General features: G+C 40.1%; 1 protein-coding gene and 2 non-coding genes across 3 annotated transcripts; 2 read left to right on the top strand and 1 right to left on the bottom strand.

Annotated features, from left to right (window-relative positions):
* Positions 1-36173: 36173 nt before the first annotated feature.
* Positions 36174-38199, bottom strand: LOC140805199 (uncharacterized). Its single transcript, XM_073161427.1, has 2 exons — positions 36687-38199; positions 36174-36547 (listed from the first exon to the last, which is right to left on the bottom strand). Exons 1-2 carry the CDS (start codon positions 38137-38139, stop codon positions 36531-36533), a joined length of 1470 nt encoding a protein of 489 aa, XP_073017528.1. The 5' UTR covers positions 38140-38199; the 3' UTR covers positions 36174-36530.
* LOC140806452 (small nucleolar RNA R71) lies at positions 37502-37608 on the top strand. The gene has a single exon (XR_012112526.1). It is a non-coding gene; the product is annotated as a small nucleolar RNA R71 (small nucleolar RNA).
* Positions 38200-51245: 13046 nt separating the features above from the next.
* Positions 51246-51352, top strand: LOC140806451 (small nucleolar RNA R71). Its single transcript, XR_012112525.1, has one exon. It is a non-coding gene; the product is annotated as a small nucleolar RNA R71 (small nucleolar RNA).
* The last annotated feature ends 20737 nt before the right edge of the window (positions 51353-72089 follow it).

Genomic DNA, 72089 nt, shown 5'->3' with positions numbered 1-72089 from the left:
CACGTTAAAATATTTTTCGAGTTTATGTTTCAGGCGATTATTCGAGGCGAGATTGAGGAAAAAAAACCGGTGACGATTTTGGCAAATTTAAAATGTGGTAATTTTTATTTTAAGGTTGAGGATGGGGCATTTTAAATGATTTATTAAGTTTTAGCATTTTAAATCCTAATTATTTGTTTGGGAATTTTAGAGTTTACAACTTTTAAAATTAGTATTTTATGTGTTTTATTTTAATTAAGGAATTTTTAGTGAAGTTAGCATTTGATTAGTATTCTTTTAATACTAGTTATTTACCCATGCATGATCATCCTCTAATTAGGTGCTTAATTATGTAATTAAACTATTTTATCTACACTAACTCACGCACACACCTACACTTTCACACACAATTCGGTTATCACACACACACACACTTTCCTTGCTCTTCATTTTTATTTTCTTAAAAGAAAACCTAGGGTTCTAGATTCCGCACCAGCCGCCCCATCCCCTTCACCATCTCAGCCACATTTCGTGAATTTTATTACAATATCTTACCACGTTCGCCACGGATCGAGCCTCGCACCGTCTCCGCTTCGGTATCGTCGTATCGGTATTTTTAAATATCAAAAGGCACGTATAATCTCTCTTTTCTGCGTCGATCATTTCATAGTATGTGTTGTGTTGTTTTTATGCGTAAAATCCACGTATGATGTGTAGTAGTTTGAGCAGGAAATTTATCGATGCGTTTGAAAGAGTTTTTAGATATGAAATCCCGTTTTTCACTGTATTTTGAGTTATTGCGAATTTTTGGTCAAGATTTTGAGAAAACTTTCAACGTGAAAAACGTAGAACGTTTGGATATCTTCGATTTGATATAAAATTATAAATTTTTGGACGAAAATAGAGTGAGTTATGTAGTTTTTTGTGGGACTGCTCAAACTGGGACTTTTATTAAAATTGTGTTCTTGAAGTTTTATTGTTGCTGGCTTCGTTGGAGATCGACGGGTGATCGCGGCTGCGTATAGGTACATTGTTTATGATGATGGGTTAGTCATTGACGTTTGTTTCATGTCGTTAGGCACCTGAACTAGTGGGGAGTAGTAGGTAATCGATTTGATGTCAATTGCCGTATTTTGTGTTGCATTGGGTAGTGGAGTGGACGTCGTGTTTTGAGGCGTTTGTACGAGTTTTGGTGCAATGTTATGGTGTCCTAAGAAGAGTCTTAAGATGTTGAATCACATCCTTTTAGTATCAAATTGGGTGAATAGACATTGCATAAGTTTTCTCGTAGGTGCAGAAACAAATCGAGGACACACGGACCTGCACACGGGCCCTGACACGGGGTCCGTGCCTATGTTTCCTCATTAGTGCCAAGAAACCGAGAGTACACGGACCTTGACACGTACCCGGACCTTGGGTCCGTGCCCTTCCTTTTCTTCACGACACATTTTACAGTATGTATACGGACCCCCACACGGACCCTGGCACGGGGTCCGTGTCCACCTTTCCTTTCGAGCCTTCTCACCTGAGTCTACACGGACCCCTCCACAGAGGTAGGCACGGGGTCTGTGTCCTTCACAATTTTGGGAAAAATCTTATACTATGCTCTGAGGTTTGATGTCATGGTTTAGTGCAATGGTTATCAAGGTCGTGACATGGGAAATTATGGAATATCCTGATAAATGATTGAGCTTGAGAGTAAGTATAATATTTACGTCTAAGTTATGCAAGTTAAGTTTTTGAATTGACGTAGTATGTTGCAGCAACAACCCCGGTGGAATTCCAACGAATCCTTCAACGCCAAGTAAGTATGTTGACGTGCAAGAAAATATTTTAAGTTTTGAGGTATGCTAAATGTCTTGTGACCAAATTATGTATAGGATTGGAAAGCGTTAAATTATAAACTGGGGACCAATCCGTCCGTTAAATTATGAACGGGTTAGATCGAGGTTGGAAAGCGTTAAATTATGAACGGGGACCAACAAGCCCGTTAAATTATGAACGTGGATCTCATGTATGTATCAATTATGAACGGGGACCAACAAGCCCGTTAAATTATGAACGGGGATCTCATGTATGTGGCAATGGATACGTCCCTGTCAGCCTAGTACTGTGGTTTGTCCGATCAGGCATTTATTATGTTATGGGTCACTTGCTTTAAAACATGCCTCTACGCAAAAATGATGAAGTTATGTATGTTCTAGTATGCAGTATGTTTATGACAAGTTTTCACGTTATGGCACGTCTATGGTATGTACGTATGTTCAAGTTTTAGTATGCAAATTCAAGTTCAAGTATGTATGTTCTATTTTAAAGTTGCATGCGGTTTTATTATGTACTACTCGCTATTTCCCAGTTTATACGTGTTGAGTCTTTAGACTCACTAGACTTGATCGATGCAGGTGAGTATGTTGATGAGGAGACAAGAGGTGGCGACCAAGAGGCAGGCTTGGACTGAGCGGGAGGCTAGACCCGAGGACCGCCCACGCTATTTTAACATTTTTATGCAAGTTGAAAATACTCTGATTTTATGTTGGATGCGAGATGCTTTGAGAAATCTTTACTTTTAACAAGATTTTTATTGTGAATGGATGATGTAGTGACGACCGTATTGATTTTATTTTCGTATTTAAGAAAATTTTTAATTTTTCCGTAAATTTTAAGTAGTAAAAATTATGGTTCGTTACAGTTGGTATCAGAGCGGTGTTCTTGTGAAGGATCACGCCTACTGCCAGTCGCAAGAAGCTCACGAAAACACACCTCAAGTCTGTAAGTTTTAAGGTTTTGAATTTATGTTATGTAGTAAGCATTAAGTTTTGATTTCGGCATGTGCATATTTTGAAGTTCAAGTACGTGCATCTTATGTTGTCTATATTATGTTCATGCATGTTGGGTTTACGTGTTGGGTAAATGTTAGAACAGTATGCCCCCCAGACGTGGGATTGTGCGTGAAGCAAGCGATGAGAATAGGAAAACCCAGGATGGGGAGAGGGTCACTTCTCCTGGTCCACCCCAGATATGCAGGCTAAGATGCTTTGCAGGGATGACCCAGTTCTTTGTACAGTTTGCAGGGAACCAGACTGCAGTAGACACAGGGGCGAGGACCAGATTGGAGGCAGTCTATGAAATATTTAGGAGGATGAATCCGAAGGATTTTTCGGGGACCACTGACCCGATGATAACGGAAGGATGGATTAAGTCCATCGAGGTAATCTTTGCATTTATGGAGCTACATGAAGTTGACAGAGCTAGATGTGCCACCTTCTTGTCGACTGGAGACGCAAGGCTTTGGTGGGAAAGCGCGTCAATGTCAGTGAACTTACAAACACTGATGTGTAATGGGTTCAAGGAGGTTTTCTACTCCGAGTACTTCACTGAAGAAGTAAGCTCTCGCCTGACCAGGGAGTTCATGTCGCTGCGACAGGGAGACAGCAGCGTGGCAGACTTCGTCAGGGAGTTTGAGAAGGGGTGTCACTTTGTGCCCCTGATGGAAAATGATGCCGGGAGAAGATGAGGAATTTTATGGATGGGTTGCGGCCGATCTTGCGCCGTGGTGTTCGAGTTGCTGGTCTTATAACTTATACAGTTGCCGTGTCGAGAGCTTTGGCGGCAGGGCAGAACCAAAGGGACATTGAGGTCGATAGGCTTGGCAAGTGGCCCTATAAGGCACATTGTTTTGAGGAATCTTTTTAAGTCATTAAGAAACTTAGGATTAAGTGGATATGAGTACTGGAATTAGGTTGTCTAAGACTACTTGGGTCGTGTAAGTTTTAATTTCAAATTAATGGAATAGGTGATCATACGTGGATATTGTGGGGACCCGGGATCTAACTCATTTCTTTTGGGATTTGTTGGATCTTTGCTCGAAAATGTGGGTCAAAATTTTGCTTTTAACATTAATTCAAATGTTTAATTAAAGCATAACATGTCTTTATATTAATTAAACAACATCATGTACATACAAGTCTGTTTAGTACAATCAAACGCTAGTGTTTAAATACCAACTACAAACATAAGTAGTCCAAGTCTAATAAGCAAACACTAGAAGTCTTCAACGCCCGAGATCTCCACGCTATCATCAATCTCTCATCTAGCTCGAGACCCAGATCCTGCCCCACCTGTTGCCATGCACACATACAGACACGACAACAGCCGGATAACTCCGGTGAGAACATATCCCAGTATAAAACATGTATGCATGCAATGTAATAATCATGTACAAAAGCATAGCATATATCAATGCACATGAGTATAAAATCTACAACATGTAAAAGAATACAAATCTGTATTCAACATTTAAATCTTGACTCGACTCATTTCTAATCTAGGGATCCCGGTGTGAATAAGACGGTCTGTCACCTACCCAACCACTCGGGGTGACGGTACGTCTTATTCCTAGACTTCGGTCAACTCTGTATCGAGGGTCTACACATAGAGTAAATCTGCTCCTATGCGTCGATACACCAAAACGTCTACTTTTGGCCCATCTGCCAATATCTCCTATCTCAGGACTCGAATATAAATCAATAAATAAGACATTACATAATCAAATGTAATAACAATCTAGTATGTGATTTAGGGAAACTCGTATCAAATCTGAATCGAGTTGTGCAATCCCATGACAACATGAATTATACATTTCTTGTCGAATAGTCGGTGTCGTAGTTGAAGTCTTGAACTCAAATGGCCAATACAAATCTGAAATGGCAATGTGTGAACACATTCTATCACAATAAATCTCAATCAACTCAATGTACAAATCTGTAATTGATTCCAATACAATTCAACAGCGTAACAACGCGATTTCTCGATACCGATAACTCAATCTCAACATAACAATATCATAATCACTCCCAATAACTCATAATCTCATCCCACACAATTATGTATACCGAATCTGCAAAATCTCTATACATTACATGCTGGAAAATCGAGACCATCACGTACAACATCCATAATTCGATCCGGTAGCGAATATACAATGATCATAATCTCAAGAACACATATCTTCAACAAAATCATAATTTCTCCAACACATATATTTCGAAACATGCTGGAAATGAACAATACTTACATCCTTTGCTAGCTCTTGTTGCAAGGATCACAAATCCGGGCTCGGAATTAAAATCAGATGAACAAATCTTGCACAATATAATTTCTAGGCTATGAAAAACTTGAGGATTCTTGGGGAGGAACTCTCGGTTCTGCTGATGGAGGGATGAAGAAGTGAAGTGTCAATTCAACATATATATATATCATGCCATGTGTCAAGTTGAGAAACAAAGGTGGCACTTCGCATGCAGCACCACGGGTGCGGTCACCCTAGCACCGTGGGTGCGCTCATGTTTCGGCAGGATTTTATTTTTGAACATTCCTCGACCGCGGGTGCGGTCATGTTCTTACTGCGGGTGCGGTGTGGCTTCGGCACAAACTTCACAATTCTGATTTAAATGACCGCGGGTGCGGTTCTTGTCTGAGGCGCGGGTGCGGTATGGCTTTGTCCATTCTTTCAAAAATTCTCATTTCTATGTCATGCATTCTTACCTCTTCAAATCTAACATCAATGACAACTGATAATTCTCGAGCCTTACATTTCTCCCCCTCTTAGACAGGAGTTCGTCCTCGAACTCGTAGGCAAACAATCATGCAATCATATACAAAACAGTATAATCAAAATTGAAAGGAAGACTCACATCATATGAATAGCTCGGGATATCTCTGTCTCATATCAGACTATGTCTCCCAAGTTGCTTCCTCGATGCCATGACGACTCCATTGAATCTTTACAAGCGGAATGGTCTTGGTTCTAAGTTGTTTCTCCTTCCGATCAAGAATTTGTATCGGTCTTTCAACATAGCTCAGAGTCTGATCTAACTCGGCTTCGTCAAGCTGAATGACATGAGAATCAACCGGAATATATCTGCGCAACATCGATACACGAAAAACGTTATGTATACTGGACAATGAAGGAGGAAGAGCAAGTCTGTAAGCTCGATCGCCAATCTTCTCAAGGATCTCATACGGACCGACGTATCTAGGAGACAACTTTCCACGCTTGCCAAATTTGACAACGCCTCTGAAAGGTGAAATCTTCAAAAATACTCTGTCTCCCTGCTCAAATACCAACGGTCTGCGTCTGACATTGGCGTACTTCGCTTGCCTATCCTGCGCTGTCTTCATTCTTTTCTGAATGATCTTCACTTTCTCGGTCATCTCACGAATCATATCAGGCCCCAATTCTGGTACCTCAGAGATATCATCCCAGTACAACGGAGATCTGCACTTCTTTCCGTATAAAGTTTCGAACGGTGCCATCTCAATGCTAGTCTGATAGCTGTTGTTGTATGAAAATTCACACAACGGCAATGAATCTTGCCAACTAGTACCAAAATCTAGTACTACAGCTCTCAGCTTGTCCTCTAAAGTCTGGATAGTCCGCTCTGACTGTCCGTCTGTCTGAGGATGATAAACAGTGCTCAGGTGTAAAGTCGTACCCAAATCCTGCTGCAAATTGTGCCAGAAGTGAGAAGTGAATCGTGGATCACGATCTGATACGATCGACTTCGGCACACCGTGCAATCTAACGACCTCTCTGACATACAACTCTGCCATCTGATCGTGTCGATAGGTCATTCTGTACGGAATGAAGCACGCTGATTTGATCAGTCTGTCTATCACAACCCAAATCACGTCACAGCCCCGCGAAGATCGAGGTAACTTCGTCACGAAATCCATGGAAATGTGATCCCATTTCCATTCAGGAATAGACAAAGTCTGAAGTAAACCTCCGGGCTTCTTTCTTTTTGCCTTCACCTGCTGGCAATTCAAGCATTTAGACACAAATTCTGCAATATCTGTCTTCATCTGCTTCCACCAGAATTGCGTCTTCAAGTCATTTTACATCTTCCTGCCACCAGGATGAATGCTGAACCGACTACAGTGTGCTTCTGACATAATCTGTCGTTTCAAATCGGGAACGTCTGACACTACTAGACGGTTATTCACATACAGAATAGAATCTCTAACCTTATACTTTGATATATGACCAGCTCTGACCATATCAATCGATCTCTGAATGCTCGGATCAGTTTTCTGTGCCTGTTTAACCCTCAAAATCAAATCTGGCTCAATCTGAATCGCAGCAAGTCGCAACGGTCTACTCTCTGTATCCAATGTCAATCCAGACAAATAACATTCCTCTACTAAATTCGATACACCTACTGTCGACAAGGAAAGAGCACATACCTTTCGACTTAAGGCGTCTGCCGCTGCATTCGACTTCCCTGGATAGTACTTGATCTCGCAATCAAAATCTTTCAGCAGATCAAGCCATCGTCGCTGCCTCATGTTCAACTCTGACTGAGAAAAGAGATACTTCAGGCTCTTATGATCGGAATAGATTTCAAATTTCTCGCCATACAGATAATGACGTCAGATCTTGAGTGCAAAGACAATCGCCGCCAATTCAAGATCATGAATCGGGTAACGAGTCTCGTGTGGCTTCAGCTGTCTAGAGGCGTACGCTAACACGTGCCCTCGCTGCATAAGAACACATCCTAGCCCTCTGTGAGATGCGTCACAGTATACAACAAACTCACCTGTACCTGAAGGAATCATCAAGACAGGTGCACTAGTCAGCCTCTTTTTCAACTCCACAAAACTGGCTTCACAATCTTCAGACCATACAAATGGCATGTTCTTTTGTGTCAACTGGGTGATAGGCTTCGCTATACTAGAGAAATCTCGGATGAAACGACGATAATACCCGGCTAGACCCATGAAACTACGTATCTCTGGCACAGAAGTCGGTCTCGGCCAACTGATCACAGCCTCAACTTTTCTCGGATCTACTGCAATACCATTTCCAGATATAATGTGCCCCAAAAAGACAACCTGTTTCAGCCAAAATTCGCACTTGGACAATTTGGCGTATAACTGCTCTTTTCTCAAAGTCTGCAATACAATCCTCAGATGATCTGCATGTTCAGTCAAACTTTTCGAATACACCAAAATATCATCAATAAACACAATCACAAAATCGTCTAAATATCTCTGAAAGATGCGGTTCATCAAACTCATAAATACCGCAGGTGCATTCTTCAAACCGAAAGGCATAACAACAAACTCATAATGTCCATACCTGGTTCGGAATGCAGTCTTCGGAATATCAACGTCTCTAACTCTGAGCTGATGATACCCTGATCTCAAATCAATCTTCGAGTATACAGAAGATCCCTGTAACTGATCAAACAGATCATCGATGCGAGGCAACGGATACTTGTTCTTCACTGTCGCCTTGTTCAACTGTCGGTAATCAATACACAGTCGCATCGAACCATCTTTCTTTCTAACAAAAAGCACCGGAGCACCCCAAGGTTATACACTAGGTCTGATATATCCCTTGGACAGGAGATCTTCCAACTGTGCTTTTAATTCCTTCAGTTCAATAGGCGCCATCCTATACGGAGCTCTCGAAATAGGAACACTGCCTGGCACAAGATCTATGCTAAAATCAACCTCTCGAACTGGAGGCAACCCCGGAATCTCATGAGGGAAAACATCTGCAAATTCGCAAACCACTGGCAGATCTGCCAATGCTGGGCTCGACTTCAGTAGGTCTACTGAATATACGAGAAAGCCCTCTGCTCCTCTCTGAAGCAATCTACTCATAGTCAGAGAAGATACTAAGGGAATCCGAGATCTGGAACCCTTTCCGTAGAATTTCCACTCATCTGTCATCTCGGGTCTGAATCTGACAATCTTGTGGAAACAATCTACAGTGGCCCTGTACATGGTTAACATATCTATGCCAACTATACAATCAAAATCAGCTATCCCAAGTACTATACAATCCAGATCAATCTCATGCCCATCAAACTGAAGCATACAGTGTCTAACAGTAGTCACAGATATCAGACCACTTCCCAACGGAGAAGCTATAGACACTACCGTCGACAAAGACTCAACAGGCAATGAATGTCTCAATGCAAAATGTTCAGAGATGAATGTATGTGATGCACCTGTGTTTATCAACACATATGCAGGATAACCGCAAAGGAAACAGTTACCTGCAATGACGTCATCTGGTGCCTCCTGTGCCTGCTCCTCTGTCAGAGCAAACACTCTAGCCTGCTGCCTGGGAGGTTGACTCACTGTCTGACTACCTCCTGGTCTCTGCTGGGTCTGTGTAGATGGTGGCTGGAAGGAGTGTACAGAGGATGCATGTCTTTCAATCTGTGGCACTGGTGCTGATGACCCTGTACTCTGGTATCGTTGTGCACCTCTCTGGGGACAAACTCTGGCAAAGTGTCCCGGTTGCCTACAGATGTTGCAGCGTCCCATAACTCCTTGACACTGCTCCGTGGCATGTCGCCCTCCGCATGAACTACAGTATACGCCACTGTAATCTGAACCCTGACCTCTCTGTCTTGATCCACTCGAACTCGATGAACTACTCCCAGATTTCTTAAACTGCTTGCCCTTAGCCTTCAAAAATTCCTTCTTGCCACTACTACTAGATCCACTATCGAAGCGAGGAGGAGGTGGTGGAAACTGAGTGGTAGGCTGTGGCGGTCTCTGCCCCTGAACACCGTAAGAAGCGCCTCGCTGCTTGATCAGGCCAGCCTCTGCTCCCTTAGCTCTGTTCAGTGCCTCTGAAAAAGTATTAGGCCGTCCTGTGTTCACCAAAGTAAAGACATCCGGATTCAACCCGTTGATGAACTGATCGGCCACTGCCTCGTCGTTCCCTGCCACATGCGGTGCAAATCGTAGTAATGCAGAAAATTTGGCAACATACTCCACGATGTTCCACTGTCCCTGCATCAGATTCGCAAATTCAGCCCCTTTATCTTTTCGGTAGGAGACGGGGAAGAAGCGCTGATAGAACTCATCTTTGAAAACTTTCCACGTAATGTCAATGCCTCGGTGCTCCAAGGCTCTCTTCGCAGTCAACCACCAGCTTTTTGCAACCTCTTGCAGCTGATGCCCTACCAATTTCACACGTCGCTCATCAGTATATGCCAAAGACTCAAACAACATCTCGATATCATCAAGCCAGCTCTCGCATTCTACTGCACTCTCTGTGCCCTTTAGGGTAGGCGGATGGAAAGACTGAAACCTCTTCAATAAGGTCTCCATCGGCGTAGCGGTAACATCCATCTGTGCACCTGATGTGCTACCCTGCTCTGGCTGTGGTACACGTCTAGGCGTCATAAATCTGATTAACAGACTGATTAGTACAAAATCAATATCATCTGTCTCAGCCCTCCTCTGATCATAACCTCTGATCTAGAATCGGTTCTGATTCAGGCTTGACAAGTATATGCTGTAAATCAATTCAGATAATACAACAACATACAATAAGGAAAGCAATAAATCATGCTAGCATCTCAAAAGCAAGGAAGATGATTCGATCTACCCCGCTCATTCTATTCTATCTCAGTCTACAGAACCTACTGCTCTGATACCACCTGTTGTGGGGACCCGGGCTCTAACTCATTTCATTTGGGATTTGTTGGATCTTTGCTCGAAAATGTGGGTCAAAATTTTGCTTTTAACATTAATTCAAATGTATAATTAAAGCATCACATGTCTTTATATTAATTAAACAACATCATGTACATACAAGTCTGTTTAGTACAATCAAACGCTAGTGTTTAAATACCAACTACAAACATAAGTAGTCCAAGTCTAATAAGCAAACACTAGAAGTCTTCAACGCCCGAGATCTCCACGCTATCATCAATCTCTCATCTAGCTCGAGACCCAGATCCTGCCCCACCTGTTTCCATGCACACATACAGACACGACAACAGCCGGATAACTCCGGTGAGAACATATCCTAGTATAAAACATGTATGCATGCAATGTAATAATCATGTACAAAAGCATAGCATATATCAATGCACATGAGTATAAAATCTACAACATGTAAAAGAATACAAATCTGTATTCAACATTTAAATCTTGACTCGACTCATTTCTAATCTAGGGATCCCGGTGTGAATAAGACGGTATGTCACCTACCCAACCACTCGGGGTGACGGTACGTCTTATTCCTAGACTTCGGTCAACTCTGTATCGAGGGTCTACACATAGAGTAAATCTGCTCCTATGCGTCGATACACCGAAACGTCTACTTTTGGCCCATCTGCCAATATCTCCTATCTCAGGACTCGAATATAAATCAATAAATAAGACATTACATAATCAAATGTAATAACAATCTAGTATGTGATTTAGGGAAACTCGTATCAAATCTGAATCGATTTGTGCAATCCCATGACCACATGAATTATACCTTTCTTGTCGAATAGTCGGTGTCGTAGTTGAAGTCTTGAACTCAAATGGCCAATACAAATCTGAAATGGAAATGTGTGAACACATTCTATCACAATACATCTCAATCAACTCAATGTACAAATCTGTAATTGATTCCAATACAATTCAACAGCGTAACAACGCGATTTCTCGATACCGATAACTCAATCTCAACATAACAATATCATAATCACTCCCAATAACTCATAATCTCATCCCACACAATTATGTATACCGAATCTGAAAAATCTCTATACATTACATGCTGGAAAATCGAGACCATCACGTACAACATCCATAATTCGATCCGGTAGCGAATATACAATGATCATAATCTCAAGAACACATATCTTCAACAAAATCATAATTTCTCCAACACATATATTTCGAAATATGCTGGAAATGAACAATACTTACATCCTTTGCTAGCTCTTGTTGCAAGGATCACAAATCCGGGCTCGGAATTAAAATCAGATGAACAAATCTTGCACAATATAATTTCTAGGCTATGAAAAACTTGAGGATTCTTGGGGAGGAACTCTCGGTTCTGTTGATGGAGGGATGAAGAAGTGAAGTGTCAATTCAACATATATATATATCATGCCATGTGTCAAGTTGAGAAACAAAGGTGGCACTTCGCATGCAGCACCGTGGGTGCGCTCATGTTTCGGCAGGATTTTATTTTTGAACATTCCTCGACCGCGGGTGCGGTCATGTTCTTACCGCGGGTGCGGTGTGGCTTCGGCACAAACTTCACAATTCTGATTTAAATGACCGCGGGTGCGGTTCTTGTCTGAGGCGCGGGTGTGGTATGGCTTCGTCCATTCTTTCAAAAATTCTCATTTCTATGTCATGCATTCTTACCTCTTCAAATCTAACATCAATGACAACTGATAATTCTCGAGCCTTACAGATATTAGGTGAAATAAAAAAGGAATTAGTTATATTCAACATAGGTTACAAATGTCGAATATTAAGATTTTTATCGAGTAAGAAATCCAAAATCTTTATATGAGGATTCTAGAATTCTGTGGGTTATAAGTGAAGTTGATTTATTAGAATTAGTCCATCATTAACAGGGGGAAACTTATTAAGCTTTATACGTTAGAATGAATTAAGTATTGAGGATACGTCAAAGTGTGACATTCGTTCGAATGAGAAAGGTTTAAGTGTCTTAGGCCTTAACTATAATGTAATTGGGAAGGAAATAGTTTAAGCATGTGTTTGATGCTAGGAAGGTTTTATTATCTAAGCAGAATATCGATATTGTATATTTCGGGATTTTATGGATTAGTGTTACTCGAAATTTAAGATTTGCAGCAATATTTATTTTGGATGTACTTGTAAACAGCTAAGTTACGTAAGTTGGTGTCGTAAGTAAATACTCGATTCAAGTATCGTAGGTCAATATTATTACAGGGTTAAGATAAGGTTTAACTTTTGAGTGTAATACCAAGGATAGAAGTTGATCAGTAACTTTTGGTGCTAAGATTTCTTATATTGAACTGCATAAATGCTAATGTAATAGATCGATGAACATTACGGGTATAGTATAAGGAAGGTAAGATACGATAAGTTTGAACCTCCACTTCTAATATTGGGAATTGTGAGAAAAGTCAGAACTCGAGGTCATAGTAAAGTAAAACTAAGACAACTTTTAGAACTAGATTAGGGCATTACGATTTCTTAGTGATGCCATTTGGACTGACGAATGCTCCAGCAATTTTTATGGACTTGATGAACCAAGTATTCCAGCCCTACCTAGATCAGTTTGTTATAGTGTTCTTTGACGACATCCTCATCTACTTGAAGAGCCATGAGGAGCACAACCAGCATTTTAGGACAGTTCTATAGACCTTGCAGAGTCGCAAGTTGTTTGCGAAGTTCAGTAAGTGTGAATTTTTGTTGGAGAAGGTAGCATTTTTGGGTCATATAATTTCTAGCAGCGGCATTTAGGTGTATCCAGCGTAGGTAGCAGCCGTTAATGAATGAGTTGAACCCAAGAATGCATCAGAGATCAGCAGTTTTCTGGGATTAGCCAGTTACTACCGTATGTTTATTCAGGGGTTTACGTCCATAGCAGTGCCACTCACTTCACTGACCTAGAAGAATGCTAAGATCGTGTGGAGTGGCGAGTGTCATAAGAGCTTCGATACTTTGAAACAAGCTCTTATTTCAGCGCCAGTGTTATCCATGCCAACAGGGCAAGGTGATTTTGTGCTATACACCGATGCATCTAAGCTCGGGTTAGGCGCAACATTGATGCAGCAGGGTCGGGTCATAGCTTATGCTTCCAGGCAGTTGAAAGTGCACGAGAAGAACTACCCGACGCACGATCTTGAGTTAGCCGCCGTTTTCTTCGCACTGAAAATTTGGAGACACTACCTATACGGCGAGAAATGCCAGATTTTCACCGACCATAAGAGTCTCAAATATTTCTTCACATAGAAAGAGTTAAACATGAGACAGAGACGGTTGTTGGAACTTGTGAAAGATTACGACTGCGAAATTAGCTACCATCCGGCAAAGGATAATGTTGTCGCAGATGCTTTGAGCAGAAAAGTTTCCGTCATAGCTCAGTTATCAGCACAGAGACCTGTTCAGTCTGAGATCCAGAAGTTTGGTCTAGAGATTTATCGTGAGGGCAGAGCCCCTAGGTTGTCTAATCTGACCGTCAAATCTGATTTGCTAAACCGTATCCGAACATGTCAGTCTTCAGATGAGCAGTTACAGAAATGGAGACTGAAAGATGAAGCCAAGGGCAGTGCTTTGTATACAGTTTCAGACGGCATTGTGAGATACAGGGGTAGAATGTGGGTGCCTAGTGGTGGTTCGATCAGACATGATATTTTGTCAGAGGCACACGCATCTCCGTATTCTATCCATCCAGGAGGTACCAAGATGTATAAGGACTTACAGATTCTGTATTGGTGGTCAGGGATGAAGAGAAATCCGCAGGTTTGTGTCTGAATGCCTCACTTGTCAGCAGGTGAAGGCAGAACATCAGAGGCCAGCGGGATTGGTTAAGACAATCCCCATCCCAGAGTGGAAATGGGAGAACATCACTATGGACTTCGTCATTGGGTTGCCCAGATCAGTCAGAGGATTTAATGCTATTTGGGTTATAGTGGACCGACTCACTAAATCAGCGTATTTTCTACCAGTGAAGACGACTTTCTCCATGACGCAGTATGCGGAGCTTAATATCAGGGAGATAGTCCGTCTACATGGATTCCCAGTTTCAATTGTGTCTGACAGGGGCCCGAGGTTCACATCTTCCTTCTGGAAGATCTTAGATGCAGCTATGGGGACGAAGTTGCTATTTAGTATAGCGTTTCACCCGCAGAAAGACGGCCAGTCTGAGCGTGTGATACAGATTTTGGAGGATTTGCTGAGAGCCTGTATGATTGACTTTCAGGGAACTTGGGAGTCTAAGCTATCGCTAGTGGAGTTTACCTACAACAATAGTTTCCAAGCATCAATTGGTAAGGCTCCCTATGAGGCATTGTATTGGAGGAAGTGCAGATAACCAATCCATTAGGACGAAGTCGATGAAAGAGCAGAACTTGGTCCAGAGATAGTTCAGCAGACTGCAGATGTGGTGGTCAAGATCAGAGACAGAATGAAGACCTCCCAAAGCCGTCAGAAGAGTTATGCTGATAAGAGGAGGAGAGATCTCGAATTTGCCGTTGGTTATCACGTATTCGTCAAGATAGCACCTATGAAAGGTTTTATGAGATTTGGGAAGAGAGGCAAGCTGAATCCGAGGTTTATTGGACCATTCGAGATTTTGGAAAGAGTTGGAACATTAGCTTATCGTGTTGCCCTTCCGCCGAATCTGGCCGGGGTACACAATGTGTTCCATGTCTCGATGCTGAGGAAATATTTGGCTAATCCTTGGCTAATCCTTCGCATGTTCTGAGTTACGAGCCGTTACAGCTGACTCCAGACTTGTCTTACGAGGAAAAACCAGTCCAAATCCTAGACAGGCAAGAGCGTAGGCTCCGGAATAAAGTGACTAAGCTAGTCAAAGTCCGGTGGCTAAATCAATCAGTAGAAGAGGCCACTTGGGAATCAGAAGCAGATATGAGACTTTGCTACTCGGAGTTGTTCGGTAAGACTTAATTTCGAGGACGAAATTTTTACAAGTGGGGGAGGAACTGTAGTGCCAAAATTCAGTACACGTATAACCCATGCATTCATTTAATTATTAAATCATTTAATTAATTTTAAATGAGGTTTAGCCATGCATAAGTTATGAAAATGCATTATTTTAAATTATTCATGTTCATTGTGATGCACGTTAAAATGTTTTTCGAGTTTATGTTTCAGGCGATTATTTGAGGCGGGATTGAGAAAAAGAGACCGGTGACGATTTTGGCAAATTTAAAATGTGGTAATTTTTATTTTAAGGTTGAGGATGAGGCATTTTAAATGATTTATTAAGTTTTAGCATTTTAAAGCCTAAATTATTTGTTTGGGAATTTTAGAGTTTAAAACTTTTAAAATTAGTATTTTATGTGTTTTATTTTAATTAAGGAATTTTTAGTGAAGTTAGAATTTGATTAGTATTCTTTTAATACTAGTTATTTACCCATGCATGATCATCCTCTAATTAGGTGCTTAATTATGTAATTAAACTATTTTATCTACACTAACTCACGCACACACCTACACTTTCACACACAATTCGGTTATCACACACACACACACACACTTTCCTTGCTCTTCATTTTTATTTTCTTAAAAGAAAACCTAGGGTTCTAGATTCCGCAGCAGCCGCCCCATCCCCTTCACCATCTCAGCCACTTTTCGTGAATTTTATTACAAGATCTTAGCGCCACGTTCATCCTGGATCGAGCCTCGCACCGTCTCCTCTTCGGTATCGTCGTATCGGTATTTTAAATATCAAAAGGCACGTATAATCTCTCTTTTCTGCGTCGATCATGTCATAGTATGTGTTGCGTTGTTTTTATGCGTAAAATCCACGTATGATGTGTAGTAGTTTGATCAGGAAATTTATCGATGCGTTTGAAAGAGTTTTTAGATCTGAAATCCCGTTTTTCACTGTATTTTGAGTTACTGCAAATTTTCGGTCAAGATTTTGAGAAAACTTTCAACGTTAAAAACGTATAACATTTTGATACCTTCGATTTGATATAAAATTCGAAATTTTTGGACGAAATCGAGTGAGTTATGGAGTTTTTTGTTGGACTGCTCAAACTGCAACTTTTACGAAAATTGTGTTCTTGAAGTTTTATTGTTGCAGGCTTCGTTGGGGATCGACGGGTGATCGCGGCTGCGTATAGGTACATTGTTTATGATGATGGGTTAGTCATTGACGTTTTTTTCATGTCGTTAGGCACCTGAACTAGTGGGGAGTCGTAGGTAAACGATTTGATGTCAATTGTCGTATTTTGTGTTGCATTGGGTAGTGGAGTGGACGTCGTGTTTTGAGGCGTTTGTACGAGTTTTGGTGCAATGTTATGGTGTCCTAAGAAGAGTCTTAAGATGTTGAATCACATCCTTTAAGTATCAAATTGGGTGAATAGACATTGCATAAGTTTTCTCGTAGGTGCAGGAAAAAATCGAGGACACACGGACCTGCACACGGGCCCTGACACGGGGTCCGTGCCTATGTTTCCTCATTAGTGCCAAGAAACCGAGAGTACACGGACCATGACACGGACCTGGACCCGGACCCTGGGTCCGTGCCCTTCCTTTTCTTCACGACACATTTTACAGTATGTATACGGACCCCCACACGGACCCTGGCACGGGGTCCGTGTCCACCTTTCCTTTCGAGCCTTCTCTCCCGAGTCTATACGGACCCCTACACGGAGGTAGGCATGGGGTCCGTGTCCTTCACAATTTTGGGAAAAATCTTATACTATGCTCTGAGGTTCGATGTCATGGTTTAGTGCAAGAGTTATCAAGGTCGTGACATGGGAAATTATGGAATATCCTAAGAAATGATTGAGCTTGAGAGTAAGTATGATATTTACGTCTAAGTTATGCAAGTTAAGTTTTTTTAATTCACGTAGTATGTTGCAGCGACGACCCCGGTCGAAGTCCAACGAATCCCTCAACGCCAAGTAAGTATGTTGACGTGCAAGAAAATATTTTAAGTTTTGAGTTATGCTAAATGTCTTGTGACCAAATTATGTTTAGGATTGGAAAGTGTTAAATTATGAACGGGGACCAATCCGCCCGTTAAATTATGTACGGGGATCTCATGTATGTGGTAGTGGATATGTCTCTGTCAGCCCAGTACTGTGGTTTGTCTGATCAGGCATTTATTATGTTATGGGTTACTTGCTTTGAAACATGTCTCTACGAAAAAATGATGAAGTTATGTATGTTCTAGTATGCAGTATGTTTATTACAAGTTTTCATGTTATGACACGTCTATGTTATGTACGTATGTTCAAGTTTTAGTACGCAAATTCAAGTTCAAGTATGTATGTTCTATTTTAAAGTTGCATGCTGTTTTATTATGTAGTACTCGCTATTTCCAAGTTTATATGTATTGAGTCTTTAGACTCACTAGACTTGATCGATGCAGGTGAGTATGTTGATGAGGAGACAAGAGGTGGCGACCAAGGGGCAGGCTTGGACTGAGCGAGAGGCTAGACCCGAGGACCGCCCACGCTATTTTAACATTTTTATGGAAGTTGAAAATACTTTGATTTTATGTTGGATGCGAGATGCTTTAAGAAAACTGTACTTTTAACAAGATTTTTATTGTGAATGGATGATATAGTGACGACCGTATTGATTTTATTTTCATATTTAAGAAAATTTTTAATTTTTCCGCAAATTTTAAGTAGTAAAAAGTACGATCCGTTACACTTATTGACTCTTGAGATGCATTCTAGTGGACATGTGCATATTGAACTTCTCCGTTTATGGAAACAATTCCAAGATGAGCGTCATAGTCTTGGTAATCGACTAAAAAAGACCATGTTTGCCAATTTATAAGAAAATTGGATGGGAAGCATATCCTCGACTCATAAAAGGCGTTGAAGCCGTTTCTGGACGTAAAACCAGAGGAAAACTGTGAGCCATAATCACACTTCTGTTTATATGCATGTGTGTCATTATTGTTTTTACTATTTATTCTGTTTACAGCTGTGACCAATAGTTTTGTCATGATAACATATTACCTCTATAAAATCTCTCATCTTTCTCTCTATTTTCGCAGGCCAAAAAAGAAAGTAAAAACATGGCTGGATCCTCTGCACAAACATTGAAAAATATTTGTGTATTTTGTGGGTAGAGTCCTAGAAAAAAATGAAGTGTTTGTAGAAGCAGCGAATAATCTTGGAAATATATTGGCTGAGAGAAAAATTCACATGGTATATGATGTGGGGAACCGGGCTCTAAATCGAGTCGACTGGGGATTAATTGGATCCGTGAGAAAATGTGGGTCAAATTTTCGCTTTTTAACATTAATTCTAATGTTTATAAATCAAGCACAAGAGAGCTCTATGTTTTATTTCACAACATAAATACATGTCTTATTCTAATACATCAATCCAAACTAGTGTTTAATACAAACCATAAACTACAAATGATACAAGTTTAGTAAAAGCCACTAGTCATCTTCTGCGCCCGTAGTCACCACGCTATCTCGATCTCATCTCTGTCGTGACCCAGATCCTGCCTCACCTGTTGTTATGCACACATACAGACATAACAACAGCCGGAAACTCCGGTGAGAACAAATCCCAGTATAAAACATGTATGCATGCTAACATAAAATCATGAATCATGCATAAAAGCAATAATAGTGGGTTCATAGTCTATGAAACCAATCCATATTGGCATGCAATGCAAATCAAATCATGTCTTGACTCAACTCGACTCTACTCTAGGGATCCCGGGGTGAATAAGACGTCACTGTCTGTTACCTACCCTCCCAATCGGGGTAACTGTACGTCTTACTCCTAGACTTCGGTCGTGTCTGTATCGAATGTCTACAATCGGAGGAAATCTGCTCCTATGCGTCGATACACCGAACGTCTAGTTTGACAATTCTGTCAATGACTCTCCTATCTCAATGCTTGAATATAAATCTATAGACAAAGCATGATTATATCAAAAGATGTGAATATAAATCTATAAACAAATCCAAATCATATCAAAGAGATAAACAATAAATCTAGCATGTGATTTTGTTGGGAAACTCAAATTGAATCTCATTTGAGTTGTGTCTTCCCCAAACAAAACATGAATTATACCTTTCGTCGCACAATCTGTGTCGTAGTCGAAGTCTCGAAGACGAATCTGTCAATATCAAATCTGAAATGGAAATGTTGATACATATTCTATTAATCTCTAATCTCAATCAACACATATCCAATTCAATACTTGACCTCGGTATAATTTGACGGCATAACGACGTACTTTCTCAATACCGGTTGTCCAACTGATCGAGCAAAACTTGCACAGTGAATAGTCCCAAAATTTGTTTTATAAATGAAAGCTCGATTTAAAATATCGCAAGTGCACGATAGTCAAGTTATAATAAACGTAAGTGAATACGAGTATCGATCCACAAGGACTGCGTTACAATATTCTTATTTTCACTTCAATTTCTTTAGCAACGATAGATTGAGTTGGTGATTAAACCAAAGTGAATTTAATAACTAAAATGATTAAACTGCAAGAACAAATAATCAAGAAGTCAATGATTAAATTGGATGTAAATCAAATGAGAAGCGAATTTGTTGGGAATTATCAGTTCACCTACCGCTCGTGTTCAAATAATTATACTCGACTTTTACTCGTGCATTCGACGGAATTCCCTAGACTAATTAATATACTCTGTCGAGCTATATTCATACTAATCATAAAAATGCAGTAATCAAGTATCCTCAATTATTTAACAGTTCACGATTGCATTACGCTCTATGGAATCCGCTAGCTTTCATCCGGGTGAATTATCACTATCGACACGTACCCAATTCCGTATATCTACTAAAATTGTAAATCCGTGGTCTATGCTTTTCGATCCTATTGTCAATTATTCTATCGAAATCATTAACAACATGAAATAATCAAAGGAAGTTAGCTAGACTTCAATTGAAATAAGAAAACACAAAAGCATAAACAAATCACTCATAAGAATGTCGATAAATAATGTTAAACAACGAGTACGGGGTAGGATCCCCTCAAATCCCAACAAATATAGAGTTTAGCCAACAAAATTCATAATAAAAATCAACAATCTATGCAAGAAATAAAAACTGAATAATTAAAATACTAAGGTTGACGATGGATGACGGCTGCGACGCTTGGAATTCTCGAGTTCTTCGAAAGTCTCTCTTGCTACTAGCCTTCCTCCCAAGAAAAAATGATGGAAAATATCAGAATAGTCTCTCAATCGGCCCCTCTCTCGTGTATTAGGTTATGGTGTAAGATAGAGTCCACAAAACTTGGAAACAAATCTTCCCGGATTGCGTCGCTCGCTAGGGCGGTCAAGATTGTCCGCTGGGGCGAGTGATTCTCGAATTAAAATTCCTGGCCGTGTCTTTGGTCTCGCTGGGGCGGTCACTTTTGACCGCCCTAGCGAGAGCTTCGCGCAAAATATTCTCGTTCACATCGATGGTGTGGGGACCCGGACGCTAATCATTTTCTTAATCGTCATTGGGACTAATTAATCAATTATAAAACAGGGTCTAAAATTTTTTTCTTTTTAAAGTGCGGAACGTAGTGAAATCAAACTAATATACATATCAGTATAAAATACAATACAAGTCCTGTACTGCATACATTCAACTAAACTAAGGTTTAACAACTAATGTCAAGTGTTCCACCTATTATACATCATACTCAAAGTCCGGAATCTCCACTCTAATCACGATCTTTCTTCATCTTCTCAACCCTGTACCTGTCCCACCTGTTGTCATGTACACATACAGACAAGACAACAGCCGGATAACTCCGGTGAGAATATAATCCCAGTATAAATCAACGAAACATGCAATCATATAAACAAATATAAAGCATGTAATCAGGTAACAGATATATGTAACAAAGTCTGAAACATAATCAATATCAAACTGTCGATAATACTCGTAGATCTACAGTTCAGACTAGACGCAATCCTAGTCTAGGGATCCCGGTTTCCAGATGTGGTATTCCTATATCGAATTCCGTAAAGGATGGAACCATAATCTCTATTACTCGATATAACCAGTGCCCCGGTATTCCTATATCGAATTCCGTAATAGAAGAATTCCAACCCATTTACTCGATATAACCAAATATGGTGTTCCTATATCGAATTCCGTAATAAATTCCATTACTCGATATAACCATACATCCAGTGTCCTGACCTAACCGTCATGGACTGTAGCTCTATCGCTAGCATCCTATCTTGTGACATCGTGCAATGTGCCGTGGCGACACCACCACTATCCGTCACAGTGTGTCACAAGACAATTCGACCAATACCTGTTGTCTAAATATCAAGAGAACAAGTATATTAATCAAATCAATGCAATATATCCATGCAATAAAGTAAAGTATGTGATTTAGGGAAACCCAAGTCTAAACCGACTCAAGTCCATCTCCCAATACCACATTGACTTATACCTTTCTTTCGTCGGTTCCTGGCTCAGTCGAAGTCCTCAACTCACAGCCTGTCTGATAATGACAATACCAATAATCTCATGTCAATCAATTGATAACAATCTGATCAATCTGGATTTAATTCAAACTCACAGTATAACAGTACAATTTCAGTATCTCCGTCAATACAACATCACCAGATAATAGTTACAATCCATAACCCATATCCTGTACAAGCCATAATTCAATCACAATTCAAAGCTGTCCGGTATAACTCAATATACCCCAAAAATTCATAATAATTCCATAATCAGTCCGTTTCTAAATCTGACTTCGATTCTATGATGTCTAACATGTCCAGAACATCATATATGAATTACATCAAATTTCTACAACATCACATTTTCAAATGATACCAGAAATCAATAAAACTTACGTCCAGTTGTAGCTGTCAACGAGAGGATCACAGCACCGTTGTTCGGATCTAATTCTGATAGACGGATTTTTGTAATCGCAATTCTACGATGAAAATGAAATTTAAATATTCCTCAGAGCATTCCTCGGATTTTCCTTTCTGAATTAAAAAAAATTCGTGAGGTGAGATGCAAATTATATATATATATGCATGCATGAAATCCGTGGCATCACCTCAATTTCACCCAATATCCAGAAATTACGAAAATGCAATTGCCTCACCTAATTACGAAAATGCCATTTCCTCCAATAATTACGAAAATCCATTGGCCTCCTAATTACAAAATGCCATTTTCCCCAAATAATTACGAAATTTCCATCCGAAATTTAAATCAATGATGACATCTTGGGCCTTACAATTCTCCCCCTCTGAGACACGATTTTGTCCTCGAAATCTCAAGAAATCTATCATATCAATAAAGAGTATATACCACACTGTATAAGAAATGTAATAGAATTTACATCACTGAAATAATGCTGGGAATTCCTGTCTCATATCAGATTCAGTCTCCCAAGTGGCTTCTTCTACGCCATGACGAGTCCATTGAACTTTCACAAGAGGAATCATCTTTGTTCTGAGCTGTTTTTCTTTACGATCAATAATCCTGATAGGTTTCTCGACATAACTCAATGTCTCATCCAGCTCGGTCTCGTCTGGCTGAATCACGTGAGAATCATCAGGGAGATATTTCCGCAGCATAGATACATGAAAGACATCATGTATTCCAGATAATGAAGGCGGCAATGCTAGTCGATAGGCACGATCTCCTATCTTCTCGAGAATTTCATAAGGACCTACATATTGTGGAGACAATTTCCCTTTCTTGCCAAATCTGACAACACCTCTGAAAGGAGAAATCTTCAGGAATACTCGGTCTCCAGCCTCAAATACCAACGGTCGTCGTCTGTTGTTGGCATACTTGGCTTGTCTGTCCTGAGCTGCCTTCATTTTCTTCTGAATCAATTTCACTTTATCGGTCATATCTCTGATCATGTCAGGTCTAGTCTCAGGAACTTCAGAGATATCATCCCAATACAATGGGGATCGACACTTCTTTCCGTACAACGCTTCGAATGGAGCCATCTCAATACTAGTCTGATAGCTATTGTTGTACGAAAACTCACAAAGAGGCAATGCCTCTTGCCAATTAGTACTAAAATCAAGTACCACCGCTCTCAGCATATCTTCCAGGGTCTGGATAGTCCGCTCTGACTGTCCATCGGTCTGTGGATGATATGCGGTGCTCAAATGTAACTTCGTACCAAGAGCTTGCTGTAAACTCTGCCAGAAGTGCGAAGTAAATCGAGGATCACGATCTGAAACAATCGACTTCGGCACTCCGTGCAACCTAACCACTTCCCGGACATAGATATCAGCCATCTGATCATATCGGTACGTCATCTTGTATGGAATAAAACATGCTGATTTGGTCAATCGATCAATCACGACCCAAATCGCATCACAACCTCGAGAGGATCTCGGCAACTGTGTTACAAAATCCATGGAAATGTGATCCCATTTCCATTCAGGAATGGACAAACTCTGTAACAATCCTCCTGGTTTCTTTCTTTCAGCCTTCACCTGTTGGCAATTCAGACACTTGGCTACAAATCCAGTCACATCAGATTTCATTTGTTTCCACCAATACTGTGTCTTTAAATCATTATACATTTTTCTGCCACCAGGATGAATACTGAATCGACTGTTGTGCGCTTCTGTCAGTATCCGTTGTCTCAATTCTGAAACATTTGGCACAACAATACGATTATTCACATACAAGACATTGTCACGAACCTGATATTCCGATTGATGTCCAGTTCTAACCATCGCAATCGAATTCTGTACATTCTGATCAACTTTCTGAGCTTCTTTAATTTTCAAAAGCAGCTCTGGTTCAGCTCGAACAGCACACAATCTCAGAGGCTGACGATCTGTCTCAAATGCTAATCCAGACAAACAGCAGTCTTCAATCAAATTCGATACACCAATCGTCGCTAAGGATAGTGCACATACTTTTCGACTTAGTGCATCAGCTGCTGCATTGGACTTCCCTGGATAATACTTGATTTCACAATCGAAGTCTTTCAGTAAATCCAGCCATCTCCGCTGTCTCATATTCAGCTCTGATTGCGAAAACAGATATTTCAAGCTTTTGTGATCAGAATATATCTCGAATTTCTCACCATATAGATAATGTCGCCATATTTTTAGTGCAAAGACAATGGCTGCCAATTCAAGATCGTGAATTGGATAACGAGTTTCATGGGGTTTCAGCTGTCTTGAGGCATAAGCAATCACATGCCCTTGCTGCATCAAAACACAACCCAATCCTCGGTGAGATGCATCACAATAAACGACAAATCCACCAGTACCTGAAGGAATCGTCAACACAGGCGCACTGGTTAGTCTCTTTTTCAACTCAAGAAAACTGGTCTCACATTCCTCAGACCAATTAAACGGAGCATTCTTCTGAGTTAACTGTGTAATCGGTTTGGCAATACCCGAGAAATCTTGAATAAATCGTCGATAATATCCTGCCAAACCCATAAAACTGCGAATTTCCGGCACAGATGTAGGTCTCGGCCAACTCATCACGGCTTCAACCTTACTAGGATCAACTGATATACCGTCTCCCGATATAATGTGACCCAAAAACACAACCTGTTTCAGCCAAAACTCGCATTTCGACAATTTAGCATACAGTTTCTCTACCCTCAAAATTCTCAACACAGTCCTCAGATGATTAGCATGCTCAATCATATTCTTTGAATAAATCAATATATCATCAATGAATATGATAACAAAATCATCCAAGTATTTCTGAAATACGCGGTTCATCAATCCCATAAATACCGCTGGTGCATTCGTCAAACCAAATGGCATGACAATAAATTCATAGTGTCCATACCTAGTTCTGAATGCTGTCTTTGAGATATCAGAATCCCTGACTCTCAATTGATGGTATCCAGATCTCAAGTCGATCTTGGAATATACCGATGAACCCTGCAACTGATCAAATAAATCATCAATACGAGGCAAGGGGTATTTATTCTTTACCGTTGCTTTGTTCAGTTGTCTGTAGTCGATACAAAGTCTCATCGACCCATCCTTCTTTCTCACGAATAGTACTGGAGCACCCCAAGGAGATACACTAGGTCTAATGTAACCCTTGGCCAATAAATCCTCCAACTGTTCTTTCAACTCTTTCAACTCGATCGGTGCCATCCTGTAAGGAGCTCTCGAAATCGGAACTGTTCCTGGCATTAACTCAATACCGAAGTCTATCTCTCGAATCGGAGGCAATCCAGGAATCTCATCTGGAAAGACATCAGCAAACTCACACACCACTGGCAAGTCCGCCAATGATGGGCTCGTCTTCAGTAAATCAACTGAATATACCAGGAATCCATCCGCTCCCTTCTGCAATAATCGAGTCATATTTATGGCAGATATCAAAGGAATTCTAGCTCTAGAACCCTTACCATAACATTTCCACTCCTCAGCCATCTCAGGTCTGAATCGAACTATCTTGTGGAAACAATCAACTGTAGCTCGGTACTTGGTCAACATGTCGATGCCGACAATACAATCAAAATCAGATAAACCAAGAACAATACAGTCTAAATCAATCGTATGCCCGTCGTACTGCAGTATACAAGGTTTCACAGATTTCACTGATATCAAACCTGTTCCTAACGGGGAAGAAACAGACACTACCGCAGACAATGACTCAATTGGTAATGCACGACTCAATGCAAACCTCTCAGAAATAAAAGTATGTGATGCACCAGTATCAATCAGTACATATGCAGGATAACCAGAAATAAAACAGTTACCTGCAACTACATCATCAGGTGCATCCTGTGCTTGCTCCTCAGTCAAAGCAAACAATCGGGCCTGCTGTCTAGGAGGCTGGCTCGCGGTCTGGCCCCCTCCTGGCCTCTGCTGTGACAGAGTAGACGGTACTGGCTGAAAAGTATGCACGGCAGACGGTCGTCTACCTGCCTGAGCCACTGATCCAGATGACTCAGCTGCCTGGGATCCCTAGGCACCTCGCTGTGGACATACTCGGGCAAAGTGTCCCTGCTGTCTACAGATACGACAGCTGCCAACTACTCCTCGGCACTGATCTGTGGAATGCCTCCCTCCACAAGTACCACAGTATGGTCCTGCATAGCTCTGGCTTTGACCGGTCTTTCTAGAGCCACTTGAACTGGACGAGGTAGTCCCTGATTTCTTGAATTGCTTCCCTCTAGCCTTCAAGAAATCCTTCTTTCCGCTACCGCTGCTGCCACCTTCAAATCGAGGAGGTGGTTGTTGTTGTCCCGGTGCTGGAAGCACAAATGAAGCCTCTCTCTGCCTCATCAAGCCTGCCTCGGCTCCCTTGGCTCTGTTCAGGGCATCGGTGAAGTTGTTGGGCCTCCCAGTATTTACCAGCGTAAAAATCTCAGGATTTAGGCCATTTATGAACTGATCTGCTACGGCCTCATCATGTTCAGCTACGTGGGGAGCAAATCGGAGCAATGTCGAAAACTTAGCCACATAATCCTCAATGTTCAACTGGCCTTGTTTCAGGTTTGCAAACTCGGCTCCCTTGTCCTTCCTATAAGAAACTGGAAAGAACCGTAGATAAAATTCAGATTTGAACACATTCCAGGTAATGGCCGTACCTCGCTGTTCCAATGCCCTTTTAGTCGTGATCCACCAGTGTTTAGCAACGTCATGCAACTGGTGTATTATCAGTTTCACCCTCTTTTCCTCAGTGTACTCCAAAGATTCAAACAGTGATTCAATGTCGTCCAACCAACTTTCACATTCCACGGAGTTCTCCGTTCCTTTCAAAGTCGGTGGATGAAATGACTGAAACCTTTTCAGCAATTTCTCCATTGCTGTAGGTGTCACATCCATGGGAGGATTCGAGGTACTCCCCTGTTCTGGCATTCTCCTCGGAGGCATATCTGATAACCAAAAGGGTTAGCAATTCCAACAATAATCCTGTTTCAAGCCTCCTCGGATCATCTTACTGCTGATCCAGAATCGGTTCTGATTCAATCTCATTAATACATGTTTTCAAATCAAATCAGATAAACAGATAAACATGCATTATAAAGCAGTAAATCATGCTAGCAATCAAAAGCAAGGAAAGAAAATCTCATTCTACCCCGCTCACTAGCTCCTATCTCAATCTCAAGGATCTATCGCTCTGATACCACCTGTTGTGGGGACCCGGACGCTAATCATTTTCTTAATCGTCATTGGGACTAATTAATCAATTATAAAACAGGGTCTAAAATTTTTTTCTTTTTAAAGTGCGGAACGTAGTGAAATCAAACTAATATACATATCAGTATAAAATACAATACAAGTCCTGTACTGCATACATTCAACTAAACTAAGGTTTAACAACTAATGTCAAGTGTTCCACCTATTATACATCATACTCAAAGTCCGGAATCTCCACTCTAATCACGATCTTTCTTCATCTTCTCAACCCTGTACCTGTCCCACCTGTTGTCATGTACACATACAGACAAGACAACAGCCGGATAACTCCGGTGAGAATATAATCCCAGTATAAATCAACGAAACATGCAATCATATAAACAAATATAAAGCATGTAATCAGGTAACAGATATATGTAACAAAGTCTGAAACATAATCAATATCAAACTGTCGATAATACTCGTAGATCTACAGTTCAGACTAGACGCAATCCTAGTCTAGGGATCCCGGTTTCCAGATGTGGTATTCCTATATAGAATTCCGTAAAGGATGGAACCATAATCTCTATTACTCGATATAACCAGTGCCCCGGTATTCCTATATCGAATTCCGTAATAGAAGAATTCCAATATCCTTTACTCGATATAACCAAATATGGTGTTCCTATATCGAATTCCGTAATGGATTCCATTACTCGATATAACCATACATCCAGTGTCCTGACCTAACCGTCATGGACTGTAGCTCTATCGCTAGCATCCTATCTTGTGACATCGTGCAATGTGCCGTGGCGACACCACCACTATCCGTCACAGTGTGTCACAAGACAATTCGACCAATACCTGTTGTCTAAATATCAAGAGAACAAGTATATTAATCAAATCAATGCAATATATCCATGCAATAAAGTAAAGTATGTGATTTAGGGAAACCCAAGTCTAAACCGACTCAAGTCCATCTCCCAATACCACATTGACTTATACCTTTCTTTCGTCGGTTCCTGGCTCAGTCGAAGTCCTCAACTCACAGCCTGTCTGATAATGACAATACCAATAATCTCATGTCAATCAATTGATAACAATCTGATCAATCTGGATTTAATTCAAACTCACAGTATAACAGTACAATTTCAGTATCTCCGTCAATACAACATCACCAGATAATAGTTACAATCCATAACCCATATCCTGTACAAGCCATAATTCAATCACAATTCAAAGCTGTCCGGTATAACTCAATATACCCCAAAAATTCATAATAATTCCATAATCAGTCCGTTTCTAAATCTGACTTCGATTCTATGATGTCTAACATGTCCAGAACATCATATATGAATTACATCAAATTTCTACAACATCACATTTTCAAATGATACCAGAAATCAATAAAACTTACGTCCAGTTGTAGCTGTCAACGAGAGGATCACAGCACCGTGTTCGGATCTAAATTCTGATAGACGGATCTTTCGTAATCGCAATTCTACGATGAAAATGAATTTAAAATATTCCTCAGAGCATTCCTCGATTTTCCTTCTGAATTCGTGAGGTGAGATGCAAATTATATATATATATTGCATGCATGAAATCACGTGGCATCACCTCAAATTTTCACCCAATTATCCAGAAATTACGAAAATGCCATTGCCTCCCATAATTACGAAAATGCCATTTTCCTCCAATAATTACGAAAATGCCATTGCCTCCCATAATTACGAAAATGCCATTTTCCTCCAATAATTACGAAAATGCCATCCGAAAATTTAAATCAATGATGACATCTTGGGCCTTACAGATGGATTCGCTGGGGCGGTCATTTTTGACCGCCCTAGCGAAGTACTCGCGCAGAAACTCCTCGGCTGGGCCAATATGCTCGCTGGGGCGGTCACTTTTGACCGCCCTAGCGAGACCTCTTCGATGCTATGCAAATAAAATCCCAATTTTTGGTCCACTTCCTACAAAACCACCACAAAATACACGAGATCAGCCAAATGCTAAATAATGCTAAATGAATGCTAAATGAATGCTAAATTAAACTAAACAAACTAATATGATGCATGAATGCGACTCAGAACCAACACTAAAAACACGTAAAAACGAGTCCTATCAACCCCCTCATACTAACCTTTTGCTCGCCCTCGAGTAAAATAGGTTAAAGCACGAGATACTAAACAAACTCAACAAAAACAAACAAACTCAAACAAGAAAAACCAACACAAGTAAATGTCAATGGTGAGTCGACAACGGTTATGTTCATGCCTCAGTTTACTTTCCCACTACCAATCATAGTCAAGTCAAATCGCAAACGAATACTCATTTCTCATCTACACATCAATATCAACACTAGTTTGAACGTGTGTGTGTGTCGTGATGGGTCTAGTCATTCGTACGTCAAATAGATCAATTATCAAATCATGCGAGTTACTTAATTAGCACTTCAATACAAGTCTCACTAGCATGCATTCCCGTATCCATTTATCACTAGCCATAAAGTGAACTTTATTCAACTTTTAAGAGCAGATAGGGGTGTCGAAAGGAAGGGAAATAAGCTCAAGTGGCTAAAAAGTTGGGAGTACACCGATCATTTTCATTGTGCAATCGTCAAGACTTTTGCGTCTGACTTTCCTCGTCTCCTTACATCTCCAACTTTTAGCCTAGGAATAGAATTTCATTCCTTTTATTTAGGCTCCCCCTCACCTTACATCTCCTTATTTTCTTTTCTTCCTTTTTTTTTTTTTTTTTTTTTTTTGAATGCACAATTTTCACACATGTACTCCCTAGGCTAAGAATGATATCACTTTGGATTATAGCCGGTTGGGAGTTTGATCTTTTAATTAGTGCATTGGAGAGGAGGTACAAGTAAAGTTCAAGGCAAATCAACTTTTCTCAATCAAGGTCACTATTAGCGACTTATTTTCACGGGTTTGCATGCTAAATCAACTCATAAATGGTGCCTTTCAAGTTAACGAAACAAAATTTTCAAATTTCACCATTATTCCTACAAAATCCTAGTCCCCACACATGTGTGCTCAAAAGGTTCAAATTTTGTACCGAAATTCATGCTTTAACAATCAAGAGTATCATTCACGACGTGACCCAATCAACACTTTTGTAAACTATCAATTCAAATCATCATTGGCTCATAAACGATGTCTTCTTACCATAAACGACACCCAACAAAAGAAACCAACATAAACGACACCAAACAACAGAAATGCAACGAAACTAAACCACTTAACTAAACAATCAAAACAATAACCAATTGACTAAACAACCAAAACAATCTACCCACCCCCTCATACTAGAGTTGTGCCATGCCATCATAGCACAAAACGAAACAAAGACTAAAAACATAAAAACGAATGAATGCAAATGCAATGACAAAACAAACAAAATAAAAATAAAAAGAAAGGGGAAACAGTGAACTCCCCTGATCAGAACTCCTCATCCTCGTCATGCTCAGGTGGTGGGACTCCCTCGTCAGCTGGTGGCGGCATAGGATAATGGTACTGGAACTGGAAGGGTGGCGGGTATGCGGGTGGTGGTGGCAGGCCGGATGTGTCGATGCCCAAATGCGTTGAGATCCCCTGTACCAAGTACTCGACGTTCTGAATATGAGCTTGATTGACGGTCTGATACTCAGTCTGGTAAGTGGCCCAAGCGCCCAATTCGTTGATGCGATCACGCATGGCACGGCGGCGTGGCTGCGGAGGAGGCAGTGCATGTCCTAAAGCCGGAGGTGGTTGAGCTGCGCCCCCATACTCGAAAAATACATCCTCGGGCAGCTCTGCCTGCCTCTTCTCCCTCTTGGATCGATAAAGAGCGTCATCAATAGCTCTCATCGGTGGTAGCCACTCATCATCATCGGCAAATATCACCCCCGCTCGGGCACATAACTCAGTCACGATAGTCGGAAAATAAAACGCCAGATTGCTGCTGTGTATGCACATGTTGAGCTGTCCAAAGATGAGTCTGCCCACATCAATCGCCATCCCAGTCTGGATGGCATACAGAACAACCGCCCGCTCACGCTGGACATCATTCGTATGCCCGACCGGCATCAATCTCTTAGATAGAAATGCATACCACATTGCCGCGTCCACTCTCAAAAATTTTTCAAGAAAAACCGTATACGTCCCCGGCTGTTTCCACGTGGTGCCCGGATAGCAGAGCGTGCGAATAATTAAATCATAGTCCGGGTTGAGCACCCACGCCTGAAACTCAGAGTCATCGACCGACGGTAAACCCAGCAAGTCATTGATAGTTCTTGCATCATACGGGACTAGACGCCCCCGCACAGTTGCCTTAGGCTCACTCCGCTCCGGAGCATTTGCATAGAATTCACGCACAACCGGAATCACCGCGGCATTCGGTTGTGCTAAGAAATTACTCCACCCTCGTCCCTCTACTAAGACTTCCGGAAAATCACTAATAACAGATGTAGTAAACCCTCGCTCAGGGATTGGGTTTCTATGTAGTTTAGCATGCTCAAACCGCTCCCGAGCTTTCTCATTAACAAAATTAGACGGAGTCGAACGAGAGCTAGAGGCACCGTGAGTTACCTTAGACCGTTTAGGTGCCATGTCGAGATGGGAGTGCAAAGAGTCTGAAGTCGCCGGAAAATTTTCGAAGTTCGCCGGAAAAGCTCGCCGGAATCCTTGGAAGATGACCGGAGTAGAAGAAATTGTAGTGTAAACGCGTCCCGGTGGAGTGTAGCATCCAAGATCGAGTCTTTTCCTGAAATTATCACAAAATAAGAAGATTTGAGCGTGAAAGATGGAGGAGGCGCCGATTATTGGAGAGGAAAGGGGTAGGGTTCGAAGTGGGGAAGAAAGGGGAGAAAAAATTTTTTTTATAGTCTGCGCGACTCGCTAGGGCGGTCAAAAGTGTCCGCCCTAGCGAGTGGTTTGCGGTGACCAATTATTTTTTTTTTTTTACGCGTGCTCGCTGGGGCGGTCAGTTTTGACCGCCCTAGCGAGGGGTTCTCGGCAAGACAAATTTAAAAAAATATGAGTGCTCGCGGGGGCGGTCAAAAGTGACCGCCCTAGCGAGGTATATTCGGTGAAATTTTTTTTTTTTTTTTTTTTTTTAAAAACGACGGCTCGCTGGGGCGGTCGGTTTTGACCGCCCTAGCGAGATACTCTCGAAAAAAAAATAAATAAAAACAATGAATGCCATGCCATGCAACTACCTAAATACAAATGATGCGAATGCTAAAAAAAATCTAATTAAAATCAAAATAAGGAGTAGAGGTAGTTCTCAATTTATAGTCTAGAGCTCGACTTTTCACCCATGTCCTCAACGACTGTCATGGAGCCGAGTGACTCCAATTTGTGGCTCAATTGTGCCACCAATATAGTGCTTTAATCTTTGGGCGTTCACAGTAAACGTCCCTTCCTTGCCATCATGCAACACCACTGCACCTGATGGGAACACCTCGGCTATGATGAATGGTCCTGACCATCTGGACTTCAGCTTGCCCGGAAAAAGTCGTAAGCGAGAGTTGTATAACAACACCGTTTCACCCACTTTGAATTCTCTTCTTACAATGTGTTTATCATGGGCTCTTTTGGTGCGTTCCTTGTAAGATAGGGCAAGATCATAAGCTGTATCTCGGAACTCATCCAACTGACTCAACTGCAGCAATCGTTTCTCACCTGCACGAGCAAAATCAAAGTTTAGTGCCTTGGTCGCCCAATATGCTCTATGCTCTAATTCTACGGGTAGATGACATGCTTTACCAAAAAGTAACCTATATGGTGTAGTGCCTATAGGTGTTTTGAACGCAGTACGATAAGCCCACAAAGCATCATCTAACCGAATGGACCAGTCCTTTCGATTCACATTAACCGTCTTTTCTAAAATCCTCTTAATCTCTCGATTGGACACTTCAACTTGTCCACTAGTTTGGGGATGGTATGGAGTGGAAACTTTGTGGGTGACACCATATTTGCCCAACAGTTTATCAAAAATTTTATTGCAAAAATGGGTGCCACCATCACTTATGATTGCACGCGGTGTACCAAATCGATTAAAAATGTGTTTCTTTAAAAATTTTAACACCACTTGTGCATCATTCGTGGCACAAGTCTCTGCCTCCACCCATTTCGACACATACTCCACTGCCACCAAAATAAATTTCTTTCCAAAAGAAGCAGGAAAAGGACCCATAAAATCAATCCCCCACACATCAAATATTTCACACTCAATAATATTATTCAAAGGCATCTCATGACGGTTGGAAATATTACCTGTGCGTTGGCATCTATCACAATTGAGAACATACAAACGAGCATCCTTAAAAAGAGTTGGCCAATAGAAGCCACATTCAAGTACCTTAGATCCCGTCCGTATGGGTCCAAAGTGACCACCTACCTCACGGTCATGGCAGTGGTTCAGAATTTGACTGATTTCCTCCTCCGCTACACATCTCCTTATCATGGCATCTGCACAGATTTTAAACAAAAACGGTTCCTCCCAAAAATAATATTTCACGTCAGAAAAGAATTTCTTTCTTTGGTGAAATGATAAACTTGGGGGGGTTGTGCCGGTGACAAGAAAATTGGCAAAATTGGCATACCAAGGGCACGCATTCACCTCAAACAATTGCTCATCAGGGAACCAGTCATCTATATCAGCATCAAGCCATTAATTCTAACATCCTCAAGCCTAGACAGATGATCAGCAACCACATTTTCTACACCCTTTTTATCTCGAATCTCGAGATCAAATTCTTGCAATAGTAAAATCCACCTAATTAACCTAGGTTTCGCATCTTTCTTAGCAAGCAAGTATTTTAGGGCAGAATGATCTGTATACACAATCACTTTAGACAGAACAAGATATGAATGAAATTTCTCGAAAGCAAATACTATAGCAAGTAATTCCTTTTCAGTAGTAGCGTAATTCAATTGAGCATCATTTAAAGTCTTACTTGCGTAGTAGATGGTATGAAATACCTTGTTCTTCCTTTGACCCAGCACCGCACCAACAGTTGTATCACTAGCATCGAACATCACCTCAAACGGTAGCTCCCAATCAGGGGCAGTCAGAACAGGTGCTGTCACCAAACTCTCCTTGAGTATCTCGAATGCCTGCAGACAAGTAGAATCAAAATTAAACTCAACATCTTTCATCAATAGAGAGGACAAGGGCTTAGCAATTTTAGAAAAATCTTTAATGAAACGCCTATAAAAACCAGCATGCCCCAAGAAACTGCGGACTCCCTTGATTGATGACGGAGGTGGTAGATTTTTGATTACTTCCATCTTGGCTTTGTCGACCTCCATTCCATTTTCTGACACCTTGTGCCCTAACACAATCCCCTCTTGCACCATGAAATGACACTTCTCCCAATTTAACACCAAATTGCTCTCTTCACATCTAATAAGCACCAAGTTCAAATTTTCTAGACATTCATTAAATGAAAAGCCAAAAATGGAGAAGTCATCCATAAAAACTTCAAGAAAATTCTCAATCATGTCATGAAAAATAGCGGTCATGCATCTTTGAAATGTAGCAGGTGCATTGCATAGACCAAAGGGCATACGTCTAAACGCAAAAGTACCATAAGGGCAAGTGAATGTAGTTTTCTCTTGGTCCTCAGGTGCAATTGTGATTTGATTGTATCCCGAATATCCATCCAAAAAATAGTAAAATTCATGACCGGCTAATCGTTCAATCATTTGATCAATAAATGGCAGGGGGAAGTGATCTTTACGGGTTGCATCATTTAATTTCCTATAATCCATGCACACACGCCAACCCGTAACAGTTCTAGTGGGAATCAACTCATTTTTTTCATTGGTAATAACAGTAATCCCACCCTTTTTAGGCACACATTGCACAGGACTTACCCACGCACTATCAGAGATAGGATAGATAATACCTGCATCCAGAAGTTTGATCGTTTCAGCTTTTACGACCTCCTGCATCTTTGGATTGAGTCTCCTTTGAGGTTGTGCTAGAGGTGAGTATTTATCCTCCATCAGAATTTTGTGCATGCAGATCGAAGGACTTATCCCCTTGATGTCCGCAACTTTCCAAGCGAATGCTCCTCTATGCTCCTTAAGGACTTCTAAGAGCTTACTCTCCATATCATCTGTCAAAGAAGAAGAAATAATAACAGGCAGTTTATTATTTTCTCCTAGATATACGTACTTGAGATGTGGAGGTAGTGGTTTGAGCTCCAAAGTAGGTGGCTCCTCTAGGCTCGACTTTTGAGGCATTAAATCTTTTCTGTCTCCCAATTCCTCTAGTCGAAGCCTCACTTGCTTTCTCCAAGGTGGAATGGCATTCAAGTGAGCTACCATCTCCATCTTTTCCTCGTCTAACTCGTCCTCCTGCTTTTCCGTAGTGAGAGTGGCCTCCAATGGTTCTTGCAATCCATCCTGCACAAAATCACAAACGAGAGAATCTAAGACATCAACACGAAAACAACTATCATTGTGCATTGTGTGCTTGAGAGTATTAAAGACATCAAAAATAATTTCTTCTTCTCCAACTCTCAGTCTCAATTTTCCCTCGTCAACATCTATCAGTGCTTTCCCTGTAGCCAGAAATGGTCTCCCTAAGATTAAAGGCATCTCTAAATCTTCCTCCATGTCAAGTACTACAAAATCTGCAGGAAAAATAAACTTATCCACTTTCACCAAGACATCTTCGATAATCCCACGTGGATACTTGACAGATCTGTCAGCCAGCTGCAATGACATCCTAGTTGGCTTGGGTTCACCCAATCCCAGTCTCCTAAACACAGAATAGGGCATCAAATTAATACTCGCACCAAGATCACATAGAGCTTTATGAAAATTAATATCACCAATAATGCAAGGTATAGAGAAACTCCCTGGATCTTTTTGCTTTGGAGGCATCTTGTTTTGAACTAAAGCGGAGCAATTTTCAGTCAAGTTCACAGTCATATGATCTTCTAGCTTCCGCTTATTCGCCAAGATATCTTTCAAGAATTTTGCATAACTTGGCATATTCAATAAGGCATCAGCAAAAGGAATGTTAATATGCAGTTTTTTGAATACCTCAAGAAATTTACCAAAAGGTGGAGGGATAACAATTTTATTCGGTGCAGTAGGTGTAAATGTAGAGTTAGAAGACTTACCTCCTTGATGTTCCACCTCATCCTCACCATGCTTGGTCCTTTCCTCATTAGACTCGAGTGCTCTTCCACTACGCAATTCCACAGCTTTCACTTGCTCTCTCGGGTTAGTCTCCGTGTTGCTTGGCAAAGTTCCTTGCTCCCTATTAGCAATTAACTTAGCCAACTGCCCAATTTGATTCTCTAACCCCTTTATGGATGCATCCTGATTCTGAAATCTCGTCTCGGTTGCTGAAATAAATTTAGTCATCATTTGCTCTAAATTTGACTTCTCCTCCCTAGGCGGTTCTGGCTTGAATCCTTGGTGCATCCCATGTGGTGGACCTCTTTGTTGGCGGTTTTGGTTGTTTTGACCTCCCCACGAAAAGTTTGGGTGATTCCTCCATCCCGGATTATAAGAGTTTGAATAAGGGTCATTTCTAGGACGGTTCTGGAATCCCACGTGTTTTGCTCCCTCAGGCACATAGAATGGATTGCCATCTTGGCAATCCTGCACGTCATGCTCACCTCCACACTTATCACAGAAAATCTCTTGCAGACGCATAGCCGATCCACTCGCACTCATCCCATCAATCTTTCTGTTCAAAGCCTCTAACTGTGCTGACACCGCAGACAAATCAGTAACTTGATTAACTCCAGCACCTCGTTTCTGCCTATCGGAATGAGGATGATAGCTACTAGCAGCCATCTCCTCCAATAATTCATATCCTTCCTCAGCCGTTTTTCTCAGCAAGTTACCACAGGCAGCAGCATCTATCATGGTACGGTTAGGAGTAAGCAGACCGTAGTAAAAAGTTTGAACAACTAACCCAAGAGGTAGCTCATGGTGTGGACATCTCCTCAATAAATCCTTGTATCGCTCCCACGCCTCGTAAAGTGACTCAAGCTCATATTGAGCAAAAGTAGTAATGTCGGCTCTCAGCTTCATAGTCTTCGACGGAGGAAAGTACTTGATCAGGAATGCCTTCGCCATATCCTCCCATGTAGTGATAGACCCTACAGGCAAACAGTTTAACCACGCCTTAGCTTTATCTCTTAGTGAAAATGGAAATAAACGCAAACGAACAGCATCATCAGACACAGCATTAAACTTAAAAGTATCGCAAATTTCAAGAAAATCAGCTATATGAGAATTAGGGTCGTCAAGTGCACTTCCCCCAAATTGAACAGTGTTTTGAATCATCTGAATGATAGCTGGCTTGATCTCAAACTGGTTAGCTCGGATGACTGGTCTCACGATGCTTGGACGTGCTCCATCAAGAGACGGTTGTGCATAATCCATCATCGGTATACGGCGTGGCATCTCAATCCGTCTCTCATTTTGGCGGTCCGCCTCCTGCTCTTGTTCGTGCCTCTCCATTTGTTCCTTGAGTCTTTGCTGTTGTCTTCGGCGTCTAGCAGTGCGTTCGATCTCAGGGTCAAAAGGCTCAAGCTTAACTTCGAGTGATCTTCGCATGCACCACAAGAAAAATCTGCAACAGAATAGGAGTATCAACTAACAATAAAATAAATAATACTAAAGAATTTAAATGAAAAATAGAAAAATTGTGAATCAACAGTCCCCGGCAACGGCGCCAAAAACTTGAACGAGCAAAACTTGCACAGTGAATAGTCCCAAAATTTGTTTTATAAATGAAAGCTCGATTTAAAATATCGCAAGTGCACGATAGTCAAGTTATAATAAACGTAAGTGAATACGAGTATCGATCCACAAGGACTGCGTTACAATATTCTTATTTTCACTTCAATTTCTTTAGCAACGATAGATTGAGTTGGTGATTAAACTAAAGTGAATTTAATAACTAAAATGATTAAACTGCAAGAACAAATAATCAAGAAGTCAATGATTAAATTGGATGTAAATCAAATGAGAAGCGAATTTGTTGGGAATTATCAGTTCACCTACCGCTCGTGTTCAAATAATTATACTCGACTTTTACTCGTGCATTCGACGGAATTCCCTAGACTAATTAATATACTCTGTCGAGCTATATTAATACTAATCATAAACATGCAGTAATCAAGTATCCTCAATTATTTAACAGTTCACGATTGCATTACGCTCTATGGAATCCGCTAGCTTTCATCCGGGTGAATTATCACTATCGACACGTACCCAATTCCGTATATCTACTAAAATTGTAAATCCGTGGTCTATGCTTTTCGATCCTATTGTCAATTATTCTATCGAAATCATTAACAACATGAAATAATCAAAGGAAGTTAGCTAGACTTCAATTGAAATAAGAAAACACAAAAGCATAAACAAATCACTCATAAAAATGTCGATAAATAATGTTAAACAACGAGTACGGGGTAGGATCCCCTCAAATCCCAACAAATATAGAGTTTAGCCAACAAAATTCATAATAAAAATCAACAATCTATGCAAGAAATAAAAACTGAATAATTAAAATACTAAGGTTGACGATGGATGACGGCTGCGACGCTTGGAATTCTCGAGTTCTTCGAAAGTCTCTCTTGCTACTAGCCTTCCTCCCAAGAAAAAATGATGGAAAATATCAGAATAGTCTCTCAATCGGCGCCTCTCTCGTGTATTAGGTTATGGTGTAAGATAGAGTCCACAAAACTTGGAAACAAATCTTCCCGGATTGCGTCGCTCGCTAGGGCGGTCAAGATTGTCCGCTGGGGCGAGTGATTCTCGAATTAAAATTCCTGGCCGTGTCTTTGGTCTCGCTGGGGCGGTCACTTTTGACCGCCCTAGCGAGAGCTTCGCGCAAAATATTCTCGTTCACATCGATGGATTCGCTGGGGCGGTCATTTTTGACCGCCCTAGCGAAGGACTCGCGCAGAAACTCCTCGGCTGGGCCAATATGCTCGCTGGGGCGGTCACTTTTGACCGCCCTAGCGAGACCTCTTCGATGCTATGCAAATAAAATCCCACTTTTTGGTCCACTTCCTACAAAACCACCACAAAATACACGAGATCAGCCAAATGCTAAATAATGCTAAATGAATGCTAAATTAAACTAAACAAACTAATATGATGCATGAATGCGACTCAAAACCAACACTAAAAACACGTAAAAACGAGTCCTATCACCAACTCTCAACATATATCAATAATTCATAAGTCTCAACTCATAATCATCACCATAGTCATATGATACTATCCAAAATCTGCATAATTTAGTTCTAAACATGCTGAAATTCATAACAATTGCATATGACATCCGATAATCGATCCGATTGCGAATATATAGTCACTAACTTCACAAGAACACATATTCTAGTGTAATTCACCATTTCCCCAACATCAATATCTCAAATCATGCAGGAAATGAATGAAACTTACATATTCTTGTAGCTAGTGATGAGAGGAACTCAAAATCGAAATCGGATTAAAGTTTGGATGTAAAAATCTTGTACAAGTTAGCTTTAAAAAGAAAAGAGCCTTCCTTCTCCTTGAACCTTTCTCTCGGTGGTCTCAGCTGAAATGGGAAGGAAGAAGACACCTCCCTTATATATCTTGCATGGCCTACGACAAATGGCTTATTCTTTCCAGTACACATCTCGCGCATATGCGCGAGACCTACGGGTCTCGGCAATACAACACCTCGCGCATATGCGCGCTTCATCTCGCGCATATACGCCGAGGCTTCTGGAGGTGTCGCGCTGAAAGGGGATCGGTTACGGTGACCCGAAACGCAACGGAAGTTTAAAATTTAAAATTTTTAAGCAAAAATTTCGGCCACCATGATTGTGTGTAGCAAATACAATGAAAAACACATAATGTCATACATAGGGTGTTTTAGAAATTTTACCTATCAACCTCTTGAGGTTGATGATGGCTCCAACTTTGTTGTTAAACAACAAAGCTCTTGAATGGTATGAACAAGTCTACAAGCTCTCCAACCTCCAAAAATTAGGCCCACCACTTGCTAGGCAAATCCCCTCTTAATTTGCACTAGAAAATCAAGAGGATTTTTCAAAGAGAAGATTGTGTTTTCAACAAATTGAAGAACACAAAAGAAGAGAAAAATTTTTGAGAGGAAAAGCTCCAATATTATGGCCAAGTGTGTGTGTGTGTATGAGAGGAGTGAAGTCTTAACTTGGTTGTGGGAAAAGTTGGGAGAAAAAGTTGCATGCCTTTGCAATATTTTAATAAAAAGTATTCACAACCCTTCACCTCCCATGCATGCTTTGCATGTGGGCTTGTAACAATTTACAAGGGCCCATGGACTTTTATTTAAATTGTCTCAAACCCATTTGAGCCCAATTAGACTTTACTCGATTTTACTCAAGCCCACTAGTTAAATAATTATTTCAATTGGACTCTACAAGGCCCAATGATATTTAATTAATCCAACACTTGAATTAATTTATTTGTTTGGACTCTACTAGGCCCACTAGTGTTTAATTAATTCAACACTTGAATTAATTTAATTTAGTCCATAATAATGTTTATGAAATCATAATTTTCAAATACATTATTCACTTGGCCAAATTTTAATTTAGGAACACTTCCATAAATTAAAATTTATATTTCTCTCATAGAAGTCATACTTCTATTTTTCATTACGCTTATAAACTCATTTATAAGCCGTTCAACACATTGAACTATTTTACTTCTCATCAGGATTTAGAAATCAAGTACTTGTGTGGCCCTCAATGGTTCATTGATACAACTAGCCGTGGGTTCACATCTCCATTTGATTCGGACTAAACATGTCCTTATTCGAGCATACCCCAATTGCTCCATTCTTACTTAACAACTCCTTGATGATAAGAACGTCAGAACTCAAGTCTGATAGTACCCAACCAATCATGTTAAATGCCTAGCAGCATCGCTTACATGATTCCCTAGGTATCAAATGATAGTGCCTGCAAGAACCATTCAATTATGGTTAGCGTACAGTACGGTCCCTTCAACTCATATATCCCGACCGATTCGACAACCATTGGTTTATCGAGAGTTGTCAATGAATCGATACTATGTGTCATGTCGTAGTTGCATCGATAATGTAATCTATGAAACCCCTTTCATAATTACCACCATAATCTGATCAGAGATTTCAACCTACATACACATGATAACACATAGGATATCCATACCCGAAGGTAAGCGGTGAATCCCCGACTACAATGCATCGACTCCTATATGTTTCGACAGAACACCCAACCTTGCCACCTGATGACCCCATGAGAGTCGGTAAACAAGTCAAAGTGTAATTCTAGCACATAGAGTCTCAATGTTGTCCCGGGTAATAAGGACTAATGGTGTACACCATAAACTAGGACTTTTCCACTCGATAAGTGAGAACCACTTGGAAAGTCCTTTTATGGAGGGTTGTTCAGTGCACTCTACAAGGAGCACCTATCTGCATGTTCGGACATCACAATGTCCCCTACCAATGAAACAAGGTACTCACATCGCAGATACTAGTCTCTAACTCGAGCGGCCTATATCCTTCTTAGTGGCGGCTGAATCGACTAGGAACCGTTTAGAATATACAGTATTACAAATATGAGTTTCATGATACTCATCATATGAGCATCACATATTCTTTCTAGTATTTGTATATTCAAGGGCTTTATCTATGCAACTAGCATGGGTATACATATAAAGAAGTGCCAAAAAAGATAAATTCAAATATTATTAAAATAAAGACTGTTTATACATAGAGTTTAATCATGAACCCTCGGCCAACACTTGGCTCGACGGGCACCTACTCTAACACGCGTAGGGATGTAAATGAACCGAACTGTTCGCGAGTTTTTCGGATCTCGGCTCGTTAAAAAGCTCGTTCGGGCTCGTTCGTTAAGCTTATCGAGCCGAGCTTGAGCCTTATTTTGGGCTCGACAATTTTGTTGAGCCTAGCTTGAGATTAATGATGTTCGGCTCGTTAGCTCGGGAACATGTTCGATAATAGGTTCGTGAGCTCGAGCTCGAGCTCGGCTCGTTTAGCTGGCTCATGAGCTCGAGCTCGAGCTCGGCTCGTTTAAGTGGTTGATGGGCGAAAAAAACGGAAATATCAGCGACGGTTTTTACTAAACCGTCGCTATATAGCGACGGTCTGCATTAAAACCGTCGCATATTAAAATAAGCGACGGTTTATTAAAACCCGTCGCTATTATAGCGACGATTTACATCAAACCGTCACTATAATAGCGACTGTTATGAATAAACCGTCGTCGATTAATATAAGCGACGATTTTAGCAAACCGTCGCTAATGGCAATGGTTTTGTGGTTTAGGGTTTAGGGTTTAGGGTTCAGGGTTTTAGCAAACTGTCTATAAATTGTCGCATTTAGAGTCGTTTGTAACATTTGCACTTAGTCATCCTGAGTGTTTATTAAATAGATATATCCGTTGTCCTTACAATCGAAAAAAATGTCAGAACAAACCATATTTAGACGAAATTACAAACCATTTGTGTTTCCTAATAAAAAGTACAACATTGTTGATGTCAATCGAAAAAGAGTCTTCGATACTACGAACCATTTGTGTTTCTTACGCAAGCCTCGCAAGTTGTGTATTTGACTTATCCAACAACGAAGAGAGCAGAATCAGATTTGATGCATGTGAGTACTCTACGTAGGCGAGCTTATGTCACTGATGTTGAGCCAAATACTGAGCATAATCAAATTGATGCGAACGATGCATTTCAAAACAACGAAAGTGGACCTCATGACATCTCAACTCAATTTCTTTTATCGTCTCAAAATCTAGTCGATGTTAATGTTATGTACGACAACGAAATTGATTTGAACTGAAAGTGAAACAGAAGAGATTCAATATTCGAGCGACGATGTTCGTGACATTTATTGAATTGTACTTTGGAAAAAATATATATTTCATTAATTATAAATGTTAATGTTTTACAATTATTGAATTTCTTTAGCGAGCACGACATGGCAGAGATCCAACGTCATCGAAGCTACACGTTCACACACATCGACATGCAGATGGATCTTTCGTTGACACGCGATCCTGCCTGCTCCATGTAAGTTTATTCAATTTCGTTATTCTCATCAACGTTACATTAAGAAAATTCAATTTGATTCATTTTAAATCAACATCACAGGAGGAGATGGAGCGCTACATGGCTGATTCATTTTGTATGAAACACTTGTATTATTATTTGCAGATTAATAATATGATTACATTTCTCAAATTTTGTTAATTTTTTTCGATTATACAGTACAATATATTTTTATTTCAGATTTAAATAATTATAACATTTAAAAAAACAATTAGCGACGATTTTTTGTTCAAACCGTCGCGATATTAGCGACGTTTTATAAAACCCGTCGCTAATGGCGACGGGTTTAACATACCGTCGCTAAAATAGCGACGGTGAAACGTCGCCGATCTAGATCGGCGACGTTATGCGTAACCGTCGCTGTTGGCGACGGTTTAAGAAAAACGTCGCCGATCTAGATCGGCGACGTTTTTGTCAATACCTGTCGCTATTAGCGACGCTTTTACTCAAAATCCGTCGCTATTAGCGAACCGCCATTATCGAGCCGAGCTCGAGCCGAGCCCGAGCGTCATAATTTCCGAACGAGCCGAGCCCGAGCTTCAAACCTAAGGCTCGTAACGAGCCAGAGCCGAGCCCGAGCCGGAAAAATAGTTAAACGAGCCGAGCCCGAGCCAGCTACTGTTTGGCTCGGCTCGGCTCATTTACATCCCTAAACACGCGCATATGCGCGCCTTCTCTCGTGCATGTGCGCCAATGTCTCTGGACGTGTCGCGCATATGCGCGCCTTTTCTAGCCTTGTATCGCTCCACGCCTCGTAAAGTGACTCAAGCTCAATTGAGCAAAAGTAGTAATGTCGGCTCTCAGCTTCATAGTCTTCGACGGAGGAAAGTACTTGATCAGGAATGCCTCGCCTATCCTCCCATGTAGTGATAGACCCTACAGGCAAACAGTTTAACCACGCCTTAGCTTATCTCTTAGTGAAAATGGAAATAAACGCAAACGACAGCATCATCAGACACAGCATTAAACTTAAAAGTATCGCAAATTTCAAGAAAATCAGCTATATGAGAAAGGGTCGTCAAGTGCACTTCCCCCAAATGAACAGTGTTTGATCATCTGAATGATAGTGGCTTGATCCAAACTGGTTAGCCTGGATGACTGGTCTCACGATGCTTGGACGTGCTCCATCAAGAGACGGTTGTGCATAATCCATCATCGGTAACGGCGTGGATCTCAATCCGTCTCTCATTTGGCGGTCCCTCGCTCTTTGTTCGTGCCTCCCATTTGTTCCTTGAGTCTTTGCTGTTGTTCTCGTCGCGTCTAGCAGTGCGTCGATCTCAGGTCAAAAGGCTCAAGCTTAACTTCGAGGGATCTTCGCATGCACCACAAAAAAATCTGCAACAGAAGGAGTATCAACTAACAATAAAATAAATAATAATAAGAATTAAATGAAAAAGAAAATTGTGAATCAACAGTCCCCGGCAACGGCGCCAAAAACTTGAACGAGCAAAACTTGCACAGTGAATAGTCCCAAAATTGTTTATAAATGAAAGCTCGATTAAAAATATCGCAAGTGCACGATAGTCAAGTTATAATAAACGTAAGTGAATACGAGTATCGATCCACAAGGACTGCGTTACAATATCTTATTTTCACTTCAATTTCTTTAGCAACGATAGATTGAGTTGGTGATTAAACTAAAGTGAATTTAATAACTAAAATGATTAAACTGCAAGAACAAATAATCAAGAAGTCAATGATTAAATTGGATGTAAATCAAATGAGAAGCGAATTTGTTGAGAATTATCAGTTCACCTACCGCTCGTGTTCAAATAATTATACTCGACTTTTACTCGTGCATTCGACGGAATTCCCTAGACTAATTAATATACTCTGTCGAGCTATATTAATACTAATCATAAACATGCAGTAATCAAGTATCCCAATTATTTAACAGTCACGATTGCATTAGCTCTATGGAATCCGCTAGCTTTCACCGGGTGAATTATCACTATCGACACGTACCCAATTCCGATATCTACTAAAATTGTAAATCCGTGGTCTATGCTTTTGGATCCTATTGTCAATTATTCTATGAAATCATTACAACAACAGGAAATAACAAAGGAAGTTAGCTAGACTCAATTGAAATAAGAAAACACAAAAGCAAAACAAATCACTCATAAAAAGTCGATAAATAATGTTAAAACAACGAGTACGGGGTAGGATCCCCTCAAATCCCAACAAATATAGAGTTTAGCCAACAAATTCATAATAAAAATCAACAATCTATGCAAGAAATAAAAACTGAATAATTAAAATACTAAGGTTGACGATGGATGACGGCTGCGACGCTGGGAATCTCGAGTTCTTCGAAAGTCTCTCTTGCTACTAGCCTTCCTCCCAAGAAAAAATGATGAAAAATATCAGAATAGTCTCCTCAATCGGCGCCTCTCTGTGATTAGGTTATGGTGTAAGATAGAGTCCACAAAACTGGAAACAAATCTTCCGGATTGCGTCGCTCGCTAGGGCGGTCAAGATTGTCCGCTGGGGCGAGTGATTCTCGAATTAAAATTCCTGGCCGTGTCTTTGGTCTCGCTGGGGCGGTCACTTTGACCGCCCAGCGAGAGCTTCGCGCAAAATATCCGTTCACATCGATGGATTCGCTGGGGCGGTCATTTTTGACCGCCCTAGCGAAGGACCGCGCAGAAACTCCTCGGCTGGGCCAATAGCTCGCTGGGGCGGTCACTTTTGACCGCCCTAGCGAGACCTCTTCGATGCATGCAAATAAAATCCCACTTTTTGGTCCACTTCCTACAAAACCACCACAAATACACGAGATCACCCAAATGCTAAATAATGCTAAATGAATGCTAAATTAAACTAAACAAACTAATATGATGCATGAATGCGACCAAAACCAACACAAAAACACGTAAAAACGAGTCCTATCACCAACTCTCAACATATATCAATAATTCATAAGTCTCAACCAATCATCACCATAGTCATATGATACTATCCAAAATCTGCATAATTTAGTTCTAAACATGCTGAAATTCATAACAATTGCATATGACATCCGATAATGATCCGATTGCGAATATATAGTCACTAACTTCACAAAACACATATCTAGTGTAATTCACCATTTCCCCAACATCAATATCTCAAATCATGCAGGAAATGAATGAAACTTACATACTTGTAGCTAGTGATGAGAGGAACCAAAATCGAAATCGGATTAAAGTTTGGATGTAAAAATCTTGTACAAGTTAGCTTTAAAAGAAAAGAGCCTCCTTCTCCTTGAACCTTTCTCTCGGTGGTCTCAGCTGAAATGGGAAGGAAGAAGACACCTCCCTATATATCTTGCATGGCCTACGACAAATGGCTTATCTTTCCAGAACACATCCGCGCATATGCGCGAGACCTACGGGTCTCGGCAATACAACACCTCGCGCAATGCGCGCTTCACTCGCGCATATACGCCGAGGCTTCTGGAGGTGTCGCGCTGAAAGGGGATCGGTTACGGTGACCCGAAACGCAACGGAAGTTTAAAATTTAAAATTTTTAAGCAAAAATTCGGCCACCATGAGTGGTGTAGCAAATACAATGAAAAACACATAATGTCATACATAGGGTGTTTTAGAAATTTACCTATCAACCTTTGAGGTTGATGATGGCTCCAACTTTGTTGTTAAACAACAAAGCTCTTGAAGGGTATGAACAAGTCTACAAGCTCTCCAACTCCAAAAATTAGGCCACCACTTGCTAGGCAAATCCCCTCTTAATTTGCACTAGAAAATCAGAGGATTTTCAAAGAGAAGATTGTGTTTCAACAAATTGAAGAACACAAAAGAAGAGAAAAATTTTTGAGAGGAAAAGCTCCAATATTAGGCCAAGTTGTGGGTGTGTGTATGAGAGGAGTGAAGTCTTAACTTGGTTGTGGGAAAAGTTGGGAGAAAAAGTTGCATGCCTTTGCAAATTTTAATAAAAAGTATTCACAACCCTTCACCTCCCATGCATGCTTGCATGTGGGCTTGTAACAATTTACAAGGGCCCATGGACTTTTATTTAAATTGTCTCAAACCCATTTGAGCCCAATTAGACTTTACTCATTTTACTCAAGCCCACTAGTTAATAATTATTTCAATTGGACTCTACAAGGCCCAATGATATTTAATTAATCCAACACTTGAATTAATTTATTTGTTTGGACTCTACTAGGCCCACTAGTGTTTAATTAATCAACACTTGAATTAATTTAATTTAGTCCATAATAATGTTATGAAATCTAATTTTCAAATACATTATTCACTTGGCCAAATTTTAATTTAGGAACACTCCATAAATTAAAATATATTTCTCTCATAAAAGTCATACTTCTATTTTTCATTACGCTTATAAACTCATTTAAAGCCGTTCAACACATTGAACTATTTTACTTCTCATCAGGATTAGAAATCAAGTACTTGTGGGGCCCTCAATGGTTCATTGATACAACTAGCCGTGGTTTCACATCTCCATTTGATTCGGACTAAACATGTCCTTACGAGCATACCCCAATTGCTCCATTCTTACTAACAACTCCTTGATGATAAGAACGTCAGAACTCAAGTCTGATAGTACCCAACCAATCATGTTAAATGCCTAGCAGCATCGCTTACATGATTCCCTAGGTATCAAATGATAGTGCCTGCAAGAACCATTCAATATGGTTAGCGTACAGTACGGTTCCCTTCAACTCATATCCCGACCGATTCGAAAACCATTGGTTTATCGAGAGTGTCAATGAATCGATACTATGTGTCATGTCGTAGTTGCATCGATAATGAATCTATGAAACCCCTTTCATAATTACCACCATAATCGATCAGAGATTTCAACCTACATACACATGATAACACATAGGATACCATACCCGAAGGTAAGCGGTGAATCCCCGACTACAATGCATCGACTCCTAATGTTTCGACAGAACACCCACCTTGCCACCTGATGACCCCATGAGAGTCGGTAAACAAGTCAAAGTGTAATCTAGCACATAGAGTCTCAATGTTGTCCCGGGTAATAAGGACTAATGGTGTCACAATAAACTAGGACTTTTCCACTCGATAAGTGAGAACCACTTGGAAAGTCCTTGAAACTTCAAGAAAATTCTCAATCATGTCATGAAAATAGCGGTCATGCATCTTTGAAATGTAGCAGGTGCATTGCATAGACCAAAGGGCATACGTCTAAACGCAAAAGTACCATAAGGGCAAGTGAATGTAGTTTTCTCTTGGTCCTCAGGTGCAATTGTAGATTTGATTGTATCCCGAATATCCATCCAAAAAATAGTAAAATTCATGACCGGCTAATCGTTCAATCATTTGATCAATAAATGGCAGGGGGAAGTGATCTTTACGAGTTGCATCATTTAATTTCCTATAATCCATGCACACACGCCAACCCGTAACAGTTCTAGTGGGAATCAACTCATTTTTTTCATTGGTAATAACAGTAATCCCACCCTTTTTAGGCACACATTGCACAGGACTTACCCACGCACTATCAGAGATAGGATAGATAATACCTGCATCCAGAAGTTTGATCGTTTCAGCTTTTACGACCTCCTGCATCTTTGGATTGAGTCTCCTTTGAGGTTGTGCTAGAGGTGAGTATTTATCCTCCATCAGAATTTTGTGCATGCAGATCGAAGGACTTATCCCCTTGATGTCCGCAACTTTCCAAGCGAATGCTCCTCTATGCTCCTTAAGGACTTCTAAGAGCTTACTCTCCATATCATCTGTCAAAGAAGAAGAAATAATAACAGGCAGTTTATTATTTTCTCCTAGATATACGTACTTGAGATGTGGAGGTAGTGGTTTGAGCTCCAAAGTAGGTGGCTCCTCTAGGCTCGACTTTTGAGGCATTAAATCTTTTCTGTCTCCCAATTCCTCTAGTCGAAGCCTCACTTGCTTTCTCCAAGGTGGAATGGCATTCAAGTGAGCTACCATCTCCATCTTTTCCTCGTCTAACTCGTCCTCCTGCTTTTCCGTAGTGAGAGTGGCCTCCAATGGTTCTTGCAATCCATCCTGCACAAAATCACAAACGAGAGAATCTAAGACATCAACACGAAAACAACTATCATTGTGCATTGTGTGCTTGAGAGTATTAAAGACATCAAAAATAATTTCTTCTTCTCCAACTCTCAGTCTCAATTTTCCCTCGTCAACATCTATCAGTGCTTTCCCTGTAGCCAGAAATGGTCTCCCTAAGATTAAAGGCATCTCTAAATCTTCCTCCATGTCAAGTACTACAAAATCTGCAGGAAAAATAAACTTATCCACTTTCACCAAGACATCTTCGATAATCCCACGTGGATACTTGACAGATCTGTCAGCCAGCTGCAATGACATCCTAGTTGGCTTGGGTTCACCCAATCCCAGTCTCCTAAACACAGAATAGGGCATCAAATTAATACTCGCACCAAGATCACATAGAGCTTTATGAAAATTAATATCACCAATAATGCAAGGTATAGAGAAACTCCCTGGATCTTTTTGCTTTGGAGGCATCTTGTTTTGAACTAAAGCGGAGCAATTTTCAGTCAAGTTCACAGTCATATGATCTTCTAGCTTCCGCTTATTCGCCAAGATATCTTTCAAGAATTTGCATAACTTGGCATATTCAATAAGGCATCAGCAAAAGGAATGTTAATATGCAGTTTTTTGAATACCTCAAGAAATTTACCAAAAGGTGGAGGGATAACAATTTTATTCGGTGCAGTAGGTGTAAATGTAGAGTTAGAAGACTTACCTCCTTGATGTTCCACCTCATCCTCACCATGCTTGGTCCTTTCCTCATTAGACTCGAGTGCTCTTCCACTACCCAATTCCACAGCTTTCACTTGCTCTCTCGGGTTAGTCTCCGTGTTGCTTGGCAAAGTTCCTTGCTCCCTATTAGCAATTAACTTAGCCAACTGCCCAATTTGATTCTCTAACCCCTTTATGGATGCATCCTGATTCTGAAATCTCGTCTCGGTTGCTGAAATAAATTTAGTCATCATTTGCTCTAAATTTGACTTCTCCTCCCTAGGCGGTTCTGGCTTGAATCCTTGGTGCATCCCATGTGGTGGACCTCTTTGTTGGCGGTTTTGGTTGTTTTGACCTCCCCACGAAAAGTTTGGGTGATTCCTCCATCCCGGATTATAAGAGTTTGAATAAGGGTCATTTCTAGGACGGTTCTGGAATCCCACGTGTTTTGCTCCCTCAGGCACATAGAATGGATTGCCATCTTGGCAATCCTGCACGTCATGCTCACCTCCACACTTATCACAGAAAATCTCTTGCAGACGCATAGCCGATCCACTCGCACTCATCCCATCAATCTTTCTGTTCAAAGCCTCTAACTGTGCTGACACCGCAGACAAATCAGTAACTTGATTAACTCCAGCACCTCGTTTCTGCCTATCGGAATGAGGATGATAGCTACTAGCAGCCATCTCCTCCAATAATTCATATCCTTCCTCAGCCGTTTTTCTCAGCAAGTTACCACAGGCAGCAGCATCTATCATGGTACGGTTAGGAGTAAGCAGACCGTAGTAAAAAGTTTGAACAACTAACCCAAGAGGTAGCTCATGGTGTGGACATCTCCTCAATAAATCCTTGTATCGCTCCCACGCCTCGTAAAGTGACTCAAGCTCATATTGAGCAAAAGTAGTAATGTCGGCTCTCAGCTTCATAGTCTTCGACGGAGGAAAGTACTTGATCAGGAATGCCTTCGCCGTATCCTCCCATGTAGTGATAGACCCTACAGGCAAACAGTTTAACCACGCCTTAGCTTTATCTCTTAGTGAAAATGGAAATAAACGCAAACGAACAGCATCATCAGACACAGCATTAAACTTAAAAGTATCGCAAATTTCAAGAAAATCAGCTATATGAGAATTAGGGTCGTCAAGTGCACTTCCCCCAAATTGAACAGTGTTTTGAATCATCTGAATGATAGCTGGCTTGATCTCAAACTGGTTAGCTCGGATGACTGGTCTCACGATGCTTGGACGTGCTCCATCAAGAGACGGTTGTGCATAATCCATCATCGGTATACGGCGTGGCATCTCAATCCGTCTCTCATTTTGGCGGTCCGCCTCCTGCTCTTGTTCGTGCCTCTCCATTTGTTCCTTGAGTCTTTGCTGTTGTCTTCGGCGTCTAGCAGTGCGTTCGATCTCAGGGTCAAAAGGCTCAAGCTTAACTTCGAGTGATCTTCGCATGCACCACAAGAAAAATCTGCAACAGAATAGGAGTATCAACTAACAATAAAATAAATAATACTAAAGAATTTAAATGAAAAATAGAAAAATTGTGAATCAACAGTCCCCGGCAACGGCGTCAAAAACTTGAACGAGCAAAACTTGCACAGTGAATAGTCCCAAAATTTGTTTTATAAATGAAAGCTCGATTTAAAATATCGCAAGTGCACGATAGTCAAGTTATAATAAACGTAAGTGAATACGAGTATCGATCCACAAGGACTGCGTTACAATATTCTTATTTTCACTTCAATTTCTTTAGCAACGATAGATTGAGTTGGTGATTAAACTAAAGTGAATTTAATAACTAAAATGATTAAACTGCAAGAACAAATAATCAAGAAGTCAATGATTAAATTGGATGTAAATCAAATGAGAAGCGAATTTGTTGGGAATTATCAGTTCACCTACCGCTCGTGTTCAAATAATTATACTCGACTTTTACTCGTGCATTCGATGGAATTCCCTAGACTAATTAATATACTCTGTCGAGCTATATTAATACTAATCATAAACATGCAGTAATCAAGTATCCTCAATTATTTAACAGTTCACGATTGCATTACGCTCTATGGAATCCGCTAGCTTTCATCCGGGTGAATTATCACTATCGACACGTACCCAATTCCGTATATCTACTAAAATTGTAAATCCGTGGTCTATGCTTTTCGATCCTATTGTCAATTATTCTATCGAAATCATTAACAACATGAAATAATCAAAGGAAGTTAGCTAGACTTCAATTGAAATAAGAAAACACAAAAGCATAAACAAATCACTCATAAAAATGTCGATAAATAATGTTAAACAACGAGTACGGGGTAGGATCCCCTCAAATCCCAACAAATATAGAGTTTAGCCAACAAAATTCATAATAAAAATCAACAATCTATGCAAGAAATAAAAACTGAATAATTAAAATACTAAGGTTGACGATGGATGACGGCTGCAACGCTTGGAATTCTCGAGTTCTTCGAAAGTCTCTCTTGCTACTAGCCTTCCTCCCAAGAAAAAATGATGGAAAATATCAGAATAGTCTCTCAATCGGCGCCTCTCTCGTGTATTAGGTTATGGTGTAAGATAGAGTCCACAAAACTTGGAAACAAATCTTCCCGGATTGCGTCGCTCGCTAGGGCGGTCAAGATTGTCCGCTGGGGCGAGTGATTCTCGAATTAAAATTCCTGGCCGTGTCTTTGGTCTCGCTGGGGCGGTCACTTTTGACCGCCCTAGCGAGAGCTTCGCGCAAAATATTCTCGTTCACATCGATGGATTCGCTGGGGCGGTCATTTTTGACCGCCCTAGCGAAGGACTCGCGCAGAAACTCCTCGGCTGGGCCAATATGCTCGCTGGGGCGGTCACTTTTGACCGCCCTAGCGAGACCTCTTCGATGCTATGCAAATAAAATCCCACTTTTTGGTCCACTTCCTACAAAACCACCACAAAATACACGAGATCAGCCAAATGCTAAATAATGCTAAATGAATGCTAAATTAAACTAAACAAACTAATATGATGCATGAATGCGACTCAAAACCAACACTAAAAACACGTAAAAACGAGTCCTATCACCAACTCTCAACATATATCAATAATTCATAAGTCTCAACTCATAATCATCACCATAGTCATATGATACTATCCAAAATCTGCATAATTTAGTTCTAAACATGCTGAAATTCATAACAATTGCATATGACATCCGATAATCGATCCGATTGCGAATATATAGTCACTAACTTCACAAGAACACATATTCTAGTGTAATTCACCATTTCCCCAACATAAATATCTCAAATCATGCAGGAAATGAATGAAACTTACATATTCTTGTAGCTAGTGATGAGAGGAACTCAAAATCGAAATCGGATTAAAGTTTGGATGTAAAAATCTTGTACAAGTTAGCTTTAAAAAGAAAAGAGCCTTCCTTCTCCTTGAACCTTTCTCTCGGTGGTCTCAGCTGAAATGGGAAGGAAGAAGACACCTCCCTTATATATCTTGCATGGCCTAGGACAAATGGCTTATTCTTTCCAGTACACATCTCGCGCATATGCGCGAGACCTACGGGTCTCGGCAATACAACACCTCGCGCATATGCGCGCTTCATCTCGCGCATATACGCCGAGGCTTCTGGAGGTGTCGCGCTGAAAGGGGATCGGTTACGGTGACCCGAAACGCAACGGAAGTTTAAAATTTAAAATTTTTAAGCAAAAATTTCGGCCACCATGATTGTGTGTAGCAAATACAATGAAAAACACATAATGTCATACATAGGGTGTTTTAGAAATTTTACCTATCAACCTCTTGAGGTTGATGATGGCTCCAACTTTGTTGTTAAACAACAAAGCTCTTGAATGGTATGAACAAGTCTACAAGCTCTCCAACCTCCAAAAATTAGGCCCACCACTTGCTAGGCAAATCCCCTCTTAATTTGCACTAGAAAATCAAGAGGATTTTTCAAAGAGAAGATTGTGTTTTCAACAAATTGAAGAACACAAAAGAAGAGAAAAATTTTTGAGAGGAAAAGCTCCAATATTACGGCCAAGTGTGTGTGTGTGTATGAGAGGAGTGAAGTCTTAACTTGGTTGTGGGAAAAGTTGGGAGAAAAAGTTGCATGCCTTTGCAATATTTTAATAAAAAGTATTCACAACCCTTCACCTCCCATGCATGCTTTGCATGTGGGCTTGTAACAATTTACAAGGGCCCATGGACTTTTATTTAAATTGTCTCAAACCCATTTGAGCCCAATTAGACTTTACTCGATTTTACTCAAGCCCACTAGTTAAATAATTATTTCCAATTGGACTCTACAAGGCCCAATGATATTTAATTAATCCAACACTTGAATTAATTTATTTGTTTGGACTCTACTAGGCCCACTAGTGTTTAATTAATTCAACACTTGAATTAATTTAATTTAGTCCGTAATAATGTTTATGAAATCATAATTTTCAAATACATTATTCACTTGGCCAAATTTTAATTTAGGAACACTTCCATAAATTAAAATTTATATTTCTCTCATAGAAGTCATACTTCTATTTTTCATTACGCTTATAAACTCATTTATAAGCCGTTCAACACATTGAACTATTTTACTTCTCATCAGGATTTAGAAATCAAGTACTTGTGTGGCCCTCAATGGTTCATTGATACAACTAGCCGTGGGTTCACATCTCCATTTGATTCGGACTAAACATGTCCTTATTCGAGCATACCCCAATTGCTCCATTCTTACTTAACAACTCCTTGATGATAAGAACGTCAGAACTCAAGTCTGATAGTACCCAACCAATCATGTTAAATGCCTAGCAGCATCGCTTACATGATTCCCTAGGTATCAAATGATAGTGCCTGCAAGAACCATTCAATTATGGTTAGCGTACAGTACGGTCCCTTCAACTCATATATCCCGACCGATTCGACAACCATTGGTTTATCGAGAGTTGTCAATGAATCGATACTATGTGTCATGTCGTAGTTGCATCGATAATGTAATCTATGAAACCCCTTTCATAATTACCACCATAATCTGATCAGAGATTTCAACCTACATACACATGATAACACATAGGATATCCATACCCGAAGGTAAGCGGTGAATCCCCGACTACAATGCATCGACTCCTATATGTTTCGACAGAACACCCAACCTTGCCACCTGATGACCCCATGAGAGTCGGTAAACAAGTCAAAGTGTAATTCTAGCACATAGAGTCTCAATGTTGTCCCGGGTAATAAGGACTAATGGTGTACACCATAAACTAGGACTTTTCCACTCGATAAGTGAGAACCACTTGGAAAGTCCTTTTATGGAGGGTTGTTCAGTGCACTCTACAAGGAGCACCTATCTGCATGTTCGGACATCACAATGTCCCCTACCAATGAAACAAGGTACTCACATCGCAGATACTAGTTTCTAACTCGAGCGGCCTATATCCTTCTTAGTGGCGGCTGAATCGACTAGGAACCGTTTAGAATATACAGTATTACAAATATGAGTTTCATGATACTCATCATATGAGCATCACATATTCTTTCTACTATTTGTATATTCAAGGGCTTTATCTATGCAACTAGCATGGGTATACATATAAAGAAGTGCCAAAAAAGATAAATTCAAATATTATTAAAATAAAGACTGTTTATACATAGAGTTTAATCATGAACCCTCGGCCAACACTTGGCTCGACGGGCACCTACTCTAACACGCGTAGGGATGTAAATGAACCGAACTGTTCGCGAGTTTTTCGGATCTTGGCTCGTTAAAAAGCTCGTTCGGGCTCGTTCGTTAAGCTTATCGAGCCGAGCTTGAGCCTTATTTTGGGCTCGACAATTTTGTTGAGCCTAGCTTGAGATTAATGATGTTCGGCTCGTTAGCTCGGGAACATGTTCGATAATAGGTTTGTGAGCTCGAGCTCGAGCTCGGCTCGTTTAGCTGGCTCATGAGCTCGAGCTCGAGCTCGGCTCGTTTAAGTGGTTGATGGGCGAAAAAAACGGAAATATCAGCGACGGTTTTTACTAAACCGTCGCTATATAGCGACGGTCTGCATTAAAACCGTCGCATATTAAAATAAGCGACGGTTTATTAAAACCCGTCGCTATTATAGCGACGATTTACATCAAACCGTCACTATAATAGCGACTGTTATGAATAAACCGTCGTCGATTAATATAAGCGACGATTTTAGCAAACCGTCGCTAATGGCAATGGTTTTGTGGTTTAGGGTTTAGGGTTTAGGGTTCAGGGTTTTAGCAAACTGTCTATAAATTGTCGCATTTAGAGTCGTTTGTAACATTTGCACTTAGTCATCCTGAGTGTTTATTAAATAGATATATCCGTTGTCCTTACAATCGAAAAAAATGTCAGAACAAACCATATTTAGACGAAATTACAAACCATTTGTGTTTCCTAATAAAAAGTACAACATTGTTGATGTCAATCGAAAAAAGAGTCTTGGATACTACGAACCATTTGTGTTTCTTACGCAAGCCTCGCAAGTTGTGTATTTGACTTATCCAACAACGAAGAGAGCAGAATCAGATTTGATGCATGTGAGTACTCTACGTAGGCGAGCTTATGTCACTGATGTTGAGCCAAATACTGAGCATAATCAAATTGATGCGAACTATGCATTTCAAAACAACGAAAGTGGACCTCATGACATCTCAACTCAATTTCTTTTATCGTCTCAAAATCTAGTCGATGTTAATGTTATGTACGACAACGAAATTGATTTGAACTGAAAGTGAAACAGAAGAGATTCAATATTCGAGCGACGATGTTCGTGACATTTATTGAATTGTACTTTGGAAAAAATATATATTTCATTAATTATAAATGTTAATGTTTTACAATTATTGAATTTCTTTTAGCGAGCACGACATGGCAGAGATCCAACGTCATCGAAGCTACACGTTCACACACATCGACATGCAGATGGATCTTTCGTTGACACGCGATCCTGCCTGCTCCATGTAAGTTTATTCAATTTCGTTATTCTCATCAACGTTACATTAAGAAAATTCAATTTGATTCATTTTAAATCAACATCACAGGAGGAGATGGAGCGCTACATGGCTGATTCATTTTGTATGAAACACTTGTATTATTATTTGCAGATTAATAATATGATTACATTTCTCAAATTTTGTTAATTTTTTTTCGATTATACAGTACAATATATTTTTATTTCAGATTTAAATAATTATAACATTTTAAAAAAACAATTAGCGACGATTTTTTGTTCAAACCGTCGCGATATTAGCGACGTTTTATAAAACCCGTCGCTAATGGCGACGGGTTTAACATACCGTCGCTAAAATAGCGACGGTGAAACGTCGCCGATCTAGATCGGCGACGTTATGCGTAACCGTCGCTGTTGGCGACGGTTTAAGAAAAACGTCGCCGATCTAGATCGGCGACGTTTTTGTCAATACCTGTCGCTATTAGCGACGCTTTTACTCAAAATCCGTCGCTATTAGCGAACCGCCATTATCGAGCCGAGCTCGAGCCGAGCCCGAGCGTCATAATTTCCGAACGAGCCGAGCCCGAGCTTCAAACCTAAGGCTCGTAACGAGCCAGAGCCGAGCCCGAGCCGGAAAAATAGTTAAACGAGCCGAGCCCGAGCCAGCTACTGTTTGGCTCGGCTCGGCTCATTTACATCCCTAAACACGCGCATATGCGCGCCTTCTCTCGTGCATGTGCGCCAATGTCTCTGGACGTGTCGCGCATATGCGCGCCTTTTCTCGCGCATTTGCTCCGATGCTACTGTAATTCTCGTGCATATGCACGCATATCTTCGCGCATGTGCGCCATCTGTTCTGTACTATTTTGAATGTTTTCGCATCTCATCTCACTTAATACCTCCCGTGGCATGTCATGCATACTCATATCTTCCGAGTCTCACGTCAATGAAGACTAATAATCTCGAGCCTTACATTTCTCCCCCTCTAAGAAATGATTTCGTCCTCGAAATCGCAGGCAGTCTATCAAATTATACATGAAAGGTAATATAATCAAAACTGGAAAATCACTTACATCATGTAAATAACTCGGGATGTTTCTGTCTCATATCTGCTTCTGTCTCCCAAGTCGCTTCTTCGATGCCATGACGACTCCACTGGACTTTCACTAGTGGAATAGTCTTCGTTCTGAGCTTCTTTTCTTTTCGATCAAGAATCTGTATCGGTTGTTCAACATAACTCAATGTCTGATCAAGCTCGGCTTCGTCAGGGTGAATAACATGAGAAATATCTGGCATATATCTACGTAACATCGATACATGAAAAACGTCATGTATCCCAGATAAAGAAGGAGGAATAGCAAGTCGATATGCTCGATCGCCAATCTTCTCAAGAATCTCGTAAGGACCGATGTATCTAGGAGACAACTTTCCCTGCTTGCCAAATCTGGCAACGCCTCTGAAAGGAGAAATCTTTAGAAACACTCTGTCTCCTTGCTCGAATACCAACGGCCTACGTCTGATATTGGCGTATTTGACTTGCCTATCCTGTGCTGTCTTCATTCTTTTCTGAATGATTTTTACCTTCTCAGTCATTTCACGGATCATATCAGGCCCAAGTTCTGGTACCTCAGATATATCATCCCAGTACAACGGAGATCTGCACTTCTTGCCATACAAAGCTTCAAACGGTGCCATCTCGATACTCGTATGATAGCTGTTGTTGTACGAGAATTCACACAACGGTAGTGAATCTGGCCAACAAGTGCCAAAATCTAGCACTACAGCTCTCAACATGTCCTCTAAAGTCTGGATAGTCCGCTCTGACTGTCCGTCTGTCTGGGGATGATAAGCAGTACTCAGGTGTAATGTCGTACCTCAGGCCTGTTGCAAACTGTGCCAAAAGTGCGAAGTGAATCGTGAATCACGATCTGATATGATAGACTTCGGCACACCATGCAATCTGACAACCTCTCTGATATATATCTCAGCCATCTGATCATGTCGATATGTCATTCGGTATGGAATAAAACAAGCTGATTTGGTTAATCTGTCAATAATGACCCAAATCGCGTCACAGCCCCGAGATGATCGAGGTAACTTCGTCACAAAATCCATGGAAATGTGATCCCATTTCCATTCTGGAATAGACAAACTTTGAAGTAAACCTCCAGGTTTCTTTCTCTCAGCCTTCACCTATTGGCAGTTTAAGCACTTAGACACAAATTCTGCAATATCTGTCTTCATCTGTTTCCACCAGAATTGTGTCTTCAGATCGTTGTACATTTTACGGCCTCCAGGATGAATGCTAAACCGACTACAGTGCGCTTCTGACAATATCTATTGTTTCAAATCTGAAACATCTGGCACTACAAGACGGTTATTCACGTATAGCACATGATCACGTACCTGATATTCTGACACATGCCCTAATCTGACCATCTGAATTGATCTCTGAACATTCTGATCGTTCTTTGTGCTTTTTTAATTCGCATAATTAAATCTGGCTCAACTTGAATCGAAGAAAGTAGCAATGATCTACTACCTATATTAAATGCTAATCCAGACAAACAGCAATCTTCAACTAAATTCGAAACCCCTATCGTCGACAAGGATAAAGCACAAACTTTTGATTCAAGGCGTCTGCTGCTGCATTTGACTTCCCTGGATAGTATTTGATTTCGCAATCAAAGTCTTTCAAAAAATCGAGCCATCTGCGCTGTCTAATGTTCAATTCTGACTGAGAAAATAAGTACTTCAGGCTTTTATGATCCGAGTAGATTTCAAACTTCTGGTCATAGAGATAGTGACGCCAAATCTTCAATGCAAATACAATAGCCGCCAATTCAAGATCATGAATTGGGTATCGGGTCTCATGAGTCTTCAGCTGTCTCGAGGCGTAAGCAATCACATAACCTCGCTGCATAAGAACACACCCCAGCCCTCTGTGAGATGCATCACAATATACAACGAAATCACCTGTACCTGAAGGAATCATCAAGACAGGTGCACTAGTCAGCCTCTTCTTCAATTCTAAGAAGCTAGACTCACAATCTTCAGACCACACAAATGGCGCATTCTTCTGTGTCAACTGGGTAATCGGTTTCGCAATGCCGGAGAAATCTTTGATGAATCTTCTATAGTACCCTGCTAGACCCATGAAACTGCGTATCTCTGGCACAGAAGTCGGTCTCGGCCAACTGAAAACAGCTTCAACTTTACTCGGATCCACAGAAATACCGTCTCCAGATATGATATGACCCAAAAAGACAACCTGTCTCAGCCAAAACTCACATTTTGACAGCTTAGCATAATCTTTCATTTCTCAGTGTTTGCAACACAATTCTCAAATGTTTGGCATGTTCATTCAGATTCTTAGAGTACACCAAAATATCATCAATAAAAAAAATCACAAACTCATCCAAGTACCTCTGAAAGATGCGGTTCATCAAACTCATAAACACCGCTGGAGAATTCGTTAAACAAAAAGGCATGAAAACAAACTCGTAGTGTCCATACCTGGTCCGGAATGCTGTCTTCGGTATATCAACATCTTGAACTCTGAGTTGGTGATATCCCGATAGCAAATCAATCTTGGAATAGATAGAAGATCCCTGCAACTGATCAAATAAGTCGTCGATTCTAGGCAAAGGATATTTGTTCTTTATCGTTGCCTTGTTTAATTGCCTGTAATCTATACACAATCTCATAGAACCGTCTTTCTTTCGCACAAATATCACTGGAGCGCCCCAAGGAGATACACTAGGTCTAATACATCCCTTGGCTAGAAGATCTTCTAACTGTGCTTTCAATTCTTTCAGCTCTATCGGTGACATCCTATACGGAGCTCTCGAAATAGGAACGGTACCTGGAATAAGATCTATACTGAAATCAACCTCTCGGGCTGGAGGTAACCCTGGAATCTCGTCAGGAAATACATCTGCAAACTCCCGTACTACTGGCAAATCTGCCAATGCCGGGCTCGATTTCTGTAGATCTACAGAATAAATAAGGAACCCCTCTGCTCCTTTCTGTAACAATCTACTCATAGTCAATGCAGATACTAAGGGAATCCGAGATCTAGAACCCTTACCATAGAATTTCCACTCCTCTGTCATTTCAGGTCTGAATCTGACAATCTTGTGGAAGCAATCTACGGTAGCTCTGTACTTAGTCAACATGTCAATCCCGAAAATACAATCAAAATCAGATAGACCAAGTACAACACAATCTAAATCAATCTCATGTCCCTCAAACTGTAGTATACAGTGTCCAACTTAAGTCACAGATATAAGACCACTTCCCAACGGAGAAGAAATAGATACTACAGTAGACATTGACTCGACAGGCAAGGAATGCAACAATACAAAACGTTCTGATATAAATGTATGTGATGCACCTGTATCTATCAACACATATGCAGGATAACCGCAAAGAAAACAGTTACCTGCAATCACGTCGTCTGGCGCATCCTGTGCCTGCTCCTCTGTCAATGCAAACACCTGAGCCTGTTTTCTGGGAGGTTGGATCACTGTCTGGCCACATATGGCTCTAGGCTGGGACTGTGTAGGCGTGGGCTGGAAGGAATTGACAGACGAAGCTTGCCTCTCGGGCTGTGCTACTGAAGCTGATGACCCTGCACTCTGAAACTCTGGGCACATTTTTGGGGACAGACTCTGGCGAAGTGTCCCGGCAGTCTGCAATAGTTACAATGGCCCATGACTCCCTGACACTGCTCAATGTCATGCCTACCTCCACAAGAACTGCAATACGCACCTCCATAATCTAAACTCTGGCCAGGACCTCTCTGTCTTGACCCACTGCAGCTCGACGAGCTGCTCCCTGCTCTCTTAAACTGCTTACCCTTAGCGTTCAACGAATCCTTCTTGCCACTACTACTGCTTCCACTATCAAATCGAGGAGGAGGTAGTGGAAACTGTACGGCGGCCGATGGCGTCGGTCTCTGACCCTGAACACTATAGGAAGCTCCTCGCTGCCTAATCAAGCCAGCCTTTGCTCCTTCTGCTCGGTTCAGCGCCTCAGAAAAAGTGTTGGGTCGCCCCGTGTTCACTAAGGTGAAGATATCCGGATTCAAACCATTTATGAATTGATCGGAGACCGCCTCGTCATTCCCTGCTACATGTGGTTCAAATCGAAGCAAGGAAGAAAACTCGGCAACATAATCCTCTATGTTCCATTGCCCCTGTCTCAAGTTAGCGAACTCTGCCCCTTTGTCTTTTCAGTATGACACTGGAAAGAAACATTGATAAAATTCATCTTTAAAGACTTTCCAAGTAATATCAATACCTCGATGTTCTAGGGCTCGTTTCGCCGTTAGCCACCAACTCTTGGCCACTTCTTTCAATTGGTGCCCAATCAGCTTTACTCTACGTTCATCTGAATAGGCAAGTGATTCAAATAACATTTCTATATCATCCAGCCAGCTTTCGCAATCCGCTGCATTCTCAGTGCCTTTCAAAGTTGGGGGTCGAAACGACTGAAACCGCTTCAACAGAGTCTTCATTGGGGTAGCGGTTACGTCCATCTGAGTACCTGACGTAGTCCCCTGTTCTGGCACTTGTCCTGCAGCTGGTTGCGGTATCCTTCTAGGCGGCATATCTGGTTATCAAACAGGTTAGTACACAGTCTATACAAGCTGTCTCAGCCCTCCTCTGATCATATACCTCTGATCTAGAATCGGTTCTGATTCAGTCTTGGCAATTACATGCTGTAAATCAACTCAGATACAATACAACATATAATAAGGAAAGCAATAGATCATGCTAGCACATCAAAAACAAGGAAGATGACTCGATCTACCCCGCTCATTCTATTCTATCTCAGTCTACAGAACCTACGGCTCTGATACCACCTGTTGTGGGGACCCGGGCTCTAAATCGATTCGATCTGGGATTAATTGGATCTATGAGAAAATGTGGGTCAAATTTTCGCTTTTTAACATTAATTCTAATGTTTATAAATCAAGCACAAGAGAGCTCTATGTTTTATTTCACAACATAAATACATGTCTTATTCTAATACATCAATCCAAACTAGTGTTTAATACAAACCATAAACTACAAATGATACAAGTTTAGTAAAAGCCACTAGTCATCTTCTGCTCCCGTAGTCACCACGCTATCTCGATCTCATCTCTGTCGTGACCCAGATCCTGCCCCACCTGTTGTTATGCACACATACAGACATAACAACAGCTTGAAACTCCGGTGAGAACAAATCCCAGTATAAAACATGTATACATGCTAACATAAAATCATGAATCATGCATAAAAGCAATAATAGTGGGTTCCATAGTCTATGAAACCAATCCATATTGGCATGCAATGCAAATCAAATCATGTCTTGACTCAACTCGACTCTACTCTAGGGATCCTGGGGTGAATAAGACGTCACTGTCTGTTGCCTACCCTCCCAATCGGGGTAACTGTACGTCTTACTCCTAGACTTCGGTCGTGTCTGTATCGAATGTCTACAATCGGAGGAAATCTGCTCCTATGCGTCGATACACCGAATGTCTAGTTTGACAATTCTGTCAATGACTCTCCTATCTCAATGCTTGAATATAAATCTATAGACAAAGCATGATTATATCAAAAGATGTGAATATAAATCTATAAACAAATCCAAATCATATCAAAGAGATAAACAATAAATCTAGTATGTGATTTTGTTGGAAAACTCAAATTAAATTTCATTTGAGTTGTGTCTTCCCCTAACAAAACATGAATTATACCTTTCGTCGCACAATCTGTGTCGTAGTCGAAGTCTCGAAGACGAATCTGTCAATATCAAATCTGAAATGGAAATGTTGATACATATTCTATTAATCTCTAATCTCAATCAACACATATCCAATTCAATACTTGAGCTCGGTATAATTTGACGGCATAACGACGTACTTTCTCAATACCGGTTAGCCCAACTCTCAACATATATCAATAATTCATAAGTCTCAACTCATAATCATCACCATAGTCATATGATACTATCCAAAATCTGCATAATTTAGTTCTAAACATGCTGAAATTCATAACAATTGCATATGACATCCGATAATCGATCCGATTGCGAATATATAGTCACTAACTTCACAAGAACACATAATCTAGTGTAATTCACCATTTCCCCAACATCAATATCTCAAATCATGCAGGAATGAATGAAACTTACATATTCTTGTAGCTAGTGATGAGAGGAACTCAAAATCGAAATCGGATTAAAGTTTGGATGTAAAAATCTTGTACAAGCTAGCTTTAAAAAGAAAAGAGCCTTCCTTCTCCTTGAACCTTTCTCTCGGTGGTCTCAGCTGAAATGGGAAGGAAGAAGACACCTCCCTTATATATCTTGCATGGCCTAGGACAAATGGCTTATTCTTTTAAGTACACGTCTCGCGCATATGCGCGACATCACTCCCGCATATGCGCGAGACCTACGGGTCTCGGCAATACAACACCTCACACATATGCGCGCTTCATCTTGTGCATATGCGCCGAGGCTTCTGGAGGTGTCGCGCATATGCGCTCCTTCTCTCGCGCATGTGCGCCAATGTCTCTGGGCGTGTCGCGCATATGCGCGCCTTATCTCGCGCATGTGCACCGATGCTACTGTAATTCTCGTGCATATGCGCGCATATCTTCGCGCATATCTTCGCGCATGTGCACCATCTGTTCTGTCCTATTTTGAATGTTTTCGCATCTCATCTCACTTAATACCTCCCGTGGCATGTCATGCATACTCATATCTTCCAAGTCTCACGTCAATGAAGACTAATAATCTCGAGCCTTATATATGAGGGAGGTAATATTGGGTTAATGAGATCTATTTCAACATTTGCTCATCTTGGAGGTAGTCAGGTTTTGGGTATTATTCCTACGGCTTTCGCTGAAGGAAATATTACAGGTGTTACGATTGGGGAGGAATTAAAAGTTTTTTCTATGTATGAAAGAATCACTCAAATGATTGAAAATTCTGATACTTTTATCGCACTACCAGGTGGTTTTGGTACATTAGAAGAAATTTTTCACACTGTTTCTTGGGCAGAACTTAATATCCATAATAAACCTGTGGGCTTGTTGAATATCAATAATTATTATGACAGTTTGTTGACATTTCTTGATAAAGCTGTGGAACAGAATTTCATTTCAGAAAATTCACGACGGATGCTCATCTGTGCTTCGATTGCCGACCAATAAATTGATGATTTGGAAGCTTTTGTTCAGAAGCCTGATCCGGTGATAACAAAGATCAATTGGTCGCAATCAAGCAGTAAGAAAAGAAAGTTGGATCATTGATTCAAAAGTCGTGGATTGGTTTGCGTTTTTGTTTCAGTTTGTTATCTTCAATAAAATTCCAGGTGATATCTCTTTCATTATGTACTCTTTATTAATAGTTATTTTGACATTAGGGACAATGTCATATTTTGATTGGGGGGAGAACAAACTTATAAAAAAAAATTAAAATATATATATATTATTTTAAAATAAAATCATGTTTATTGTTTGTATCTGAGTAATTTTTGCAAAAATGTCATACATTACATGTTTGAAAGATTTAAATTAGAACGTGCATTAATATATTTAAGAATGTTTAAATTTTTATTTGAAAAAAAAAATCAATTTTAATTTTCTGATCAATATAAAAATATGATTTATGAAATCTTTTTGAGTGATTAACCATTGTGATAAAATCATGTATTAAAGTATATGGCCCAAGATATATCTTATAAAAGTGCCTAAAATTTTAAACTCACACATATTTTGTGAGTGAGTGGAGAGGACTGAGAAAACAGCTTTCGAGCCTTTATTGATCATGAGAGAGATTATCTATTGTTTAGATCTTGAGTTCTTATTTTGAAAAAAAAAATAATATTTCCTGAAAAAAAAAGGCGAAAAATACAAAAAGAACGATATTGAAGATCTATGTAATTTTTAAGTTATATGCTACGACCCATATATCTTTCATAAAATAAAAAAAAGAAAGAAAGAGAGAAATTTATTGTACAAATTAATTAAATATGTGGTCAAGAAGCATAAACTTAGTCTGATTCCATGATGTTATGAAAAAATATATATATCAGGAAAAAATATATAATAAGAACAACAAGATTTTTTGAATCAATGGATTTTCTATCTTTCGATTAGTTTGGCTCGTTTGTCTGTCTGCATTCTGTAAACCATTTTTTTGAGCATTTATCTGTATTCCAACTCCCTGAGAGAAATCGTTGCCATAAATTGAAACATTTATTAACCTGTGAGGATATGGAGTTGAGACTCTTACTAGGAATTACTGAAGGCCGTGTACATTTAGCTACCTGAAATAAACTTTGAATTGATCATCTCAAATTATTTCATAAATTATAATTATGATGATATTGATATAACTTTGACAGTTTTCAAATTTAATTTAAACACTTAGATAGTTTTGATTACATTTCTATTTAGATTAATCAATATGTTTTGTATTATTATTAACGCTTAAATTGCTAGGGACTAGCAATAAGCTGGTTGGAGGTGTGATAAACATAAAAATTTTACATTAATTAAATTTTTTATAATATAAATATATAGTTTTTGTTTATTAAATGTTTAAATATTATATGTTTTATAATAAATTGTATAAAATATAAGTTGTTGTGTAATTATAAGTTTTTACTATTTTTACAGGTTCGATAAAAAAAGAATAACCTTGGCGTTGCAAATTGGATTAAGATGATTCATGGACCTGTAGAAAGTTGATGATAATATCTACAATATTGGTGACAAGTATGAGATAAAAATCCTCTCACAATTGGGATCAAATTAAGCAACAAATAAAGTTACCAAAGGAGTGGCAGTTTTACCATGCTCTAGTATTTTGACCATATCTCTCAAATTACTTGGTCAAATGGTTTGAAAAAAATACCACAACTAGAAAACTCAATTAGCCACATGTTTCATTTTATGTGAAAAAGCAAATTCCGAGAAGAAGATTTTCAAAAGTGATGTGTAATATAATATAATATCTTGGAACACCAATGAAGACTTATGTGTAAAAAAATAATATTTTATTTGTGGTTGTCTCCCCTAATTTGGCTATAAATAGGGGTGCATTGTAATGTATTGAGATATCCCTCATTCTATGAACAAAACTTTGAGTTCATAATATTTTTCTCTATATTTTTCTTTTATTTCTTCATTTAAATATAATTAGCATGTTAATTTCATATTCAAAGTTTTACACTTTGAATAATGAATAGCTAACTTCCTAAAGTTGAGATGAAAACATGAAACTCTTGGCATGATAATCAGGTTACTAAAAGGTAAGAATCGATGTTTTATATTATTTAATAATTATTTATTGTTTATGTTTTATTTATTTCTTTAAGCATTTTTATACCCTACTTATAAGTGGGAGTTTTGATTTATTGTTGCTATATGTTACACTAAATTCTTGGAACCATTTAAAGGTTAGTTTGGTATTATCAACCATTTAAACTGGTTGCCTTGATTTATTATATATGAATATATTATAATATTAAATTACTTGGAACCATTTAAATGTTTGTTTGGTTTTACCAACCATTTAAAATGGGAACCTTGATTTACTATATATAAATATATCATAATATTAATTTTTTGGTACCATTTAAATGTTAGTTTGGTTTTACCAACTATTTAAAGTGGAACCTTGATTTAGTATTTACAAATATATATATATCAACATTTATACTTGACAACATTTATAAGTTTTGGTATATATTATATCACAATAAATACTTGACAACATTTATAAGTTTTGGTATATATTATATACTTATAAGTTATATAACATAATATAAATATGATTATTTAATATATTGGAACCATTTTATTAAGTGGATTTCATTAATGTTCGTTAATGTTAACTTTATTAAAATACCAAGAGTAGATCCTTTAATCTCAACTACTTAAATTAAAATTTGAACAATTAAAAATTACCAATTAAAGATTCAAACAACTAAAAGAAAAAATAAATAAAAAGACATTGTAGTGAACTTGTAATTACCTTAGCTTCTTCGTAAATGCGATATTCGAACTCATCGAATTATACTACTTGTGGACAACCTGCTCTTGGGAGTGCAACAATCAAAGTCGCAACATTAATTGATTAAATTATTCCCAAGAACGATTAAGAAATGAAATAGCGTCCGGGGCCCCACAGCAGGTGGTATCAGAGCAGTAGGTTCCAGAACTGTGGGTTCCTTTGACTGAGATAGAAGCTAGTGAGCAGGGTAGAATGAATTTTCTTCCTTGCTTTTGAATGCTAGCATGTTTTACTGCTTTGAAATACATGTTACTTGATTTATCTGATTTGATTGGTAATATGTTTTCTTTGAGAATGAATCAGAAGTGATTCTTGATCAGAAGTAAGATGATCAGAGGGGGGACTGAACTGAAACAGATTTGTTGTATTGGGTTACTAATCCTTTTGATAATCAGATATGCCTCCTCGACGAATCCGAACAGGGAAGTACTTCGGCTAATCTGATGGATGTGACAACAACTCCGCTGGAAACGCTACTGAAGATAGTTTAGTCGTTCAAACCGCCAACCCTGAAAGGAACAAATACTTCTGTTGACTGTGAGTGTGGGTTAGATGATATTGAAATGTTGTTTGATTCCTTGGATTACACAGATGAGCGCCGAGTCAGACTGATAGGGCACCAGTTGCATGACGTTGCAAAGAATTGGTGGATCGCGACAAATAGAGCACATCGAAGTACAAATATCACTTGGAATGTCTTTAAGATTGAATTTTATCAAAGATTCTTCCCAGTGTCGTACAGAAAAGACAAGGGTGCATAGTTTGCAAATCTGAGACAGGGTCAGTTGAACATTGAAGAGTATGTTGTCAAGTTCTCTACCTTGTTGCGATTTGCTCCACATGTTGCCGAGAATGACGAGGCTGTTACTGATCAGTTCATTAATGGGCTGAATCCTGAATCTTTACATTGGTGAACACTGGGAGACCCAATAATTTTGCTAATGCTCTGAACAGAGCCAAAAGAGCTAAAGACGGTCTGATGAGACAGAAAGGAGCCTCGTATGTTCCTCCAGCACCGAGACCATTGCAACCACCTCCCAGATTTGAGAGTGGCAACAGCAGTGGTGGAAAGAAAGATTATCGGAAAGCCAGAGGGAAACAGTTTAAGAAGTCTGGCAGCAGTTCTTCTAGCTCCAGTGGTTCCCGACAAAGCCAAAGTTATACCGGGGCTTATTGCAGAACTTGTGGAGGGAGAAATCTGACCGAGCAATGTTAGGGAGTGATTGGTAGTTGCCGTATTTGTAGACAGCAGGGACATTTTGCTAGAGTATGTCCACAGAGAGGTTCCCAAGGATCTAAGGGAGCAGAATCAGCTGGATATGTGGCTCATACTGATAGACGATCATCAGCTGTTCATTTTTTCTAGCCCCCACCGACTACTACTCCATCACAGCAGAGGCCAGGAGGAAGCCAGACAGTTAGCCAGCCTCCTAAACAGCAGGCCAGAGTATTTGCTTTGACAGAGGAACATACCCAGGAAGCACCAGACGATGTTGTTGCAGGTAACTGTTCCTTATGTGGTTATCCTGTTTACGTATTGATAGATACGGGTGCTTCACATACATTTATTTCTGAGCGATTTGCTTTGATGCCTGATTTTCTTGTTGAGTCTTTATCTGCTGTAGTGTCTGTCTCTTCTCCTTTGGGGACATGTTTGATATTCGTGAATTCGGTTAAACATTGTATGCTACAGTATGACGGGCATGAGATTGAGTTAGATTGTATCGTACTTGGGTTATTTGATTTTGATTGTATTATCGGTATTGATATGCTGACCAAGTACAGATCTACCGTTGATTGTTTCCATAAGATTGTGAGATTCAGACCTGATATGGTCGATGAATGGAAATTCTACGATAATGGTTCTAAATCTAGAATTCCTTTGATATCTGTTTTGTCTATGACTCGACTATTGCAGAAAAGAGCAGAAGGGTTCCTTGTATATTCAGTTGACGTAATGAAATCGAGTCCATCATCGGCTGATTTGCCAGTGGTATGCGAGTTTGCTGACATATTCCCAGATGAGATTCCAGGATTGCCTCCAGTCAGAGAGATAGACTTCAGCATGGAATTGGTACCAGGTACAGTTCCGATTTCTAGAGCTCCGTACAAAATGGCACCAATCGAATTGAAAGATTTGAAAGATCAGTTGGAAGATTTACTGAGGGATACATCAGACCTAGTGCCTTGGGGTGCTCCAGTGTTGTTTGTGAGAAATAAAGACAATTCAATAAGACTCTGCATTGACTACCGACAACTGAACAAGGCTACGATAAAGAAAAAATATCCTTTGCCTCGTATAGAAGATTTGTTTGATTAGTTGCAGGGCTCTTCTGTTTATTCCAAGCTCGATCTGAGATCTGGATACCATCAGCTGAGAGTCAGAGATTCTGATATCTCAAAGACAGCGTTCAGAACCAATTATGGACATTATGAGTTTATTGTCATGCCATTCGGTTTATCGAATGCTCCAGCTGTATTTATGGGTCTGATGAACCGTGTGTTTCAGAAATATCTCGATGCTTTTGTGATTATTTTCATTTATGAAATTCTGATATATTCGAAGAATATGATTGATCATGCTGAGAATCTGAGAATTGTTTTGAGAACTCTGAGGGCTGAGAAACTATATGCAAAACTGTGAAAATGTGAATTTTGGTTGAGACAGGTTGTATTTCTGGGTCACATTATATCAAGATACGATATTTCTGTTGATCGTAGCAAGGTTGAGGCTGTGATCAGTTGGTCGAGACCAACATCAGTGCAAGAGATACGCAGTTTTATGGGTTTGGCAGGATACTACCGACGATTTATCAAAGATTTCTACAGTATTGCTAAGCCGATCACTCGGTGACTCAAAAGAATACACCATTTGTTTGGTCTGAAGAGTGTGAAGCCAGTTTTCTTGAGTTGAAGAAAAGATTGACCAGTGCTCCGGTGTTAACTCTTCCGTCAGGTACTGGTTATTTTGTTGTTTATTGCGATGCTTCTCACAGAGGATTGGGTAGTGTATTGATGCAGCGAGGCCATGTCATTGCTTATGCCTCCAAACATTTGAAGCCACATGAGACTCGCTACCCAATTCATGATCTTGAATTGGCTTCCATCGTATTTTCTTTGAAGATATGGCGACATTATCTTTACGGCGAGAAGTTTGAGATTTATTCTATTCATAAAAGCTTGAAATATCTGTTTTCACAGTCAGAGTTGAATATGAGACAATGAAGATGGCTTGATTTGATTAAAGATTTTGATTGTAAAATCAAGTACTATCCAGGAAAATCTAACGCAGCAGCTGACACAATGAGTCGAAAGGTATGTTCTTTATCCTTATCGACGATTGGTGTTTCGAATTTGATTGAAGTTTGTTGTTTGTCTGGGTTAGTATTTGAGACAGATTGTAGAACGTTGCGACTTTATGACGTTCAAGTCGAACCAGAGCTGATTTTAAGAATTAAAGCGGCTCAGAAGGTTGATCGGAATGTGCGGAACTCGATATCGATGGTCAGAGCAAGGCATCGATCAGAATATCAGGTACGTGATAGTGTACTATATGTGAACAATCGTCTTGTTGTGCCAGATGTTTCGGATTTGAAACGACAGATTTTTTCAGAAGCATATAG

The sequence above is a fragment of the Primulina eburnea genome, chromosome 11 (assembly GCF_022965805.1).
Source record: "Primulina eburnea isolate SZY01 chromosome 11, ASM2296580v1, whole genome shotgun sequence".
Taxonomy (NCBI): domain Eukaryota; kingdom Viridiplantae; phylum Streptophyta; class Magnoliopsida; order Lamiales; family Gesneriaceae; genus Primulina; species Primulina eburnea.
The sequence above is the reverse complement of the archived record's forward strand: the minus strand, read 5'-3'. Positions and strand labels throughout refer to the sequence as shown.

Bases quoted from the DNA above. Each gene is read 5' to 3' on its own strand.
- LOC140805199 (XM_073161427.1), bottom strand. From the start codon at position 38,139: ATGCGAAGATCACTCGAAGTTAAGCTTGAGCCTTTTGACCCTGAGATC.